At 49.0% G+C, this 70,634-nt stretch overlaps 1 protein-coding gene across 3 annotated transcripts; it reads left to right on the top strand.

The window, feature by feature from the left end:
• Positions 1-20,084: 20,084 nt before the first annotated feature.
• Lhx2 (LIM homeobox 2) lies at positions 20,085-48,714 on the top strand. Of its 3 annotated transcripts, none has more exons than XM_015986196.3 (5): positions 20,085-20,317; positions 33,781-33,983; positions 34,904-35,307; positions 40,448-40,653; positions 47,812-48,714. In XM_015986196.3, the coding sequence occupies exons 2-5, from the start codon at positions 33,784-33,786 to the stop codon at positions 48,097-48,099; spliced, it is 1,098 nt and encodes a 365-aa protein (XP_015841682.1). In that variant the 5' UTR covers positions 20,085-20,317; positions 33,781-33,783; the 3' UTR covers positions 48,100-48,714. The 3 variants fall into 3 exon arrangements, with proteins under 3 accessions (XP_015841682.1, XP_006992583.1, XP_076424887.1); XM_006992521.4 differs by lacking the exon at positions 20,085-20,317 and adding an exon at positions 31,520-32,320; XM_076568772.1 differs by lacking the exons at positions 20,085-20,317; positions 33,781-33,983 and having other exon boundaries at positions 34,997-35,311.
• Positions 48,715-70,634: the final 21,920 nt, after the last annotated feature.

Here is a 70,634-nt window from a genome sequence, read left to right as displayed (position 1 = left end):
TCAATCATGTACACCCTCTGAGCCCTCAGCCCTAAGAGTCCTCCTCAGTTGAGCCTTTCTTCTAGATGGGTATAGAGACGGTCTGTGGTGCCAAAAACAGGCATGGAACCTGGCAGATATGGTGAGGCAGGCTGGTAACCGTTTGTTTTCACCTGGTCCTCATGCCGCTGAGACATTAGAGCATCTCCATGCTTAGCCCCCTGCTGCCAGCTGTGCAGTCTGGAAAAGAGAGGCAGGGGAGATTGTGAAGAACATTTGTGATTCCCTCTAATCTTTTTTTTTTTTTTTTTTGCTTTTTCGAGACAGGGTTTCTCTGTGTAGCTTTGCGCCTTTCCTGGGACTCACTTGGTAGCCCAGGCTGGGACTCGAACTCACAGAGATCCACCTGGCTCTGCTTCCCGAGTGCTGGAATTAAAGGCGTGCGCTACCACCGCCCGGCCGATTCCCTCTAATCTTTTGCCCAGTCACTCAGCCATCACTGGCCAGCCCTGACTTGCCCTGTGTAAGACCTGCCTATGTTCAGAGAGGCAGAGTTGAGGCAGGCAAGGTCCAGTCTGAGACAGGAGGCTCCTAGTCTACTAAGGGAGACACACAACAAGGCACCTCCAGTCCAGTCTCACACGAGCAGTGATGGGAGTGTGGTACGGCACCGTGTGGGCATGTAATTCCTGTTTGGCTCAGGAAAGCCTGGACCAGGAGGTATTTCCAGAACTGAGTTGTGAGGGTCAGCATGAAGGTCAATAGAGTCTAGCTAAGCAAGAATGAAGAGAAGACACTATATACAAAAAGATACAACAGGTGGAAAGACCTAGAAGCTTACAAGAGCCTATCAGATCCAGAAAGCTGTGTTCAATACGGCTATGGCAGCGCATGCGTGCGTGCGTGCGTGCGTGCGTGCGTGCGTGCGTGCGTGCGTGCGTGTGTGTGTGTGTGTGTGTGTGTGTGTGTTTGGAGTAGGAATACGAAGTTAGGCTAGAGAGAAAGGCAAGAGCCAGGTCACATCAGAAAGTCAAAATGAAGCTAAACACCAAGGCCTTGGTCTACAGGGATGAGGGGTTACTAAGGACACTCACCACAATGCTTGAGTGTTTAGTTGTGTTCTCAAATGACCCCTACAGCTTTAAGCAAAAATAGGAGCAGGAGGGGTAGCAGAAGGCAATAGGGGTACCTGCTTCTCTCTGAGGACCACAAGAGCCAGCCAATCACCTGAGACATACAATCCTTTCTCCATGTAGACCTTCAGAGCTGGAGGAGAGGCAGCCCCCAAGCTGGCCGTTCTGGCCCCTGAATATAGTCTTACCTTCCAGGTATCTGACTTAATCATAGTGAGGGTGTGAAGAAGGGACATAAGCCACCCCTCTGGCAGGAAGGTCCAGAAGTAGAGCCCTATCACCCATCTGGTAACCATGTGTCTAGAGGAGTGTAGCAACCCCCCAGTGGCCCTTCTACTCAGTTTTTGGGATGCTGCCTGAGTGTTGTCCTGTTGGGAAGGCCTCCACATCTGCTTCCGACTCACAGCAGGTTCCAGGCTCCTGTCCTGCACCATTGCCTTCTGGCTGTGTAAGTGTGGCATGTCACTACACCTCTTGGTTGCTTTCCTCACATGTAACACAAAGTTCTGCTATTCACCCTGGGGACCTGGGATGTTTCCCCAAAGATAATGTAAGGGTTTGGCTTAAAGTCAGACATTTATGGGCACCATCACCCATAATGTATTCTCCAGTGGCCCTGGGTAGGCATTCTCCCTCCTTATGATAGTGGCAAATTACCCATAGTGGACTGAGTCTCCCCACTGTGCTGTGGAAAGCCACCACAAGTAAAGGACTTCCCACAGTGTCTTGTAGGCACAAGGTCACAGGAGCAGTTTGTAGGTATATAGCAAGCCTGCTAGAGCACCTTGTTATTTGAGTTTCTCACAAGAACTTCAGTTTTGGAGCTCACCACTGAAGCCTGAGAGCTAGCTGCCCCCAGCCTTGACAGAGCTGCCCCCAGCCTTGACAGAGCACAATTTAAATTATACTACTACCAACTGTTGTTAGCCCATCTGTGATAGCCCAGATCTTGAGCTGTAGAGGCTGGCTAGACTCCTGCCATGGATAAACTGACTACTTTACTTCCTGCCTTCGTTGGCCAGACCAGTTCATGCCACAGTCCTACTCACTCCACCCCAACACCAACCACCACTCCCCACCTCCCCATCCATGCTGGACTCAGGCTAAGAGTATCACACTGTTTGGGCCTCAGCTCCCTCCCTTGGATGTCCCAGCCTCTGACTTTTCCACTACCCTTGTTCTGAGGATCCAGCATGCCTTGAGTCAAGATTCAGTATGTCTTGGAAAGATTCTGAGGGTCAAGGCCAGTTGTGCCCTCTTAATGCTCTGCACCTTAAGAGCAGGACCTTCTCCAGCTTTCACTTTCTGCCCTGTCCTTCAAACATAGCTGTGAACAGCATCTCAACTATTGTAAACTGCTGTGTAGCTTGAGCCAATCTCATTGACTTTTCCCTTAGCACGGGCATCAGTTGCGAAGCGTGACTGCTAGCACTTCACAATCTATCCTACCAAGTCTATTTGAGGAGTGAGATGTGGATTGTGTTCAGTGAATTATTCAGCTAAGCTTCACACCTGAAGATGCTGAAAGTAACTGTGTGGGAGTGGGCCATTCGTTTACTCAGTCAACAACCCCGATCCTGTCTCTGTGCCAGAGAGGGCTGCCGAGGGAAGCACGCCGAAATCACTGCTGCTTATCGGCAAGCAGACGAGTTACTGGATTTTCCTAGGTAGATGATGTAAGCAAACTTCATGTCTCTAAGAGAAGAGCCAAGAGAAAAATTATTTCTCCTCTTCCAACAATTCCATATGATGCTTCCAGGTCTGGCAAAAGCATTCCCTCTGTTTAGAACCACCGAGTAGTTGCTTTCCAAAAGAATTCTAAAGTAGCAAACAGCCCTGTGGGAAAAAAGTACAATGTCCTTCCTGAAGGCAGAGACCAGCTCACCAGCTAAAGGGAAGGGCAGGACATGATCATCACAGTGTACCATGCTGACATTTGCAAGGCTCTCTATCCTCTGCTTACCATGATTTTTCTCTTGTGAAATTCTAGCACTGGTGGAGATTGTCTTTAAGAAGGAAGACCTAGCCGAGCAGTGGTGTGCACACCTTCTGTCTCAGCACTCTGGAGGTAGAGGCAGGTGGATCTCTGAGTTCGAGGCTAGCCTGGTCTACAGAGTGAGTTCCAGGACAGCCAGAGCTACACCAAGAAACCCTGACTCAAAAAAAAAAGAAAGAAAGAAAGAAAAAAGGAAAGAAAGAAAGAGAAGAGAAGAAAAAAGAAAGAGAGGAAAAGGAGGAGGAGTACAAGGAGGAGGAGGAGGACAAGGAAGAGGAGGACAAGGAAGAGGAGGAGGACAAGGAGGAGAAGGAAGACAAGGAGGAGGAGGACAAGGAGGAGGAGGACAAGGAAGAGGAGGAGGACAAGGAGGAGAAGGAAGACAAGGAGGAGGACAAGGAGGAGAAGGATAAGGAGGAGGACAAGGAGGACAAGGAGGAGGATAAGGAGGAGGAGAACAAGGTGGAGGAGGATAAGGAGGAGGAGGAGGACAAGGAGGACAAGGAGGCAGACAAGACCATCCTTGGCTACATATTAAGTTCAGAGCTATCCTGAGCTATGTGAAAGGGAAGGTACAAGATTTGGGAATGAGAGAGGGAGGAAGGGAGGAAGACAGGCCCCACTCTCAAGTAGTCTTTACTAGTGATAGCCATTTCAGAATAGAATCTTATGGTCCCAGCCAGACTTCTCAACAGGTAAAAGCTCCTGCCAGGCTGAGTTTGATCCTCAGAACCCAAGTAAAGGTGAATGAGAGCACCGACTCCACAAGATTATCACTGACCTCTGCATGCACACCATGCCATGCACTCCCTGAATGCACATTAGGTGCACATACATACAGTGAGAACAATAACAGATTTAAATAATCTCATGGGGCTGAATACTTAACTCAGTGGTGGAAACCTTGTTCAATTCCATCTCTACCTAGCACCAGAAGAAATAAATCAACAGATTTTTCCCCAATATCTTTGTTTTGTTTTTTTCTCTACCAAGGTAATACATGTCTATTTTTAACCATCCTAATGTTACTGGAATGTTTAAAAAATAAAAGTCACAGGTATTGCCCTCCCCAAAAATAACAGCTGCTAACAATATGGGACATATTCTCCCAGTCTTTTGCTATGAAAATATTAATAATGCACAGAAAAATCATAATGCTTGTTAGTATTCAAACACACAACACACTTTTTTAAAATTTAATACTATATTGAGGATGTCTTTCACAGCACTTAAATAACCCACCTACTTTATTTTAAGGGAATTTATTTATTATTTACATGTGTGTGTGTGTGTGTGTGTGTGTGTGTGTGTGTGTGTGTGTGTGTGTGTGTTGGGATGGGTGTGCACGCATGTGTGTACAGGTGCATGTAAAGGTCAGAGGTTGACTTGGGGTGTTCTCAATCACTCTCTACCTAATTTTTTAAGACAAGGTTTCTCACTGAACCCAGAAGTCACCAATTTGACTAGACTGGCTGACCAGGGAGCCCCAGGGTATTCCTGTCTGCCTTTGCGGTCCTGGTGCTGAGGATCCAAACTCAGGTCTTCGTGACTGTGAAACCTGTGCTTTACCAGTTGAGCCGTCTCCACAAGCCCCTGAGCCTTTGGTTGGTTGGCTTTTGCTTTTTGCAGGGCTTCACACGGGCCAGGCAAACCCTCTACTCCTGAGCTATGTCCTCCGCCTTGCTTCATTGTTTTCCATAGGTACACACTGTTTTCCATAGGTACACACACAATGTTTTCCATAGGTATCCATTGCATGGATAAAAACAGTTCTCACCATTCCTCTTTGGGTGAATATTTGGGACACTGTCTAATTTTCCTTGTCAACAAATACCATTAGAAGGATTTTTTTCCTTTAGATTTATTTCTTTTTATTTTGCATTTATGAGTGTTTTGCATACATGTGCGTTTGTACACCACATGACTGCAGTGCCTGTGGAGGCCAGAAAAGGGGTCTGATCCTCTGAAACAGGAGTTAGCTGACGTGTGGGTGCTGGGAACAAGCCAGAGTCCTCCACAAGAACAATAAGTGCTCTTAATCACTGAGCCATCTCTCCAGCCCCCAAATGGAAAGATATGACCCTTGTCTCTTCACCCCAAATGTTCTTCACTTAAAGAGCTTAATGTAATTTCTGCCAAGGAGCTCCATAAATGGCTATTCAAGATGATCCCCTGCTAACTCTTCAGTTTCTGTGGGATGGAAGGGGTCACATCTGTGTGTTCAGGAGACTATCTCAGAGCCTCATTCACTGCCTGGAACTCACTAGATTCCAATAGATCACTTTCCATAAACAACTGAAGGAACCAACTGCTGGGTGGATCTGTGCACTCTTATGTTCCTGACTGTAGGGCACATTCCTAAAAGGAAAAATGTTGCATCAAAGGATATGTGTGTTGGAGGTGGTTGGGTTCTGTTGTTGTTGTTTGTTTTTTGTTTTTCAAGAGATATTTTCACTGTGTAGTCCAGGTTGTCCTGGAACTCAATCTGTAGACCAGGCTGTCCTCGATCTGCCTGCCTCTGCCTTCCCAGTGCTGGAATTAAAGGCGTGTGCCACCACTGCCCAGCCCTAGTTTTGTTCTTTAGCTCTCAACTTGTCTTCTGAAAACAGTGAGCCAGCATGAAGGGATGGAAGAACTGATCACATACCTCAAGAAAGACAATTTGGGGAACAGGAGGATACAGAGACCTAGTCCATCTAGTCCCATACTGGGTGCTGAGAAACCAGGGATGACTCTTCTGCACCTTGCCCTTGGAGAGTTCTCACCTGCTCCCCAGAGATAAAGAAGAGCACACATGCCCTGCTCCAGCTGGGGAAGACAGCCCCTCCCCAGCCCAGGCATGGCTGCCCACTATTTGCTGTATCCCACCTTGTCTCTGGCTCCTTGGCCTCCTAGCTGCCTGTCAGCTAGCAGTTAAACAGTCTCAGTGTGGACACTCCTGCCCTCTCCTCAAAGGCAAAGCAGGGGCAACACCCATCCTGACTAAATACTCGAAGGAATGCCTTACCTGCACAGGGTTGGACGCTCTGGCCCTGAACTAGGTTTGGTGTGAGCAGAAGCTGGAGGAGTTTGGAGTCTGACCCAGAGGTCCTCTTTGCTCCCATACTGAGTGCAGTCTGGTCACCTGAAGGATTGATTCATGCAGTTCCATATGTATATGTGTACCAAGAATGGAAGTTCTAGATGCATAAGCACCTCATGTCCTGTTCTACATGTATCTACCCCTAGTGGCTGAATGCAATGGGAAAATGAGTCTTTGTTTTACTGGCAGGCAGCTGGAGTACATTTAAGCTGTACCCCTTCACTCATTCATAACTTTGAGCTGGAAGATTATTACATGCTAGACCCTCCTTGAGACTCTAGCAGCTAAAGTTTCTTTATATCTGACACCCTCCTGAACTTCATATTTTAGGAAGAAGAGGCAGGGAGTTAAAAAGAGGGCTCAGTGAGTGGGTGCTTGCTGACAGTCTGATTCCCAGAGTCCATGTGTCTTAGTCAGGGTTTCAGTTGCTATGAAGAGACACTATGACCATGGCAACTTTTATAAAGGAAAATACTTAATTTGGGTGGCTTATAGTTTCACAGATTTAGTCCATTATCATCATGGCAAGAAACATGGTGGTATGTAGGCAGGCAAGGTGCTGGAGAAGGAGCTGAGAGTTCTACATCTTAATCCTTGGGAAACAGGAAGTGAACTATGACACTGGGCACAGCTTGAGCACAGGAGAACTCAAAGCCCACCCCCACTGTGACACACTTCCTTCGACAAGACCACACCTAGTCCAACAAGGCCACACCTCCTAATAGTGCCACTCCCTTTGGAAGCCATTTTTTTTTTCAAACCACCACACCATGTAAAGGTAGGAGATATCCAATTCCACAAAATTATCCTCTGACTCCCACATGTGCATCATGACATTACCCTCTCCAAACATGTTTTAATTCAAAAAAATGAAAGAAGAAGCAAACCATCAGTGCATAAACAAATAAATGTACCAAATGGCATCCATGAGAAATATTTTTAACTGAATAACATAGGGAATAGGATAAAGAAGGGATGACCTGAAGGGCCAGACCCAGAGAGAGTGGACAAGTACCCACTCAAGCAGGGCTCTGTAGACTGTTGACTATCCATCCACTGCTCACTAACACACCCAACTGGCCAGTCATTTACCAATCCTCTTCTGAGTACAAGGCCTGGGGACAAAGATGAGTAAGACACAATTCCCACACTCACAAGGTCCATAGCCTAGTGATTGGACATGGAGTAGGTGTACACATTTAAATAGGTACAAAGTTACAAGCAGAGGGACACTGGGAACTTGAAGCAGGGAGCATTTGATTCTAAGAGGAAGGGCGGGGAAGATTTCCACACATGATGTGTGGGCTGTGCCTTGAAGCCCTGAGATAGCACAGGCACACTGAGGTGCTTACTATGAATTTGTTAAAGCAAGAAGGACCTGGATATGCTTTTTAGTCAGTGTTACATGAAGCCCTGGGTTCATTCACCAGTACCACATAAACCAGCCATGGATGATTACACATGCCTATAATCCCAGCACTAGGAACACGGAGGCAAGCGAATAGACAGAAGTTCAATGTCAGCCTTAGCTACACAAAGAGTTCCAGCCAAACAAAGGCTACATAAGACCTGTGAAAAGAGAAAAAAAGTAAGTCTTTATCTAACACTTTGGAGGATGAGGCCAGAGACTCTAAAGTTCAAGGCTAGGTGCCAGGAAGATGGCTTATTGAGTAAAAGCACCTACCTCCAAAGGACATGGTGGTGACCTAAATTCAATCCTTGGGACCCACGTGATTGAAGGAAAGAACCAATTTCTCAATTTATCCCCTTACTTTTACATGTGCAGTTGGTATGTGTGTGACTCCACACATGCCCTGTAACATGAAAGAGAGAGGGAGGGAGGGAGGGAGAGAGGGAGGGAGGGAGGGAGGGAGGGAGGGAGAGAGGGAGGGAGGGAGGGAGGGAGGAAGGGAGGGAGGGAGGAAGGGAGGGAGAAAACCAGGTATGGTGGTACATGCTTATCCCAGTACTTGAGAGGCAGAAATAGTCTGAGTTCCAGGCCAGCCTGAGCTACATATTAAGTCCAAGCCAGCCAGAGTTACACAGTGAGACCCTGTCTCAAAAAAGATATTTTACTTATATATACACACACATATATAAAAATCCAAGCGCAAGGCCAATCTGGATTACTTAGAAAGTTTGAGGCCCGCCTGAGCTACATGTTAGGGCATGCTCTTTATTCAACCAGGCACAGAGATGTGTTATGTCTTTCCAACATACATACCTGTCTCCTGGACCATCTCTCTCTTTCTTTCCTCAGGGGAGCATTTGAATTTCCTGTTGTCACACCTTCAGTCTTTTTTCTTTCTACCAGATCATTCATTCATTAGCAAACATTTCTTGAGTCTTCTCTGTGCTGGATGTTGTACTCAGGGATGAATGTACCAAGGTAGATGAGACTTGGCACCTGGTCTTAGGAAGTTCAGCGTCTAAAGAAAATGTAGACATTTAACACAGTGCATCATGAAAGGGCACGTGTGCACATACCTACGTATGCACTGGGGTCTTATGATTGAAAGTGATTTAACCAGTCTCTCTAGATACTGAAGAATGGACTAGAGTCTGAGACCCTTGGGCACAGGGCTGTGATTCCAGCTACTTGGGAAGCTGAGGCAGGAAAATCAAAAGTTCAAGGCCGGTCTGGAATAAAAAGTTCAATGCTAGTTTGGACAACATAGTGAAACACTGTTTCAGAACGTTTAAAAATGGGGGGTGAGAGGGTTGGAGAGATAGCTTAGTGGTTAGGAGCACAGTTTGCTCTTCCAGAGGACCTGAGTTCAGTTCCCAGTGCCCCATGTCAGGTGGCTCATAACCTCCCATAACTCCAGTTCTGGGGATCTAATGCATCTGGTCTATACAGGCAGCTGCATACATACACAAACCTACACACAGGCATAAACAAATATACACATAATTTTAGAAGATTTTTTAAAAGAGAACTGAGGGTACAGGCAATGGTAGAGTACTTTCCTAGCATGTGTGAGACCCTGAGTTTGTTCCTTAGCACCATCCAAAGAGAGTGGGAAAAGACTGCATCAGAGTTCATCAATTGTATAAAGCAGAAAAGGTATTATATGGGCAAGATGAATGGGGACAGTGGCCCATGGCTCCCTAAAATGCAAAGCTCTCGGGGAGCTGAGTAGCAGGGGTCAGGTGAGACACTCACAACTATAAAGGGTTTTCAGGACCACCTTAAGGGATCTGGACTTTGTTCGATGTCAATAGGCAGTTGCGTAGCAGAGGTCTATGGGTAGAGGGGAGGGAAGTTGGTTGTAGGAAGTGCCAGGCCACCAGTTCCAGCCAGATGACTTTGACAAATAATGTGACCTGTGCCTCAGTGTCTTCACCTATGACATGGGGCTGACAATGGTGGACACCTCATAGTGTGGCAAAGGGAGATACTCTAAGTCTTGAGGTCTAAGGAAAGCCCCTTGTAAGGAAACTTCACAGAAGGTAAAGCTTGGGGTAACAGATATGATTATTACAAATAAAGTGTGACATCACAGAGGACAAGAGTGATATTAAGTGTATGTACAGTGCTGGGAGGAACAGTCACATTGTTCCTCAAAACTGGGCTGAGTGTGTCTTGTCCTTGCCCAGAAGCCCTCACCTCCCTGTGAGCTGGAGAACAGACAACCCAGGTGATGGGAAGGATGGCTCCCTAAGCATCTCAGCCATAAACCTTGGACCAGGGATGGGCATCTTTGATGTGCAGCTACAAAGGCCTGGCTGTTCCTGCCTGGGATAGCCTCTTCTGCACAGGTGATGACACCCCAAGCCCTTCCCAAAGATGCCTTTAATAAAAGGATCATGGAATGCCCAGCTGTGTCTGCAAGGTCTCAAAGGCCAGTTCTGGGTGAGTCTGGTTAATGTGGCCACAGAAAAGACTTAGGACTTAAAGTGGCCACACCTGAGTCAGGAAGGATATCTCCTAAGGAATGATGTTAAGCTGGGGCCTGAGGCCTGAAGAGTGAACAGGCAATCGGAGGCTGGGTAAGGAAAAGCACGTGACTGGCAGAGCTGAAGACAGAAGTGCAGAAGATGGAGGAGATGATACTGGAGGGAAGGCAGAGGTAACTTCAGGATGCACTTTCCCAGACAGAGTTACCACAAAGATCTGTAATGACTCAGTGGTCCGAGTCCCTCAGGACTAGAAAGTGAATTTCTATAGCTTATACATTGTGCATACTGTCACATCATACAAGAGCTCAGATCTGAGAACAGTGTATGTTGTGAATTGCAGTGTTATTACTATTATGTGCATGATCAGAAACAAAATGATTAATTATAGAAACAAAGACTTCTGATAATTTCCTACTATCATTCTGCAGCATGAAAATATCAATTTAGTATATCTTTGGTTTGTTTTGCATTAGAATGTCAGAAAAGGCACATGCCTTTTATCCCAATACTGAGGAGGCAAAAACAGAGTTCAGTGTTGTTTGGTCTGCAGGGTGGGTACCAGATCAGCCAGGACTACATAGTGAGACCCTGTCTCAAAACAAACAAATGAATGAATTGCTGTTTGAGGGCTAGTAAGATGATGTCTCAACCATTAAGAGCACTGTTGCTTGTGCAGATGACCTGAATTTAGTTCCTAGAATCCAACATGTTGGTTCACAACAATCTGTAACTCCAGTTCCTTAGAATCCAAACTCTCTTCTGACCTCCAAAAGTCCCAGGCATGATTGTGGTGCACAGATACACATGCAGACAAAACACTCATACACAACAACAACAACAAATTTTAAGCTATGGTTTTATAAAAGGTTGCTATTTCAGAGAAGGGGAGATTGCTGAATGGGTCAGAGCACTTGCTCTGCAAGCATAAGGACCCGGGTTCAAATCCCCATCACACATATAAAAAGCCAGGCTTGGTCATGTGTACCTATAACCTCAGAGTTGGAGAATGGAGATAGGCAGACCCCAAGAGCTCACAGGCCAGGCTGCCTAGCCAGTTGGTGAGCTGCTGATTCAAGTGGGGGATCTTGTCTCAAAAAATAAAACTGAAGAAGTGACTCAGTGGTTAAGAGCATTGGCTGTTCTTCCTGAAGACCCAGGTTTGGTTCCCAGCACCTACATGGCAGCTCACAGTTCCAGATGATCCTGACACCCTCTTCTGGCCTTTGTGGGCACCATGCACAGGAATGGTACACAAACATTTATGTAAGCACAACACCCATGCACACAAAATTAATCAAAAATAGTAAGATGGAGAGTAGCTGAGGAAGACACCAGCATCAGCCTCTGGCCTCTTTGTGCATAACACACACACACACACACACACACACACACACACACACACACACCATTTAATGAAATTTAGCTTGGATTTAGGACAGGTTTTCCAATGATTTCTCAAGTGACCTTAAAGACACTTCTGTCATTTTGTGCTATGTGCTATGTGAAGCAGTGTTTTCAGCACCAACAATTATAAAATCAAAATATCAATTGACTCTGAAAAATGTTCAAAATGTTTCACATCCTACAGTATCAAATATTCAACTAAGAACTTATTCTTTAACTAAAAATAAACAAGCATATTCACAGGTGCAATTTTGCTTTCTTCTTTAATAAATGATAAAATTACACATATATCAAAGAACTGTTTTAAAATAAACATCTTGCTGGGCGGTGGTGGCACATACCTTTAATCCCAGCTCTCAGGAGGCAGAGCCAGGCAGATCTCTGTGAGTTCGAGGCCAGCCTCGTCTACAGAGTGAGTTCCAGGAAAGGCTCCAAAGCTACACAAAGAAACCTTGTCTCGAAAAACCAAAAAAAAAAATTGTCTTATGGTTTATTATCAGTTGATGTTTGACTTATACACCTGTGTATACACCTATATACCTGGGATCCTATAAAAATTTCTCGGGTGAGGGTCAGAGAGTTAGTTCAGTGGATAAAGGTGCTGCTGCCAAGCCTAACAACCTGAGTTTGATCCCCAAGACCCACATAATGGAAGGAAGGAACTGACTCTGACCTTCATATACTTGCATGCACATACACACAAAAATAATAAATAAAGTAAATAAGTAAATGTGAAATATTTTAATTAAATTTTTCTTAAGTGTAAGGGGAGCAGAAAATGTCTCAGAAGCCCTTCCTTAGAGTAAGCCACTGAACATGATCACCTCTGTCTGCCACTGACTGTGGGGACCCAGCCAAGGACATCTTCCCATTGACCAACCCACAGAGAATGCTCCCACTCAGGGAGGTGTCCTAGGTATAGATATAGTTTGTATATAAGCACAAGCTTTGAGATCAGACAATCTGGTCCTGAAGCCTGGCTTTTACAGCAGCCAGTTTACACATTTAAGAAAACCACTGCTTCCCCAGAGCCTCAGCTTCTTTACCTATGAAAGGGAATAGTCACCAACTCTGAGTAGAAAAGCTGAGCTGGCCAGGCAGTGGTGGTGCACTCAGGAGGCAGAGGCAGCAGATCTCTGTGAGTTCAAGGCCAGCCTGGTCTACAGAGGGAGTTCCAGGACAGCCAGGGCTGTTACAGAGAGACTCCCTGTCTCAGAAAACAAGCCAACAATAACCAAAAATAAAAAAATAAATAAATAAATAAAAAATTAGAAAAGCTAAGCTGAGCCATGAAATCCCTGAGCTCTTTGCCTGGCTCAGAGCAAACATCAGCAAGTTCACCTGCCATGCCCATGGTCAAAAGCTGGCCATGCAGACAAAGACTGAAGGAAGTGGAAACTCCATACCCACCAGTGGAGAACACACAGGGCACTTGTGAACAGGGTTTTTTTTCAGAGGCCTGGCTGAGAACACTGAAGAGTCTAGATTGGCCAAGCCAAACTCTTCCCTTCCCTAAAATCTATCTTCACTTAAATTTTCTGTTCTTTGTGGGCTGTCAAGATGGGTCAGGGAGTGAGGCTGGAAGCTAGCAAACCCCAGGAGGCAAATAACTATGAGGCATCACTGCACCAGTCTTTGAGAACTAGTGGCTATTGCCCATGCTAGTTGTGGTTGATCAAATATGATACCCCTGCCCCCACAAGGAAAGTGGAATCTATGAATAAGAAATCTTTGGAAAAAGTCATTGCACATATAATTAAATTAAGACCTTGAGATGAGATCATCCTGGATTACACAAGTAAGTCATAAATATGATAACAAGCATCCTTATCAGAGATAGACAAAGATGCAGGATGTGAGTGCCATGTGAGGATGGAAACAAAAATAGAAACTACCCAGGTACAAGCTGCACCTAAGGCCTCCAGAAGCTGAAGGAGGAATTCTTTTTAAAGAACCCTCTCCAGGTGGATCTCTATGAATTCGAGGCCAGCCTAGTCTACAGAGCAAGTTCCAGGATAGCCAGGGCTACACAGAGGAACCCTATCTCAAAAAACAAAAGGAATCCTCTCTTGGGGCTAGGGACATAGCTCAATTGGTAGAGTGCTTGCCTAGCATGCACAAAGCCCTGTGTTCAATTCCCAGCATCCCATATACTGGGCATGGTAACATGTGCCTGTAATGTCAGAGCTCAGGAAGTAGAGACAGGAGGGATCAAAAGTTCAAGGATTACCTGAAGCATTGCAAGTCAGAGGCCAGGCTGTCAAAATTAAATAGATAAACCTTTCCCTAAACACTCAGGGGGGTGAGATAGGAGGATCTCAAGTTTGAGACCATCTTGAGCTACATAAAACCAAGAGCTGGGGGTGCAGCTCAGTGGTAGATCTTTAAGCTCCCTCCATACACACACACACACACACACACACACACACACACACACACACACACACACACAGAAAAAGGAAGGAAGGATGGGAGGATGGGAGGAAATAACTCTCCTTCAAGAAGTGGAGCTGTAGCAAAACCCTGGACTGGAGCCCTAGTTGTGTGTGTTGGGAATGGGGAGGGGGGCATTTGGACATACCCCAAACAGGAAAGTTCATTCCCATGTTTTGAGCCCCACATTGTGGTGATAAGCTATGAGAGTCCCCAGCTCTGCCTACTCTTTGTCATAAGCTCTTTGGAGGAGCCTCACTGCCTCAAAGCTTGCTCCCTTAGGCCCCTGTGCCTAACGGTGGCTGCCAGAGCCATGTTACTAAAACACACGATTGTGTCACATTCTTGTCTGAAGCCTATACTCTGTTCCAAGTGACAGAAAACCTAACCCAAACTGGCTTGAACAAAAAGAAATTTATTGGCTTGTGAAACCAACAGGGCCAGGGGCTAGGGCTGCCTTCATCTTGGCTGGATCTAGGGCTCAAACGATGTCACTGGGGCTCCTTTTGCTTCATTGCGCTGCCTTCTGTGGTGCTGGCTTTGGTCTCAGAATCTCCATGGTCCTGAAATGGTGACAGCAGCCCCAAAGCCTAAATTCTGTCAGATTAGAGACCCGCAGAAAGGATTAAAGACCTCTCCCAGTTCCTCAAGCCAAAGTTCTGTATCTGCTCCCATTGGGTGGACTCACCATCCCTCCTCCAATCACTGTAGCCACTAGAGTAGGGTGCACTGATTGGCTTAGGTCTGGGTGATGTGTTCCCTCCTGTATCATGGAGGTCTTACCTCTACCCAAAGCATGTGGACTGAGGGAAGAAGGGAGGAAGGAGTAAGACTTGACACAAAAAGCCTCACCTTTCACTTTTAAGCATAGCAAATACATTGGAAGCAATGCTAAAAACAGTAACAACCAAGTTGAAAAATAATCAACAATGTCTCTCCAGATGTTCTCTGACATTTATTGGTGGCCCCAGCCAACAGGATCAAGACACAAGTCTTTGGTCTCTACTCAACCACTCTGATTTGCTAAGCATATTGCTATGTTTGGCCATCTGCCTTTGCCCCACATGGGTACTTCTGCCTACATTTTTTTTTTCTCCTTCCCTTTACCCTTATCTGATTAGTTCCGACTTCCTTAAGAATTTACTCAACAGGAGTATTCATCTCCACTTTGGGCCTCAAAACATCTATTATGATCCTTAACTTGTTGGACTGAACTGACTGCTAATCACTCAATCTCCTCTGCTGGGGCATACACCCCATCAGAGCATGAATTCACTTAACATATAACATATAAATCCTATTCCAAGAGCTGAACACCATTCTTGGCCTTTACAAGAACTGTTTTAAGCTGGGCATGGTGACATATGCCTATAACCCTATATTCAAGAGGATGAGGAGGGACTGTGAGTATGAGGCCAGATTGAGCTATATAGCAAGGCCCTATAAAATAAATAAGTCCTATGGTAAACATATGCAGTCAGTTCTATTATTAAATGTGACATAAAGATGAGAAAGTGGGGCACAGAGATATTATAGGTAATTCACCAGTGCATTGCCCATGGAAAGCTCAGGGCTAAGCATAAGGTAGATTTTTTTAAATACATATCTTAGGGCTTGGGGTGTGGCTCAATGGTAGAATGCTGCCTAACATGTACAAGGCCCGAGGTTTGATCCCAGCATTACACAAAACCAAAAATTTTAGTATTTTCAGGTTGCCTCTCCTAGTCATTTCCAATCCCATGGAGGTGTCCAAATCTTCAGAGTCACCCACTTTCCATAACTCATCTTCTGGGGCTTCTGAGACTGAAGATAGGATGTAGCCAAGGAACAATGCAAGCTAGCTTCTCTCTGGCTCTGTTGCTAGATCCACACGTCCTGAGGAAGGAGCCTCAATATGCCCCCCACCCCGTTAGTCTGTGAGATGTATGAGCTTGAGTGACACCAGGGAGCCACCTGCCTCTTTCACTCAGGGCTCCTAATCATCCCCTAGGTTTCCAAAGCCCAGCCTATGGGCCCCATCCCTACAGTCACGTGCCTTCCTGGACTCCTGAGGATTCTGGGATTCTGAGACTTCCTGAACACTACCTCCATTTACCTCTGTCTGTGTCAGCCCTGCCTCTCTCCTCCTCACCTCTGGGAGGAGGGGCTGCCTCAATTTTCCTTCCTTCTTCATGGTCCCTTACTGTCTTCATTTCTCTCTCCTAGGCTTTCTCTCCCTGCCCTTCTCGACCACATCACCTGAGGTGTGTCTCCCTGTTTGTGTCCTTGGCATAGCTGTTGTCTATCTGTCTTTCACCTCAATTCTCTCCATTCTTGGTGACCTGGTATGTCCAGGAAAGGAATGTTATATATGGTATGCTAACTGGTATGTCCAGGAATGGGCCTAGGATCTCTTGTTACCTTAACAAAGTGAAAGAATCCTTCTGTGGCAGGGCAGCTTCAGAGCCCCTCCACCCATTATATCCATCCTAAGAGTTACCCACTGGCTCCCATTGCTCCCTGGATCCCCCTTTCCCAACCCAAGGTGTAAGAACCCTCAGGGCCACATGGGCAGGGTATCTGTCTACTGCCCCAAAGACCAGGTCTCTGTGGCTTCTCTTAATGAACCAACCTTTAGTGACACATTCATTATTCCTGTTCAGTCTCTCTGAGTCAAAACTGATTAGTTACACTTACCATCGCAAAGATGTAATGATTTTATTGTTTATCTTCAATTTATTTTGATTAACATCTCCGTTCTTTTCATTGCAAGTGCAATTAGGTGCAATCTAACAGCGACTACTTTAATTTTGTTGAAATTAAGATGAATAAGTGACGGCTTATGGTGCTTTGTTTAACAAATAAATCATAGTTAAGAGGAGTGTATTAGTAATAAATGAAAAAAAGACAGCTTAATTAAAATGCACGGAGCCAGCCTCTTGATGTACATCCAAAAACCAAATCTGGATTCCAAAAATCAGAAGGAGCCGAGGGTTAGAAAGACCCTTGCTGCCTCTGGATAAGGCGATCAGAGGATGACAGACGGGCTGATCCGTTTTTGAAGCTGCTGCTGAGTGTAAAGCAGGCAGAATATGATGGTCCTCCTGAGAAGGTCCCACTTTGTCACCAGGGGAGCCTGGGGAAAAGCAGGTGGGGACTAGAGGCCTCATCACCCCCTAAGAGACCCAAGGCAGTCCACATCCTGATTCTCTTCCGGAGACTACTACAAGCAGGGGACAGATTCCTGCCCCCCATCTATGTGTATGGGGAGGGCCAGGTCGCCCAGCCTGGGGAGTCCCTGGCCTAGCCCAGACCCCAGGGCAAGTTAGCTCTCCTCCCCGCTGGGCTGAGAGGGACTTCCCCATCTCTTGATTTGGAAACAAAGTGCAGAAAGTCAGCCCTGGAAAGTTTCCCGTGTGAAGTTTAAAGCGCTTGTGCCGAAGAGGCCGGCTTTGAAGCAGCTCGCGGGGCCCCTCGGCAGGCTCCTGCGAGTCAGAGGGCCGGCCTCGCCTCAGATCCGCCGTGCCTGCCTCCGCAGGGCTGGGAAATGGGAATTGTTTTTAAGTTGAAAAATTACTTGCGGAGCTAACTCCTTTACCACCGCCTTTCTTTTGTTCTCAGCTGTCTCCTTCTTCACTCTGCCTTCTTTTTCTTTTGCTTCTTCCTTTTAGCGAAAAGGAACGGCAGGCCTGGGTTCAAACCCTAATACAGACCGTGCGGGACTCGGGGTCAGGGGGCTCGCCTTTCTGGACCCTAGCAGTTTATCAGAAAAGGGAAGATAACTGTGCCCAAAAGGCAGGGATGCCGTGAAGGCTGGCAGAGGTTACTGCGCGAAGTGCCTGACGCCTACTCACCTGGCACTTGAGGAAGAGCTCCCATGCTCTCTCAAGACCTTTCTGTCTGCTGCTGGCTACCTCTTCATAGGCAAGTCTCCTCCCCCGTAGCTCATTTGAGTCCTGCTTCCTTCTCAACCCTCTGCATGGAAGCTTTATTTTGTTCCCATCCTCTCAGCATGTGTTACTGAGTGTTTGCCTTGTACCAGGCATTGTACCACACCCTGGGGGTCTAGTATGTAAATCAATTCAAGGCAGGCCTACCCTCAGAGAACTTCCAGTCTCAAGCATTCCGTGAGACTTCCTCATACTGGTCATTGATGTCCTGTATTCCAAAGTGTCTATGATTGTTTTGTGAGGGCAGGAACAACACACAGCCTGTCACACAGCAGATGATTCCCAGCCACTAGTTGTTCAACAGAGCTGTTTGAGGACCGCTCCTGTGTACCTGGTTGGATGACAAAGGGAACTAACCCTGGCTTTGTGCTCTTGGGAGGGTCACTTGGGTAAAGAAAGAGATGACAGTGCTTGAGATAGGGTGGTGGAAGACAAGAGACGTTAACTTCAAGAAAGATGAAAAACAAATGGCATGTCTTGCTGGACCCGGCTTCTTCAGAAACAGGAAACTGGGACTGAAGTGGTTGGAGATTAATATTAATATTAACAAAGGCAGTTTCCATCACTGAGGTTCAGATTCCTCCATAAGATCCACAGGACCTGCTTCCTCAGCCTGGACCACTTCTCCAGCCTCACTCTCCTCCCACACGTGGATTTCTGGCCATGGCATTTCTGCCTCTGCCTAGAACACAGTTTTCACCCATTCCTTTAGCATGCCCTCTTCTCTCCCTCAGATCTCAGCTTTGATGACCACACCTCCTACCAGATCAGTTCCCCAGGGTACTTGTTTCCATCACACTCACTGTGCTGTTACCATATGTATCCCTGCACTCTAGTCTGCCTCCCCAGCTAGGAGCCAGTGTAGATAGGCGGAAACCACACCTGCCTTGTGAGTTGCCATCCCTTCCACAGAACCTGAGTAAAAGCTAGGACAGACTGGAAACCTTCCATAAACTGGCACATTAGACAAACTACTAATAATCTAACTCGTAACACCAAAAAAAAAAAAAAGTGGCAATTGTTTCTGTTTCCTAATGAGGAAACAAGCTTGAGATGGTGTGACCTACCCAAGTAAGTCATCTCGAACTCACATCTGTTTGACTCTGAAGACGCACTCCATCTAGGAAGCACCTCTTGGTGCCTAAAGGTCAATCAGAGGGCCTGGTAAGAAGGAACCTGCAGATGACACAGCCTGGCATATCAGACCCAGCTCTGGGGGGTGCCGACCAAAATCTGGAGCAGGGGTTAAGAAACCACAGTTAGGATTCAGGAGGGGCTTTGGAGAGCCCAGAAGACACCCTTGGTGCTCCCTGCTAAATTGGTCTCAGGGTGCCCTGGTCGCCAAGCGGCTGCCACGGTGGCTGCTGCATTTACTAATGTGTGAGATTCAGGAGGGGGTCCAGAGCCACTGGCACATCCTGCTTCCATACCCTGCTTCACAAGCCTCCCTCCTTGTTTATTAGCTTGTGTTAAAGATAATGAAACTGCAACTGAGGGGTTGGGTGACTTGTCCGAGGTCCCAGGGCAGGGAAATGACTTGAGTTGGATTTGGGGGACCTCTGTTCCAAACAGGGACAGGAAAGAACAGCCAGTCTTTCCGAGCAGAGGGAGAAAGGGGTAACGGGGGAGGGGGGCGTAGAAATGAGAGGGAGGGAGAAAACGGTGAGAATGAGCGAGGAGCGAGGGGTAAGAGAGGCAGCCCCACCTTGGGAAAGAGAGGCGCAGTGAGAAAGATCTAGGGACACAGGGAGGGTTCCAGGGAGGACAGGAGAGGAAGAGATCGACAGACACCGGGGATGGATGGAGACAGAGGGAGGCGGGCCGAGCCAAACGGGAAGCGGGGACAGCGAAGCCCGTGACGGGGCGGGGGGTGGGGTGGGGTGGGGGGCGAGAAGCCCAGCGGGCGCGGGACGGCAGCGGGCGGGGCGCCCAGGCCAGGACGCTGCGGCGCGGTCGCCTCCTCCCAGCGCTCCCGCCGGCCCGGCCGCCCCCGCCCGCACCCGCAGCCTAATGACCGCGGCCGGTCCGAGCACACTCGAGGCAGCCGTCAGCTGGCAGCGCGGGGATCGCGGGGATCGCGCGCCGCAGCCAGGGTGGCAGCTCCCGGGGCTCTGCGGGCCCTGATTGATTTGTCAGCCTAGGCGAGCCAGCCGCCACTCCGACCGCTGCGCCGCCCGGGGTCCCCGGCCGGCCCCTCAGGCTGGAGCGTCCCGCCGGCCCCAGGAGGGAGCCCCTGGTCCCTCGGCCCGCTCCCCGGCGCCCCTCCCCGCCCCCCTGCGGGCATCACCAGGCCCCGGGGCTGCCCTCCGCCCGGTCCCCCCCTCTGGGCACCGTGCCAGCCCTTCCAGTGCTCACCCTGCTGCTGCCCCCGAGTCCTGCACCGCCGCCCCCCGCGCCCCGGCCCTGGCCCGGGGCTGCCCGCAGAGCCGGCCACACCCGCTGCCGAGTGCTCGCCAAGGTAAGAGGAGCCGGGCCGGGAGGGCTGCGCACAGGACGCTGGGCTGAGCCACAGCGTGCACCCGCGGGTCGGCACAGAAGCTTCGGCTGCCACCCAGCCTGGAACCTGCGAGGGACCGCCAGGGACACCAGATGAATTGTGGATTGAGACCCTGGAAAAAACTGGGTGATAGTTACCAGTCTTCTAGTCCTGGGAGCGGAGGGTCTGACTTTCGGGTACGGAGCTCTAGCGTCCACCTCTTTTAAGGAATTCTCTTCCTCTCTCACCATCATCTCTCGGTTTCTGAAGTCACCATTTCTGAAGTCTCTTTAGAGACATGTTTCTTCTCCTTCCCCTAAGCAAGAAGTGGGTCTCTCTATTCTTTTTTCCCAACAAGCATATTTTCTCTCCCTCCCAGTTTAGAAGGTTTGTTCCCTCTTTCTCACTCGTCAGTTTAGAAAGAATTTCTCTCTGCCCACAATTTACAACCGGCTCTGTTGGCAGCACTCTCCCATGCTGAAGGCTAGGCGCTCTTCTCTGTTACCCCTTTACCCCACTTAATTAGATGTGCAGTTGGAGTATTTAACTCGGGGCAGGGGCCTGGTGTTTTTCTAGTGTGGGGGCAATGCAGAGAGACTTTTCACTCAAAGCCGGGTACCAGTCGTCCATCTCTGCCAGAATGGAGGCAGCTGCCCAGCCTCAGTCAGGTGCGCGAGCATTTGCGTCCAGGGGGCAAGAGGGAAAGACTTCGCCCTCAAACAAAGAATTAAGGCCAAGGGAGCCTGTTCTAGCACCTTCCAAGGGGTATCCTCTCAACCTCTGGACAGGGGGCTGCACCTAGCTTCTCTCCTGCACCTTTAACTTTAAAGTAGTTTAATGAACACACAGAGAGAAATCATTTGTTTTTCACTGTGTGGTGAGCAGTCTACAAAGAAATAGGAAAGGAAGGAGAGAGCCTTATCTCTGATCCCCGCAATTAGTTCCCTGGGACGAGGGGGGGCAACCCGGGAGCCTCAGTTCTTCAGACACAAAAGCATTTAGATCGCTTTAGACCGGTTAATCCTGAGTCTGGCTCGGGTCTCTTTTGTTTCCCAACTCCATTGTGGGTTTTGTGCAGTTTCTCTCTGTTCGAGTGATTGACTAGCCAATGGATGGTAATTATCCAAATGTCCCCTCTGTCCTTTGACTGACTTTCTCTGTATTATGGGCAACTGTCATGCATTCTGTCATTCCATATCATATTACACGTATTATCATATGAAGTCCTCCCTCCTTTAAAGAAGGGAGCCTCGGCCCAGATGCTGCTGCTTTTAGAAGGAAGCCGCCCCCCCCCCCAATAATTTGTGCTGGGCACAGTTTGCAATACAGAGCAGGGGACTCCGGAGATGGGAGGTTCTGCAGGTAATTTTTTTTCCAGGCTGGAGGTAGGGGTGGTCTCTGGGGTTGAGGTTCTAAGGATTTGTGCTGGGAACTTTGGGTCATATCCCTAGAGCGATTTGAATGTATCTGTGGGTTCCCTTATGGAGAAACTTGGAAACAGTTTTCTGGGCTCTGAATATGAGAAAATTCGACACAAATGGTTCCTTTTGGGGTAACTAGATCATAGTGGCACATTCTCAGGTAATCAGCCCTTAGGATCCTGTGGCCTTTTACAGGATAAGTCCCTGGACTCTTGCCCAGTTTGCTGCCTAGCAGATTGGGGGTGCAAGAATCAGCTGTATATGTTTCAAACCACCGCATGCTGATGCTAAAGCTCTGAGAAGGGACCAGCTTCTTGTGCAATGCCTTTGCACAGTAAACTTAGTGTCCCTTGGTGCAATTGTGTGTGCCATCACTTAAGAGAAAGGCAGGATTTATAACAACGAGGCTTTGCACACAGAGACTCTGGGGTCCTCTGAATCTGTGGGCAGGACTAAGCCTTTCTTCAGCTAAAATGTGAAAAAAGTGTTTTATTATTGCAATGGATATAAAGTGCTGCCCAGATGTACAGCCTTGCAGTTAATTACCTTGTTCTTCATCAAATATATGAGCAATAAATTCTCCAGAAAGGAGGTCTTTCTCTGTCTCTCTGTCTCTGTCTCCATCTCTCTCTGTCTCTGTCTCTCTGTCTCTGTCTCTGTCTGTGTGTGTGTGTGTGTGTGTGTGTGTGTGTGTGTGTGTGTGTGTGTGTAAATGGATGGATAGATGAATGCAGGAGAGAGAGCAACTCACTCTTTTTTAAGACCACAGAAAGAGACAGACTATTTTATGGGAAGCTTGATATACTGCCAAAGATGCTCTGAATTTTTCAATGATCAAAAATACATGATCAAGCTGTGCATGTTAGGGTGTGAGGTGTGCTGATGGTCAATGGATATTGATCAGGCTGTTAAGTATTTCTGCTCAGTTTTAGAAATATAGATAGATCCCAGATGACTTAAAGAATTGGATAACTAAGAAACTAGCATTTGGTTGCTCGGGCAAAGGGAAATAGCTAGTCAATTGAAAAACATCCCTACCGTTGCTTAACACCCATCTGAAAAAAGAAAAGAAAAGAAAACCTTAGAAAATGGGAATCGCATTAGCAGACATGCTCAAGAATGAAATAAAAATATTCCAAATATCTTACTTGGAGCCTGCCCAGAGCAATCACTTTAACCTGACCCAGCCTTGTTCACAGGCTCAGAATTTACATCTGTCTGCCTGTCCTGCATCTATATGTTACACACACACACACACACACACACACACACACACACACACAATTTTGCCACCAGTTTTGACCCACATTGATGCACCAATGAAGAAATGGGGAGGGACCATTTCTGGGATAGGATCTAAAGTGCCCCACCCCTTCTGCTTAGGAACCACGCTAACTGGCCACATAGATTTCCCCAATTAACTATTTTCTCATTAATCTAAAGATTTATTTAGAAAGGTGTGGAGGGCTGGAGGATGGAGATTTAAAGATAATCTCTAATTGGTTTGGAAAAAATTTAGCCCATGACACCTAGAACCCCTCCCTTTTTCCTCTTTCATTTCCTCTCTTCCTCTCCTACTCCCTTTCTTTCCTATGTCTTTCTCTCATCTAGAAATTAAAAGTGGACTTGAGAGGAAGGAGTTGCCTTGCATCAAACACTTAGGGAGAGGAGATGGGAGTGAAAATGAACTTTAAAATTTTTATTGTTATAAAATAGCAATCTTATTTATAACCATCCAATTATTTATTTTGTAAAATAATTATATTTAGGAAAATGAGCTCTCACCCAGACTGGAAAACCTAAGTATACAGACAGGATTGATAGTTGGGACTTGTTTTCATACCTTAAAAAGATAGATTTTCAGATTTTTTTTTGTCTGTCTGCAAAACATTCTTTTCCAGCTATGAACCCTCACCAGAGGAGCTCAGACATCCCTATTGACAAATCCTCCCTTGAGATGGGACCAAAATTGGCCTCATGCTCCCTCCCTCCCTCCCTCTCTCTCTCTCTCTCTCTCTCTCTCTCTCTCTCTCAAAAAAAAAAAAAAAAAAAAAAAAAAAAAAAAAAAAAAAAAAAAAAAAAAAAGTTGATCCACCCTGAAATGGATGAATCAGCCCCGATTGGGTGGACATGCCCTTTCACCTCATTGTGTCTGACCTATCACTTAATTAATCTCTCCCAGATGCAGAGCTGTTGACAATACCAACGATAAGCAGTATTTGGAACAAAGCAGGAAGCTTTTAAAAGAACAAGCCACATTGAGGTTTGAGGCTCTTAAATATGTGTAAATCATCAGCTTTGGATCTGAATGTCAGAAACTGTCCTGTTTGCTGGAAACTTCCTGTGTCTTTCTGTAGCCACTGATGTCTATGCAGATTCACTCTGTGCCTGTCTCTTCTGTTTCTGCCTTGCATTATTCTGACTCTCCCTTTCTCTGGATCCATGGCTGCTTTCCTGAGAATTGTCTTTTGCTTCTTAGCCTTGTCTTGGGCTCTTCAGATCCTTTTTACACCATTAGGGCTATCAAGGTGGTCAGCGTCAGAGGCTCTGAGTGACAAAATATTGACTTCGTTGGCTAGTACCTACGAACGTTTGTGCTGGAGGCACCTCAGTGACATACAGAGGATAGTTCATTAATTCAACAACTTGATAAATGCTGCTTGAATTACTGTATGGACAAAATGAAACAGGTTTATAAAAGATAATTTGAGGAATTCATATTTTTATTTGCTGAAAAGATTTTCATAAACAGATCCTGGAAACTGCTGGTTTTACTCATCTTTAACTATTCAATTGAGCTTCAGTTAATGGTAATATATGGTCTGGGACCCTTAGCGGGGCCTGACTGATGGGAGAGCTTTGTTGGATCTGGTGCAGGTGGCACTGTTTAATAAGCATGGGAAGAGTGGATAATGTACTGCTTGCAAAGAGAAGTAAATGCAAAATAGATCGCTCTAATTATGGCTGCCCCCAGAAATGGAGATGTGAGCTGAACCCGGTCAACTGATAGGGACGTTCAAACAGACCCAATTGTGCACTGACTTTTTTTTTCTTCTTCTTCCTTTTTTTCTTATTTACTTTTGAGAGTGACACAGTGGTTTGAAAGTCAATTTGGATGAGCTCATCTGACTCCAAACAAGCACAAATTAAAAACCTGAGTCTGCTGACCTATCAATGTCTGCCTTAAGTGTCTAGAACCCCTTTATCAGAGGGTCAGCTTTAGTGCTAGTAGAGGACCCTCTGAATATTTCTTCCTACCAGAGATTCTCATAAGCTCATTGCAAACTAGCTGTCATATTTCATTGCAAAGTGTCATAGATTTTGTTTTTGTTGTTGTTGTTTGTTTTGTTTGAATCTTTTTATGCTCGAAAAAAATGAGCCTATAGGAAATCAAAGTGTAAATACTTAAGCAAACAGAATTTCCCATATACCTGCAAGGGCTCTAATGATTTCCATTCATGCAAAGATAAAAAAATGGGACATTAGTTGTTTTAATTAATGGAAGAATAAAAAAATGCTGGGGGGGGGCTGCCTAGTGGATGGGTTTCAGCAGAGGTATCTGTGGGAAATGACTCATTCTTCACTTAAAGAGACAATGGCAACTTCTCTGGACAGCTAATCAGACCTGGGGAAAGTTGGGTTGGAGATGGGAAAGGGTCTTGCTAAGAGCTCTGGATAAGATGGTAGTCATGTTAGCCATTTTCTCTCCCAAACTCATTATTCCTGTTGGAAAAATGCCTGGGCCCGCACTAAAGAGAGAAGGTGTCTGAACTCCCAAGGAAAGTGCATTTTGGGTTAAAGCCTAGTATGATCTGTTATGGTAAAACCATATCAGAGCTAGAGAGTCCAAAGCAGTGTCCCTCAGCTAGGTAATAGAAAGGATGAGGTTGAATTGGTGTACTAGGTGTGGGGTGACTTGCACAGCAGCAAAGGTGTCAGGAAGTGGGTACAGTCTCTTGGACTTTGATGGGGGATCCAGGGAGAAACCAGGTCCCAGAATCTTGAGGCAAAACCTCTTTCTGTTCTGTGGAAATATTTACCAAACCCACCTTCAGGCTAGTGAGCCATGGCTGGGCACCCAAATCTATTAATGCTGGTATATGTGAAGCTCATAAAAGATTTATAGAGAAACTTGTGTTTAAAATGGAGTTTAGGGTGTCTTGCATTCTGAAAGGGAGGAAGAGATGCCTTTGAATAAAGAAAGGCCGGTGGGAAATATTTCCAGTATTAAGTGGTGAAAGTAGAAGAGATGCCAGCCCCCTGGTGTTTCATCTACGTCCTCCCCCATTGATACGATCCCTCCTTTCTCCAACAGAGAAAGTAGGGATCTCCTGATTCCTATTTAAGCAACTTTAGTTCCCTGTGTGAGAAAATTTCTCTCTCTCTCTCTCTCTCTCTCTCTCTCTCTCTCTCTCACACACACACACACACACACACACACGTTCACACATGCTCACAAGTGCATACATACTTCACTCTGAAAGACTTGCAGAGCAGGGTTAGCAAAATGTCCTAGGACTGGTTGTTATTGTGGACTAGATTAAAAAGAACTGACCCTCTAGGTAAAAGATGTAGTTGTAGCACATGAAATACAAGGCCTCTTGTAGCAATATTCACTTTCCTTTTTATTCCAGGGCAGGGTATACCTTTTTGTGGAAATTAGCTGGGATGCAATTAGCTATTGTGTATTTTGTTGCAATTATTCTTTAAGAATAATTTGATCTGACAGATTTATATTGTTGGCAATGTGATTTGAGGAAGGCTCAGATACAAACTTTCTACACCCTAATCATGATGGTAAATTGTTTTTGCTGAAGGTGAACAATCTCTGGCCTAGAATTCCTATTTCTCTTACCAGTTCCCCGTAATAAAATTGAACATTTTGTCACCACTTTGAGAAACACTGCCAAACACCTTAAAACACATGTCACATGCCAGCAGCCCCTCATTTCCCTCCTCCGGGAGTTTCTACATCTGGAACCATAATCACAGATAAAAACCTTGACAAAACTGCATCTGAGCACATTCCTCTCCACAGCTCTTACTTTCCCATAACGTTTAATACAATATTAATACCTGCTACCGAAAGGCAGCCGGGAGGAAAGGACTGCCAACCTTCCTGATGCTTCATGTCCAAATCTGAAATTCACGCTTCGTGTTTCATTTTAAGTTCAGTGCATTTAGCAGGGACAGGGAGGGAGGGAGGGAGGGAGGGAGGGGGGAGGGAGGGAGGGGGGGAGGGAGGGAGGGAGGGAGAGAGAGAGAGAGAGAGAGAGAGAGAGAGAGAGAGAGAGAGAGAGAGAGAGAGAGAGATAATGGCAGGGAGAAGAGGAGAAGGAATCGGCTCCTAGTTGACCAAAGCAGTGAGCCTGTTTTATAAAGAGCCATCCCTGAGCAGATTAGCGGCTCCAGACAACCTCGCCCATCAATATAAAGCAGTCTCCCGCTTCCCAGAACAAGGCCTGCAAGCCTGGGGATGGAGGACATCATCGAAGGTGCAGGGCTTTTTTACCACCCCTGTGACCCTAACTCCGCCTTTTCCTGGTGCTGCCTCCCCTCCACATTCCTTTGCCTGGCGGGGGAAATCATCATTTCACTTCTCTGCTCCATAAGCAAGAAGCAAAGATTAGAAAGAAGGCAAAAGCGCAGAAGTGTTCCCAAATGGGGTCTCCTGGGGGAACGTGGGGGTAACCTGGAGACTGATTTTCAGATGCTGGTGGATTTGTTCAGTTGATGCTCTCAAAACAGACCAGGCCTCCTCCTTGTTAAAATGTAAGCATCCATGTTTCTGAAATGAGTAACCAGCCTCAGTAACAGTAACCTCAGAGGGAGGCAGGAGAGAGAGAGAGAGAGAGAGAGAGAGAGAGAGAGAGAGAGAGAGAGAGAGAGAGAGAGAGAGAGAGAGAGAGATTTTTCCTGAGCAAGACCCACTTTAGTTAGCAAGGAGTGTAATTTGCTGAATGGTACAAGCAAGCATAGAGAAGTTATGCTTTACACTGGGGACAGGGTCAACAGTGGCGGGCTACTGGTCCTGTGACTGCGGCCAACAGATTTAAGAGAACAGTTCTTTGGGCTGTGAGGCTGGGAAGAAATGTTGGCATAGCCTTTTACTCCCCCACAGTTGTTATTCGAGAGGTTTCCGGAACCCTAAACCCCAGCTCCATCCTCGGAGTTCGAGGCAATCTTTTAGTAGAACCCTAGCCGGGAACCCTAGGCAGGAGAGTCTGGGGCCAAGGGGGCGGTTCCCCTGCTCCAAGCCTTTCCCGGATGGCGCCCCAGTCCGAGGTTTGCTCTATCTCCCTTTCCCTCCCGAGAGACTCCAAAGGCTGCAGAAATCTGGGCGCCCGCTCGCTCGCTTGTCAAAAAGCAAACTGTCTTCACATACTCCAAGAGTAACATCTCTGCCTAGGAAGAGGAAAGGAAGAGGCAAAATAAATAAAACCAGTTAATGTTGTAGTTAACTTGCAAATCAAGTAAATCTGTTGGTGCCGTATTTGAGAAATAAACCACGAGAGCGTCACAGCAAACACACACTTCTGAACGTCTTCATTTTGATTTAATGGTATATCAGCGTCAACTATCGCTTCCTCTGCTGGTACACTCGGCCTGATGCCGCGGGAGGAGGGTGCCCATGTTTATCACCGAGTGAGATGACTAATTACACCTTGTCAATCACCGGCTATGAAGACATAAAACCAGTGCGCACAATGAAATAGTTGCCTGCAGCGTCAATTAGTTGGCGATTCCGAGGGTATTTGCGTGGCTCTGGTTTGGCCGTCTCTAATAACGGGACGAAACGCCGGGAACAGCTAGCAGATCAATCACCCTGGTTCCGCTGCGGCCCGCGCCCTCCTCCCTTCCACCCCTTTTCGGGCCTGGCTTCTCTTCTCCCTGAGCAGGGCACTTCCTCCCTCCGCGGTCCCGGCTCGGTGGCGCCGCCAACCCCGGGAGCCCCGGGAAGTTTGCGCGCCACATCTCCGCAGCCAGCAGCCGGTAGCCCCGCAGCCTTTAGGGAGCGCTGGGGCTGGTGGCCCTTTTGTTGGAGAAGGCGTAGAAGGAGAGCTTTTGTTCTGAGTTAGTCACGGTGGCCGGCTGGAGGCTGCTACCTCATTATGCGCCGGGTCTGCTAGTCTGCGGGGAAGCAGATGGTAGGGGAGGTAGGCAGCGGCGACAGTGGCCAGACCTGAATCCGGTTCACCTGTCACCTTCCACAAAACTCAGAGTACCAGGACCTGAGAATGCTTTACCCTTGACCGGGGGAGGGGGTCAAGAGGCCGCCCTTCCATGCATCTGTGAATGTTCCAGTTACCTGTGCTTGCCTGATTACCCCCACCCCACCCCCTGCCTCTCCCTTGGCTGCGGCTCCTCGCACTGTGTAAATGTCACTCACGTGTCAGGATCTGTGTTTACAGCCTGTTCCTTGCCTTGCTTAGTCTCCGAGGACAGGGTAAAGCAGTTGCCCGACGTCCCTCAGTGATTAGCAAAGTTAGCGGCCTCTGAACTCAGGGCCGGGGTGCCCAGATGCCGCCCCGCTGCGGGAGATGCTCTTGAGCCTCAATAAACTGACGTTTTCGCGTCCCAGCCGGATGCAGAGGGATAAATAGAGAAGCGCCCTGGGTGGCGGTCCCAACGGCCGGCCGGCCGGCCGGAAAGTTCAGGCCAAGGATTGATGGGGACTGCTGGTCAGAGAGGTAGGTACCGAATGGTGTACATCTCTTTGTGAATATAGTTCCTTGTCCCCTGGGTAGTTCTTAACAAGGGTCACCAAGGACCCCCTCCCAAGCTACGAAGCAGCCCTTTGAGCCCAGCCAGCACCAAGGACACATATTCCAAGCTTGTTATAAAAGTTCCCTACCCTTTGAGCGACATCCTGATGAGCCCTGGTGGTTCCCAGATTCAATTTTTATTTCCTACTTTCTTTGAAAAAAAAGTGTCCCAGATGCCCCAGTATAACGTCCCTGTATATTCCGAGAGGTGGGCCAGGGTCTATGCAGTCATTGATTTTGACTGTCTGAACATGTGCATTCCTGCCTTTAGATTGATAGTCTTTCCCTCAAGTTAGGGCATCTTTATATGTACAGTGTGTACTTGCAAACGTATAACTTGAAGAGTTTTTGCAAATATGCCTGATAGGAGCTCATTGAAGATTAAGTAGGCTTGCCTGAGTGCACAAGCGTTAGTGCGTGTTCAGATGTCTCCTTGGATGCGATGTGCCCCAGTAGACACCCTGTGTACATTAGTGCTGGCTATGGTTTTGCCAACAACGATAAAATTAGTGCTAGCTGTATTTTTGCCAAAAGAGATGAACATGGTGCAAACTCGAGCACCACAAGTGTAACACTTATTCATGTGCAAAAGTTTTGAACAGTATGTGGAAAGTGTGACTTCATACTGACCCAACTGTGTGCCCTGTAAGATAAACTGCAGAGGTCCTGGCTTCCCATTGGTTGTGCCAGGTAGGCAGACTGGCATTTCAGACTACACCCTCCCCCCTTTTTACAGGGAATGAAAGTAACTTGCAAAATGAACCCCGAAGAAGAGGTTCTGTAACTGACTTGCCCTTTTTTCTTTTTTTCACTCAGAATCACTTTTTTACTTTCCTGTTCACCAGACACCTGGCCATTGCCATGGGTTCAGCCAAGACACTCAGCCTGGGCTGGCAGTTGGGATTTGCTGGACAGGCCATGTTATTGCTGGTCCTTGTGCAACCCGGTGGCTGGGTGGACCCAGATACCATAGGGTGCGCCCGGGGTGGGGGGCTGTGCTAGTGGAATGGAGTGCCCCATAGGAAGAGAATGGTTCTGTGGTCTTTAAGAACTGCCAAGTGTATCCTAGAGTGAGAAGGTTTTGAATAAGAAAGGAAAAAGAGGGAGCAATTAAGGAATTTTCTGAGAGCCTACTATGTTCCAGGCATTTTCCATTCATTTCTTTCTTTCATCAGACCCAAACACCCAAAAGGAGGGGACCTTCTTGTTTCCCATTGAGAAAGTCAAACAGTGTTAAAGGAGGTTGAGTCACTTTCTTGGGATCACACTGCATATACAACGGAGAGCTATGGACTCCTTGCTTCTTTTTTTGATTTCCTAAAGACTTCAACTCTTCCAGACTGGAGAGGCTAGGGGGAAATCCAAGAGCAACATGCCTGACGGCACAGTCCCTAGCTCGCTTGGAGAGAGGATTTGCTGCTGGCCCTCTACCCTTAGGAGTCATTGATCCCGCGTTTCTTGCGCCTGGCCCCCAGGAGGCCTGCGCCGCGGCCCACATAGTCGGGAGAGCTGTGCCCCAGACCAAAGCGGAGCCGCGCGGGAAACAGCCTAAGGCTCTCGAAACTGTATTCTGGTCCTGTCTTCTCTGCCTCTCCACCCCCGATTCCAAAGGCAAAAGGGGAGAATGGAGACCTCCTCACGCATCCATTGGCTGCGTTTTCTTAGGATAGAGACCGTAGGAAAGGTTTAATTTTCCTTCCAGATGAAACACAGGAAACTGTTCGTAGCTTAGAAACTCCAAACCCCGCGCTCTCCCTTCTCCCTCCCTCCTGCCCCCTCCTCCAGCCTCGCCCACCAGCTCCCACCACCTCCTCTCTCCGTTCCTTTCCTCTTCTAGCCTCTCCCCTCCCTCTGGGTCTCCCGCCTTCCCGGAGCACGCGCTGCCAAGGCCTGGGGCGCCGGGCGGCCAATGGCACGGCGGCAGGACGTGATGTCAGGCGCGGCTGTAGAAAAGGCGCGGAGGCTTGCGCTGGCGCGGACTGCAGAACCGGGGCTGAACCCGGCGCGCGCTGGGAGAGCGTAGCGCGCGGCTGGGCCGGCGGCCGACGGCTCCTCCTCCCACTCTGCTCCTCCTCCTTTTTCTCCTCCTCCACCTCCTCCTCCGCCGCCTCCTCCTCTTCCTCCTCCTCCTCTTCAATTCTCCCGGTGGCTCGGCTCAGCTCGCAGGCTTCGCAGAGACCCCTACTCCAGTTCGCCTTTGGTTGGGAACACACCCCGAGGGGAAAGAGACATCCAGGCATCTGGGACGCCCCAGGCACCTGGCTGTTTCAGGGTGAACCCCGACTGCAGCCGCCGCCTCCCGAGGCAGAGTTTGCGCCCCTGATTTGCGCCCTCAGCGCCGGAGCCTAGCGAGCGATGCCCGCGGCGTAAAAGCGCCCGCAGCGGGCGCCGACCTCTGCCCTGGTCTCCTGCCCCCACCTCACCCTCTGCCCTTGTGACCCTGGCTTCGGCGCCGCCGCCCAGGCGCCCCACGATGTAGCTGCCCCCACGCCTCGGCGGGAGGCGTCCTGGCCCGCGGGGGCCCGGGGCCCGGAGCCTGGCCTGGGGGCGCAGCCGAGCTCGGGCGGGGCCGGGGCCGCGGTGGCGATGCACCGGGTCGGTTAACGCCGGGAGCGCCAGGCAGCTGAGGCGAGGGGCAAGCCCTTCCTCGGGGCAGCCGCGTCCCCGGTCCCGCCGCGATGCTGTTCCACAGTCTGTCGGGCCCCGAGGTGCACGGGGTCATCGACGAGATGGACCGCAGGGCCAAGAGCGAGGCTCCTGCCATCAGCTCTGCCATCGACCGCGGCGACACGGAGACGGTAGGCGTGCGGCTGTGGAGTTGGGGCTGGGAGCTGGGAGCTGGCGGGGCCGGCCAGCGCCTCTGCTCCCCGAACTTTAGGGAGAGTCCTTCGAGACGCACGGGACCGAGGCTGGGGATCCTCAAATAGGGTGCGAGGTCCCGGGCGCCAGGCTCAGCGGAAAACTGGCTGCTGGGGCGAAGGAGGGCGTCAAGGTTGAAACCCAGATCTGGACCCCGAGGGTAGAGGAGAACGTTGCTCTAGAAGTGGAAGCCCAAGGCCACTCTCTTCTCCCCTCGCCGGGCGCTGGGCTTCTCAGTCCTGATTCTTCACTACTCGGCTGCTGCGGCTGCGGCGGGCGCCTCAGGAAAAGGGAGGACCGGTGGGAGCCCTGTGGCTGTAGCTGGTTTGCGTCGCTTTCAGTCTCCTGGCAGTCGGGCTCTCTCCCTAGCTCAGTTTCAGGGCCCTGGGATTTCTGGACTAGCAATTTTCGTTGATCGCGTCCCGGTGCTCCTAGCTGGCCAAATTTGGCCAGGCAGTGGTTTGGAGTTCAGGCTCCGGCCTGGCTTCTGCGGAAGGAGACTCCATTAGGTTCTCTGTACCTGGCTCCGCCGTCCCGGCCCCAAATAGCCTCCCCCGGGGCCAGACTAGTAGACGCTGCCTAGGCAGCGGCTGCAGAGTGACCTTTAGAGACCGAGGAGGTGGGAAGCCTGGCCCAAGCTTCCCTTCTAGAGCGAGAGCCACAGCTCAGTGACCTCCCGATTTCCCCTGAGCAGCCCTTCTTTCTGGATACACCCCCTGCTCCTCAATTTGGTCAGCAAAAGATTCGGATTGGGCCTGCCTTGCACCCTCTTGGAAGGTAGCCCTATATCCCACTTAACCTTCTCCCAAGACCCAAGCGGGACCCAGCTGGTGGTGTAGTAGAAGAGCCAGAAGTTGCTGGACCTGCTCTGACTGAACCTCTGGTTTAAGGATCCAGGGACTGCTGAGGCTTGGGGCCAGGAACCCTGCTGCCTTTCTGAAGAGGAGTGTGTGTGCAGCAAGACTTTTAATACTCCCCTTACTTTACACCCCTTAGCTCTTTACTGGGGCCCAGCGCTTTTAATAAACAGTTTGAGGAGTTCCCTTGGAGAGCTTGGGGGAAGAGGCCCTTCTAGCCCAGTACTTAAAAGCTGCGGGGACATTCCAGAGGTAAGGGCAGGAGGGCACGAACAGGGAGACCTAAGGCCTAAGAACAACTTAGAACTGGAAACTGGAGCTGCGGCTTGGGTCGGTGGTTGCCTGGAGCTGAGCTCTGTAGCTTGGACCTTTAGCTACTCTGATCCGGCCTGTTAGATGGAGAAAATGGGCTGCCCTTCCAGACTGCCCTCTAGGCGAATTTCGAGGCTAAGCCCGGCCAAGGAAGGAGCTCAGGGCGATTTTCTTGGTGGGAGCACAGCTGTAGGCTGCCGCTTACAGTGTTCTACCTTCTCCTTTGGTAGACCATGCCATCCATCAGCAGTGACCGAGCCGCGTTGTGTGCTGGCTGTGGGGGCAAGATCTCTGACAGATACTACCTGCTGGCAGTGGACAAGCAGTGGCACATGCGCTGCCTCAAGTGCTGTGAATGCAAGCTCAACCTGGAGTCAGAACTCACCTGCTTCAGCAAGGATGGCAGCATCTACTGCAAAGAAGACTACTACAGGTAGATCCTACCCAGACCCCGCTGGCCTTCAGGGACCTGAACCTTCCATTTCCTTTTCTTTCGCTCCCAGTAGAGGTTGCCCTACCCAAGACCCTCATTCTCCAAGCCAGCACCCACCAAATTAGGTAACAGCTTTCTACATTAGCAGTTTGGGGCACTCTTGGAAAGAATCATGAAGTATAGAACAGAAAAGCTGTAGTGACTCTGCTCTCTGTGTTTAGGGCGTGTAAAAACTCAGCTTGGGTGTGTGTTGGGGGGGGGGGATCTTCACACTCCTTTCCCTTTTGAAGTTTCTTGACTCAACCAGAAGGGATAGAAGGAAACACCCGAAAACTCTGGCAGCCTGGCTGACGTGAAACCAAGTTGGAGGGAGAGCCAGGATAGTGCAGCAGTTCTGAGTCTTTGGGGGTGGGGGTGGTGAGAAAAGTTGGCCAGGGCTAAAGAGTAAGAACCCAGGTCCCCTTTTCACCTCCCCAGCTTTAGAGTTAGGGTCTATTTATGTATTCTCTCTGTATGTCTCTGTCTCTATTTCTCTCTTTCCCCATCTCTGTTTCTTCCAAATTACAGCGGTGTGTAGGATTCCCAGGTGCTGGTCTGGAGGGCAGGGGCAAAGGTTGAGGAAGGGGTAAGTGAGGGAGTTTCTCCCCATTCTAAGTAAAGTCTTTCCTAAGACTTGCTCAGATTCTGAATAAAGTAGAATTTCTTGTGGGTGTGAAAATGGTCAAGGCAAACTATTTCAGATAGGGCCAAGCCTGGGTTAAAATCTAGTTCCTTCTCTACTAATCCTCAGTCAAGTCCAGGCTGTCCATGTTGAGGAGGGGATCTCCCTCCCCAGTGGCAGCAGCACCCGGAGAACAGGGATATGGGGGGAGATACCCAACCATTTGTCCCCACAGCCCCTCCCTCTATGGTCCCCACAGGCGGTTCTCTGTGCAGCGCTGTGCCCGCTGCCACCTGGGCATCTCGGCCTCGGAGATGGTGATGCGTGCTCGGGACTTGGTTTATCACCTTAATTGCTTCACATGCACCACGTGTAACAAGATGCTGACCACCGGCGACCACTTCGGCATGAAGGACAGCCTGGTCTATTGTCGCTTGCACTTCGAGGCGCTACTGCAGGGCGAATACCCGGCACACTTCAACCATGCCGACGTGGCGGCGGCAGCAGCGGCAGCCGCAGCGGCTAAGAGTGCAGGATTGGGCGCAGCGGGGGCTAACCCGCTGGGTCTTCCCTACTACAACGGCGTGGGCACTGTGCAGAAAGGGAGGCCGAGAAAGCGCAAGAGTCCGGGCCCCGGGGCGGATCTGGCAGCCTACAATGCCGGTGAGTGCAAGACCGTCTGAAAGCCGTGGCCGCGTCGGGGGAAAGATTTCATTAAGTTGGCTTACAGCGGGTACTCTGGCCCCCGGCTTTCCAGGCCCTATGCACCAGGATGCCTGGTAGAAAGAACTTTAGCCCTCTGGTTTCTGGTCGGTTCTCCTTCGACTGAAGCGCTAGGTGAGAACGCAGTAGTTCACTGGAATCCAGGTGCGGGACCTTGTCGCTGGGAAATTGTATTTTGGAAACGCCTTTGGTTTGCCTAACGCGCTTTGCTGTGCAGAAAGTGCGCGGAAAGAAAGCGAGGCGGCGCCGACACCAAACAGTCTCAGAGTGGCGGCGCGGCTGAGGTAGGGAGACTATCAGAGCTAGGCTGCGAGGGTCCCAAGAGAAAAGGCTGGCTGTGGCCAAGGGCACCGTTGGGTTTGGCTTGCAGCCCGGTCATACGGAATGTCCCCAGGGCGGCAGGCTTAGAGCTGTTACTAGCAAAGGCTATGGGTCCTTCTGTCCAGCCGGATCCTGGGGCACCGGCAGGTCTCCGAGATTTCCCTGCCCCTCGTAGCAAGCAGCTTACGCCGCGGTCGCCGAAGGAGCAGGAGTTGGCGAGTCCTCACTGTGGGCTGCAGGGGTCTCGATTCGCATTTCTTTGAAGTGCGGGCCTTTCCCGAGAGGCTCAGTCATACTCGCTCACCATCCCGGCTCTGGACAGTGGTGGAGGTTCTAAGGCCCCACAACATCTGCCCGAAAGTCCTCAGGACTCGGGGAAGGTTTAGAACTCGCCTGACTTCCGAACTACTTTATTTGCAGTTATTTCCCCTCTAAAGTTTGTAACAGCAAAGCTGATGCTGAGATCTTCTTTCTTCCTCCTTTTCCCTCTAGTCTGAATCACAAATGGGGATGAGGGCAAAACCAAAACAAACCCAAGGCTGCAGAGCGCCTGCGGTGGGGAAGGAAGAAGTCGGGGCCCTCAGGATCTTAAATAGTCTGAACTGCTCAGGGAGGGAAAATGGGGGACAAGTGGAGCAGGTCCTTTTTCTGTTCCAACGAAATTGCTGGTTAGAGGGTCCTGGGACCGACTGGGGAGGGGGAATGCAACTCCCGGTTGGAAAAGTGGTAAAGTGGTGGTTGGTTCAACGATGTAAAATTTGTCGAAAGTACTGCTATAGACGCCGTTTCTTTGGAGCTTACATCCTCATCACTCAAGCCCTAAAAGAGTAGATCCGGCTCAGGCCGGTTTCTACCCAAACCCAGCGGCCTCTATCAGGCGCGTCAGCTCCCCTAAGAAAGCGTGTGGGTCTGCTCCAGGGTATCTGATGTGTGGGGAGTAGTCTGATTTTTTTTTTTTTTTTTGGACACACAAGGTTAGCACCCGGTTGTGATTGTGCAAAAAGAGTGAGAGGTTTAGAGATTTAATTTTGCTTTTTGTTGCTCAGCCTTATCCTTCCCAGGAGGCAGCGGGAAGATGTGGCTGGTAGCTGGGCTCCGGAGAGGCTCCTCTGCTACTTCATTTTTCTCTTTGGCCCCCACACTCTTTCCTGTCCGTCCTTTCTGTACTTTTCTTTCTGCCTCTGTGTTTCTCAGTTTGTCTGTTCCTCTTGTGTGCGTGGGTCTCGGGCCTTGGCCCGCCTGGACTCTCAGTCCTGGGAGGAGCGGCGCTCGGCCCATAGGCGGTGGCTGTGCGGCTCACTTATTCGGGGCTCCCGGGACTAAGTTGGAAAGAGAAGGTAACTCTCTTTGCCTGCCGGGTCCAGCCAGGCTTCCCCAGATCTGAATTTTGCCTCCTTCTTCTTCTCCCGGCGATGGTGGGAGAGAAATGGCTGCAGCGTGCGCCGTGGGGCAACTGGGGCTGGACCGCGGGATGGATTCGGTGGGTGAGGCTGTGGGCTGTGTGTATGGGCAAGTGCGTGTGGAAGGGGAACGCATGCTTCTGATTGCGAGGACATCAGTTTGCTTGTGTAAGCGCCCCACACCCAGGGGCCAGACACGCAGACACTTTACAAACCCGTGCTCGGGGAGACTGTCTTGCCGAGGGAAGTGGAGCTGGGCGTTTTGTGGGAAGGGGCACAGCGGGGGCCCCGGGGCCCCGAGGCCCTAGTAGGGCGACCTAGGCTTTGGTTAGCCGGATCGGAAAGTCCTTCCGGGGCGGGAGCCGCGGCCGCCCTCCTCCCGCGGTCCCTCTGGTCCTGGCGTGCTGCTCCTGCCTCAGAGGCGGGACACAAATTTTCCCGAACCCGGAGCCGGGCTGCAGGTCGGCCGGGGCGCGCGATCGGTGGCCGGAGCCCGCGAGGGGCCCCGGACGTGCACTTTGCGGCGCGGTTTGCGCGCTACGGCCGCGGGAGTCGCGAGCATATCCGTTGGCCAGCCCGGCCTCCCCAAGCCCCCAGCTTTGTGTGTGTGTGTGTGTGTGTGTGTGTGTGTGTGTGTGTGTGTGTGTGTGTGTGTGTGTGTGTGTGTGTGTGTGTGTGTGCCTGGAGGCGTAATTACTGATTTGATTCCAATCCATTATTTAGACAATTGAACCTACAGTCTCGTCTTTAGTAAAATGAGGCGAAGTCAGATTTGATTACAGGTTCAGTCCCAGCGACAAGAGCTCGAAACCCGATGGGTTAATAACAGATCACGAGTAAATTATTCATGATTTTACGAGCTCTTTAGCTCCATTGAATCGGCCTAATTGAGAGGAAAAAGGGGGGGGGGGGAGAAAGCCCTGGTTCTCCCCCTTCTCTCAGTCCCTCGCTCCTCCCCAGACCCGATCTTGGGGAATCCCCACACGGCCCCGGGCTTTAGGGGTGCGAGTGAGGGGGGTCTGAGCACCGGCACCTCCTCTGCGGTCTTGGCTCTTACAGCTCCAACCCCAGCCTTCACCGCCCGCAGGGCCTTGGCCTGGCCACCTTGGTCCGCTCCTCAGCTCTTCCTAGCAGGCGCGACTTCCTAGCCAATGGTCGCTTGGAAAAGTCTTCTCCTTAGGGTCCTTGTCTCCTTGAGCCCCAGGATTAGTTCTGTCACAATGATTCCCCACCACATATCCCCCTATTTCCGGGACTCCCCATTCACTGCCCGCCCCCACCCCCCACCTTTCTTCCTCTATTTCCCTACTCCTTTCCCTTGGCTCTGTCCATCTTCCCGCCCCCTACCCCTTCCATTCCCTAGCTTTCTACCCCTGTCATCTATGCCCCCCTCCCTCCCGCTCTCCCTCCTCTTGATACCACCTTCCCCCACTGTAGGCCGTGCTCAGGGCACCTCCCTTGGGCCTACAGGGCGCCAGGGTCCCCACGGAGCTCATTAACAGCAGTGAGGCCCAGGTGGGGGCTGGGTAGAGGGATGAGCCCAGAGATTCCCCATGGGGGAGGTCTGCCCCACCCCGGCAGAACTGAGGACTAGGAGAAAGAAGAGGTTCCATTCCCTGAGCGGGTTTAGTGCTGCTAGCTAGCGGGAGTCATGGTCTGATCCCCTTTAAATCTTCACTCTTGTTGTTCTGGGTGGGAACACTGGTTGGAGGAGGAAGGGGCATCCGAGGCTTTGGTACGCGTGGATACAAACCCTGATATAGTGTCGCCCCTGGCTTACAGCTTCAAACTGAGAAGTTAGACCCAAATCGTCTGAGTTTTTCAGAGGCAGTGGCATTTGGGGCAAGGGGAGAGGGGGGTCCCCGGAGAGTGCGTCTTAGGTAGTTATTGTCAGGATAGCTACTTAATTCTGAATTTGGGGCAAAATATTAGAAATGTTCCGAGCAGTATATAAACCTTAGATAAAATTTTATGATATTTTGGGCCCATGCAATCTTTGGGACATAGGATAATCAAAAACTATCTGTTGTTTATCAGAAATTCAAATCTAGCTGGGCACTATTTGCATTTATTTGCTAATTTTGACACCTCTATTCTAGGCATGCACTATGGTGAAAGATACCTTCCCGGTTTCTTAAAGAGAGGCTGAATGGGGATCAACTTGGGATGAAACAGGAGTTACTGAGGGATCCTGTGTGTCCACATCAGCTGAGCAGTTACTGACGCCCAAAGTTTCTAACCCCTTCCCAACCAAGAGCCCTCCCCAGGCCCCAGTAAAACCCCTAGGGGTGGGGCAGGCTCCCTGAAGAGTCAGCCTTTATCTCTGTTCAAGCAGGAAGGGGGGGGGTGGACTCCAGTGTTGACTCTGGGCTCAGCCTTTACTAGTGTGTGAATGACTTCCTTTCCTTGGCTTTAGTTTTCTCACTTCTAAAATGGGGACAGTGACATATAGAAAGCCAGCGTGTAAGGTGTGCATCGAATGTATGTTGCTATCCTTCTTCAACTCCTTCCCCTTCCGGTAAGAGTCTACCTCCTGTGCTCCCCCTGAGGTGGCCAAACTTCTCCTAACTCCCCCGAACCCCATTTGCTTCTACAAAACTGGGAACAGCTTGCAGGACAGCGCTGAAGATTAACCAGAAGATGCAGTTAGCGGTGCTGGAGGCCCTGAGCCCACACAGTCCTTTGGGGAGGGAGAGTTGATGGAAGCTGTCAGTCAGCAACTTCTGGGTGCTAGTGCCATTCAGTGCTAAGGGTTTTCCTTAGCGGGTGCTTGGAAAACAAGAGTGCAGGTCTGAACAAACCTGTCAGAAGCTCAGAGCTTGTGGCTTCCCTTTGTGAGCCACAGTCTCAACACCTGTAAAAAGAGTTGCTTTGAGTGTCCAGCAGCTGTGGCCTTGCAAAGAAAGCCTTTTAGGGGCCAGCAAGCCAGCTCAGTGGGTCAAGGGGCTTGCTGCCAATTCTGTAGAACCTGAGTTCAACCCCCAGAACCACCCCCCACAATAAATACACATAAAAGAGAAAGAGAAAGCCTTTTAGTGCAGCATATGAAATCCCAAAAGCTATCAACAAGTCTCCGCTGTTGCCCTTCCTCTTGCAACAGGATAGTTTCTGGGTGTTTTGTTTTGTTTTCCAAGAACGGTGCTTGAATCCACTGTTTCCCAGGCAGGTCATATTTTCAGAGAACTTCATTTTCTCCATATCGAAAATGGGGACATTATCCCCATTTAACGTTGTGTGTGCACAGAACTGGGTTCCCAGACTAGATGTGTTTGTCAGTGGTCAGTAAGGGTGTGGACTCAGAACTGGCGGACCAGGCAGAGTCAGGAAATTCACCTGCCGCTTCTGCGTCCCTTTCCCAGCGTTGAGCTGTAACGAGAACGATGCGGAACACCTGGATCGTGACCAGCCCTACCCCAGCAGCCAAAAGACAAAGCGCATGCGCACCTCCTTCAAGCATCACCAGCTTCGGACAATGAAGTCTTACTTTGCAATTAACCACAATCCCGATGCCAAGGACTTGAAGCAGCTCGCGCAAAAGACCGGTCTCACCAAGAGAGTTCTCCAGGTCAGCTGGGCCGGGGTGGGGGCATCTGCAGCTGCCAGAGCCTGAGGCAGAGCCGCACACCCTGCAGGACTTTAGAAGAACCTTCTTCCTGTTTACCTTCAGCCTTCTTTTTCTACCTTGGTAGTCTGTCTTAGAACGTCAACCTTTTTGCTTGCCGTCACATATTCCCTGTTTTCATCTCTTTTTTCTCTGTGTGGCCCTCTGTCTCCATACTTGATTTGTTTGTTTATTTACGATTGTAAACCATTCTTAGTTACCATCTATTACTGAAAGTTCTCCAACTTACTCATGTTTTAAGAGTTTCAAGTATTTCCAATGAATCCAGAGCCCTCCTTTGTCCCCACCCAAGAGACAGCGCCTCAAGTTGCTCCTCTCTTTCCTTTTGCCTCAGTTCAGTCTTTTCTTTATTGGGTTTTCTTTTGGCAGCTCTAATTTGTCTTCTGGGTTGTTGTTGTTTATTTGTTTGTTTTATGTTGTCTGTCTCTCAGACTTTCCAGGAAGCAAGATTTGGTGGTGGTGTGGTGCCTGTAGACCTGCTGGGTGCAGTGGCTTGTCAATGGCCTTTGAGGATGGGGAGAAGCGACTTGGTGCTTGTGGGTCCAATGGAATCAGGCTTACATAAGGGCACTTTTTTGATAGACAGGATCTGGAACTTTCGTGGGATTTCCACACCCCTCCAGATGTTGAGAACTCTAGCCTGGGGCCCAGACTTGTGGTGCCATGTTGGAACAACAAATTTAAAATTCTCTGCTCTTCTGAAGCTCATCCCCAGAGCTAGCCAAACCTCTTAAGTCCCCTGAACCTCAGTTTATTCTATGTAAAATACACACAAGAAGTCACCCACCCATGCCACAGGTGGGAGGTGCTGCTGAGGTGTTGTGGGTGACAACTGAATTAACATGCTCTATGCTCAATGGATGCTAGCTAAAAATAACATTAAGTTCGTTATGTGGTCAAATCTATGAACAGTCCTGGTTATTAGACCTGTTTCCCCATGATACAAGGCAGGACACACACACCCCCCCAAGAGAGTTAAACCAAAACCCCAAACAAACAAAAATCTGAGAGGCTGTGTAACCTGAACATGGTGCCACAGCGAGGACTGGTCCTGGGATTGAAGTCCAGGCCACGGGGTGACCCACCCTTCAGCCTCAGGTCCTGGGATTGAAAGCTGAGAGACTGACAAGTCAGAAGGGCTGCATAGCTTAAGAAAGTTTCAGTGAATCTGGCAGAAAGGAGAACAAAATGAAACAAAACTTCTGGGGTGGTAATGGTAGTGGTGGGCTGTGATGAGATCTGGGCTGTAGGAGCACAGATCCCAGAGATCTGCAGCTCATGGTAGAGCCCAGAGCCCAGCACGCATTCAGCTTTGGGCTCCAGGACTAGGTGATGTAGCAGGGGAGCTGCAGAAATTTCAAAGGCACACTGCTACTCTCCACGCCCCTCACTGTTTGGACTGTGTTTGGGCCTTTTGTTCCCCAGGCCAGGACTCTGGGGTACCCCTGTTGCTCACAGCAGTCATGGTTCAAGTTCCTTTGATTGTTTCCTTCAGACTTTTTGGTCTTGGGGCTAGAACAGGGGACCCTCCTTGGACACCTCTTGCTGCTTCCCTCCGCATGTCCTCTCTCCTTTAGTTCAGGGTCAGCCTGAACTGAGGACCCAAGACTTTTCTCTGGTTAGTAACTTCACTCTCTTTCCAGATTTTTTTGTGGGGTAGTGGGAAATAGGCAAGATCTGGAGTTCAGAAAAACATGGACTCAGAAAGACCCCCTGGTTTATTTTACCTGCTGTGTGTCTTGGACAAATCAGTTACCTTCTCTGAGCCATAGCTTTTTCATCTGTAAAAAGGTCACCAAGTAGGGAACATCTCTCTTCCAGCTGTCTAGACTAAATGAAAGTTCACAGTTCAGTCTTAATACAGAGGAGTCTGATCATATTGGCCTTTGGAGGCAGGAGGCAGGCGGGGTTCCCTGGCTTAGGAGCATGTGGAGTTCACAGCTTAGCTGTCTCTTATTCTTACTCTTACTCTCTGACTATCTCCTGGCACTAGGTGCTAGGGCAATTGGATGAACTGGCCATGAAGCCTGTTGGATACAGAAGGACAAGGACACAGTCAGTTTCCCTTGGGTGTAATCAGTGTGTGTGTGTGTGTGTGTGTGTGTGTGTGTGTGTGTGTGTGTGTGTGTGGTGTGTAAGGACACCAGGCACTTCATGTCAAGCATTAGGACTCCCCCTCCACACAGTGCAGATGAGCACATGATGGTCCCCAAAGCCACACTTGGCTGGTGACTGTCCAGCCAACCGCAGAGTATCCTCTTCTCTGAGCTACCCAGGCTCACTCAAAGCCTGCAGGTTGGGGGAAGGTCTCACTTCCTTCTAGGCCTCTCTCCATCTCCTGCATCCTTTCTGTTCCCTAAGAGCCTAACTGGTCATGACTGCAAAGCACCTTTCTGGCTGTGCATCTATGTCTCCTTCATCTTTTCTTGTCTGTTTACAGTTGAGGTTTTAAGACTTTGCAAGATGAAGTGACTTGCTGTGGGATACAGAACCTAGGACTGGCAGGGCAGAACTTGCTCCCTGTCACCCTGACTGTCAATGGGATCTGGGCTGGGAGTGATTTGGGATGAGACAACTGGTGACTAGCTCTGGGAGGTGATGGGCTGGTTCAGATCTCTCCCCACCCCCAGGGTTACCTGCTGTGGGGGGTTTAGTACTTTATTTCTTCCTCTCTGACTCTGACCTGTGAATCTGTAATCTGAAAAATAGCTTACACACGGGGAATCCAACTTTAAAAGAACATTTTAAGTGCCAATGGCTCAAAACCATTTTTCCAATCACTAGTTAGTTGTCATTAGTACAGGAGAGAATTCTGAGGGGTGCAGTAAGAACATGTATGGGGGGTCTGAGCTGGTGCAGGAAGTGGTGAAGGCCCCCCTGAAGAGATGGTGCTTTGTCTCTGAGCCTCCGGTTCCCATTTACAAAATGGTCATCGTCCTGTCTGACACTGGACAACTTCAGGATCGATTCAGACATACTGGGAGGGAGTTTCACAGGTGACTTGCCTTGAATCTTTTGTTTAATTTCTTACAGTCACAGGGATCCACATCAGGATCTTGTACATGCTAGGCAAGTGCTCTCCCACTGAGCTATGAAGGAGAGGCCACCTCAGCCCACAGAGGTGGAGAAATTCCCCAAAGCCTCACAGCAATTCAGTGACAGACTGAGGCTACAGCTAAGAGCTCTTGAGTTCTATCCAGTGCTCATTGGTTTTAGTTCCTTGAAGAAACCTTTTTTTAAAAAGTTTACAAAATAATAGAACTATCATTCAAATCCATATGACAAATTTCACAGAGCAGTGCCGCTATGAAAACACAGGCCAGCGATTCATCCTTCTGAGGCTATGTGGTCAGGGCTAAGGATGGAGCTTAAGGACCCACATCTTAGTTCTGCCTCTTCCTGGTTGTGTCTTAGTCTCCTCACCTGTAAACTAGCACTAATAGTTCAAGCCTACCTCACAGGATTATTACAAGGACCATGAGTGAAGACGGAGCACTTAGAGAGCTCTGCTCAGACAGTGTCTGGCTTTATTACAGAGTAAGAATGCCCACCATTATCATCTTCATGAACTGTAACACCAGAGGCTATAATTGGGTTGCTCTTTGTTTCCAAAACATGGGTTTTTTTGTTTTTGTTTTTTTGTTTTTTTTTGAGACATGATCTAGTTCAGATTGGCCTTGAACATAATATATAGCTAGGATGACCTTGAACTTCTGGTCCCTCCTTCCTCTACCTTTAGGCATGTGATACCTCATCTTGTTTATGCTGTGCTGGGGATCCAGCTCAGGTTTAATGCATGCTAGGCAAGTACTTTGTAGATTGAGCTAGGTCCCCAGATTTTGGGGGTGTCCTTTCTTATTTTGTAGCTCAGCCTGGCTTGGCACTCACTCTACAGCCCCCAGACTGGCCTCAAACTCATGCCAATCCTCTTTACTCAGCTTCCTGTGTGCTAAGAGGCTGTACTTCTTTATCCCTTCTCTTTTGTTGTAAGACATTTTCTTCAGAGCTTGGTGGAGTGGCTGTGTCATGCTCCCCCAGCCTACCTGGTTGACACTGGATGCAACCATTGATGTGCTAAGAAATGTCATGGTATTTTTGAGTATGAGGCTTCACCTTTTGCATGAATTCCTTAGTGTTCCAGGATATTTGCTGGGGGGTCCAGTGGGTCTCTTTTTGTCATCCAGCCTGTCCTGGAACTCATGATCTTGAAGTCCCCTTGCTTTTGCCTCCCAAGCCCTGGGATTGCAGACAGACGCTATCACGCCTGTCTCTCCCAGCCTTTGTGATGAAAGCAATCCAGGGAAGGAGGTTAATGAGCAGAAAACAGCTCCTCCAACAGTTGGAGCCTGGACAAGGGGCACACACCACAGTGGTGTGTCATCACTCTCCTCGGACTTCTCAGGATCCATTCTGTGCCAGGCTGAGGCACTCATTCTCGGTGGTATTAGTTGTGTCCTGAACTTGGCCTTGCTGTCCCCAGAATGTAACCCCAGAGTTACTGTGTGTAGAATGAAGCTTGAGGCAGCTGCCCAGCTAGGGCTCTGGCTTTAGGAAGATGGGTAGGTGGAGCAGATCATTTATGCCCTACTCACAGCTGCCCTGAGATCCCAGCCCATCCATACCATAAGAAGTCACAGGGATGTGGCCCGTTCCAACCCTCTTTCTGTGCAAGAAGGAAACTGAGGCAGACCCAGAGGAAAGGGACTAGTTGAAGTTCACTTAGGTGGTCAATGGCAGAGCCAGGCCTGGAATGCCCTTTCTACTGCCTAATTGCTTCATCCATCCATCCATCCATCCATCCATCCATCCATCCATCCATCCATCCATCCATCCATCCATCCATCCATCCATTTACTTGCTGTCCTACTCAGGGTCACATGGTAGGGAGAGCATGGACTTTTTTAGGGCAAACAGTCCTGCTTTCAATCAACTTAGCCACTTTGTGATCATAGGTAAGTAACTTTTAAATCTATAAAATGGGACTAGTAATAGAAACCACATGTCTGCCTTGTCTCAGGCTTGAACCAGGGAGGGTACAGGATGTCAAGGTGCTAACGCAAGTCATGTTAGCATCATCATTTCTCATGTGAGCCCCAGCAGCAGCATTTAATCTTCATTTTCTCTGTCATAGACTTAGGGTTGGACAGGGTCCCTGCCCTCAACATTCTTTGGGGAGGGGACTTTTTGAAATGCCTACAGTTGGATTTTGGTGAAGCCCCACCCAGAGTAGTCAGGTTTAGAGTTGACTTTAGATTTCCATTGAGCAGATTCCTAGTGCCTGGGATCCTGTAAAGCCGAGAAGGCAGCTGTGAAGATGGTGTCACTGTTTACACTCGAGCTGTTGGGGCAACGCCTGGGAAGCAGGGAGCGGGCGGCAGCTGAGCACTTCCAGCCTTCCCAAGGTCCTGGAACCCCTGAGGATGAACAGTGAACCCACTCCCAGGACCCAAAGGGCTCCACTCCAGCTCCCGCCCACATGTGCAGGATGGGACAGTGGCTGGCCTTTCTCATTGCTTGACCTTCATGTGACTGTGAGGCAGTCTCTCTTAGGCCTGTCTCCATCCATTCTCCAGCTTCTCCCTAGACCACACGAACAGTCTCCCACTGAAGACTCTCGAGAGCAAGCAGGGCAGGACCTGACTAGATGGGCAATGCTGAGGGTGGTCTTTGGAGCCTCACACTGATCTGCTAGTCGCACCCCCCCCCCCAAATGACTGATAAGCTTCCTTTAGGCAGACAGCTGAGAAATGTGCTTTCTCCTTGAGGGGAATCCGTTCTAGGGAGCCAGCTTTGTTCCCCACTTCATGGGGAACATCTCTCTCCTTCCTGCCAGACTGAGCTGCTAATTGAGCCTGAATTGTGTCAGGATGTCTGGGGGGGGGGGTTGAGGCCACAGGCTTCTTGCTGCTGGGGTGGTCCTGAGGGTGAAGTCAGGAGCTGGCTCATCCCACCCCTGCCAGAGACACTGGGAAGACAGGCAGAGGCAGACACATCTGGAAACACGCAACTGGACAGCCTGGAGCCTTCAGAACCCCCAAGGTCCTTTGTTTTATGGGGAAGCATCTGGCCAGGGGTTCTCTTATGCAGAAGGAAGTGAAGGGGCCCTGCCTTTTGGACATTTTTCCTTTAGGAGGAATAACTACCCTAATCCCCAAAAGTGTCCTGGATTTCCTGCAACTCCTCTTAAGCACAGCATGGGCCCCTGGGTACCTCAGGGTCTCTGCATTGCTGTGGTCAGAGGGTTGGTGAGAATGTAGGTGAGTTTTGTGGGCATCTCTACTGACATGTACAGGTGTGTGTGTGTGTGTGTGTGTGTGTGTGTGTGTGTGTGTGTGTGTGATGTACTCTAGAAAAAGTGAAAGTAAACCTTCAATCTGTCTTCCTGGTATTCTCTGCACTTCAGGGCTTCTCCGGCTGAGAGCAAGTGGGGTTCTGGCCACCTTTTTCCTAGTTATTCACTGTTGTTTCATTTCCATGTTCTTCATGCATTCTAGTGTTTTATGAAGACTGACTGTGGAACACTTAAAAACAATGTACTCATAGGAACCTGTGGGGCACACTATCCACCCCCAGTCTTTCCATTTTATATGGCTCAGTCTGGTTTGTGTTTTCAATGACAGATGGGACAAGAGCCACGTATTTAAAGAGTTTTTGTGGTTACATTGAAAAGTACAAGGAAACTGATAAAACGAATTTTAGTATTTATTGTTTAATCCAATATGTCCAAAATAGTTTATCTCAATATGAAATCAGTAATCTTTTCCCTTTTTTCTTTGTTTCTTGCTTGCTTGCTTGCTAAGTCTTCAAGTCTCTTGCATGCTGTCCTGTCTACACTGGTGGCATTTTAAGGTTTCAGTCTCAGTACCATGACAAGGAGTTCAGCTGAAAAATGCCCTGGCAGGAAGAGCGACCCCATCATAGACACCAGGGAAAATAAAATTTAGTTTTGCAAGCAGAAAATGTGGCTGGGACATTCTAGACCTCAGGGGTGGGGGGTGGGACTGGGGGGTGGAGGGGGGCAGTAGAGTTGAGCAGCCCAGGGCTGCTTTCTCAGTCCCCCCCACCTTCCCCTAACCAGTCCCGCTCTGTGGGCCCACACAGGTCTGGTTTCAGAATGCCCGGGCCAAGTTCAGACGCAACCTTTTACGGCAGGAAAACACGGGCGTGGACAAGACGTCGGATGCCACGCTGCAGACAGGGACGCCGTCGGGGCCCGCCTCGGAGCTGTCCAACGCCTCGCTCAGCCCCTCCAGCACCCCAACTACCCTCACAGACTTGACTAGCCCCACCCTGCCGACTGTGACGTCAGTCTTAACTTCTGTGCCTGGCAACCTGGAGGGCCACGAGCCCCACAGCCCTTCACAAACGACTCTTACCAACCTTTTCTAATGACTCGCCACCCCCTTCTCCCCAAGGCCCCACGATTTCTTTAAAAAAGAAATTATCTCTAGTTGAATTCCAAGTGTATTTTAAAAATAGAGGCTTTGAGCAACTAACTAACCACGTTTTAGGATCTCGCCTGGAAACAGAGGGAAAAAAAAGAATTGTGCGTCGGGCTAACGTATCGGTGTGTGCTGAGGAATTACTTGGGAGATACATGTGCAACACAACATTTGTGTCCCTGTACAGTTTTGTGGACTGAGCGAGGAAAACAAATAATTTAAGTTGGCTGAGAGCTTCCGTATTTTCAAAGACTGCCACGTGCCTTAGGAATACTGTTTTATCTTCATACTTCGGATGAATTGTTCGGGTTTTTTTCTCTCCCTCTTTTTTCTCTCTGTATATTTATGACCAGAGCAAAATGTAAAAAAGGAAAAAAAAAAAACCAACAAAAAAAGTTTGTTACTTTGAATAGCCCTAAAAAGAAAAAGAAAAAAAATAAGGAAAAAAAGTCAACACCCACTTCAAGAGTTGCTTTCTTGTTTTAGAATTTTAAGGTGGAAGTCTGTTCGGATATCAGAATTTGTAAAATCTAACCAGTAATAAAATCACTTATGGAAAAGACTTGGTGCTGGTACTGTTTTGTGTATGAGGATGGAGAGCTTTTCTGAAACCTAGACCAATTCCAGGGTCTTCACCTCCCTAATGTTCTTGGCATCCTTTCTCTGTGTCAAGATTTGGACTGGGACAGCACTGCAAAGGCATCCTGGCCTTATACTTAAAGACTTAACATCAGAGAGAGAGAAGCCATCATGCTAACGCTGTGATCTGAGAGAGGGGGTGGAGAGAGAGAGACTGTTAACATCCACATATTCATTCATTCATTCATTCATTCATTCATTCATTCATTCAATCTGTAAGCACTAGAAGTCAGAGGCCCTTGCACCTGTCTCTTCTGCCCCTGGCAGGGGTGGGAATGTACTCAGTGCTGTGGGAGACCTCTTGAAAATGTGCAGCTTTCCCCTGGGAGAAGCCTCTGGCATCATTCAAGGGCAACCTAAGCCCCAGTGCTCCTGATCTCTGTCTGTCTCTGTCTCTCTGTCTCTCTCTTCTCCCTCTTCTTACACAGATTTTTTTTTTTTAAATTTCCCCAAGAGTTGGGACTGGAGGGATGCCCCAGTGGTTAAGAGTACTGGCTGCTCTCATAGAGGACCAGCATTTGCTTTCCAGCACCCACATCAGACAGTCAACAACCTCCACTAACTCCAGCTCCAGGGAATCCAATGCTTCTGGCCTCCCTGGGAACCTGCCCTCATATGAACATATTTACACTCACACACACATCCATGTAATTTAAAAATAGTAAAGGGGCTGGAGAGAGGGCTCAGTGGTTTGGAGTACTTGCTGCTCTTGCAGAGAACCTGGATTTGGTTCCCAGCACCACATGGTGGCTCACAACCATCTGTAACTCCAGTTCTCATGGATCTGATGACCTCTTCTGACTCCAATCAGCACCAGCCACGTATGTGGTTCGGACATAGATGCATGCAAAACAAAAAATAAAATGATTAAATCTAATAAAAATTAAAAAAAAATAACAGCTTCACTCAGGAGGCAGAAGCAGGTAGATCTCTGAGTTCGAGGCCAGCCTGGTCTACAGAGTGAGTTCCAGGACAGCCAGGGCTGTTACACAGAGAAACCCTGTCTCAAAAAACAAAACAAAACAAAAACCTCACAAAAACAAAAACAAAAAATAACATCTTTACAAAAGCAAACAAATTTAGTTTTTCTACAGTAGCTTTAGGGAACTGGATGTCAGCAGTCACCTCATTGCCTCAATAGCCCACTAGTTGGAAAACCCAGAGGGACATTGTAGCAGGGAAAGACTGAGCAAGTCTGGGGGCTTTCTCTTTCCTCCTTCTGTCATCATGGTGGAAAGAGCAGAGAGAGGAGGCAGTGATGGCCAAGCGCTAGAAGCCTGGGCTGAGCTATTTGGATACATGTTTTAAAAAACCAAAGGCATGAAACCCTGCCTCAAAAAGGCCAAAAACCAACCAACCAAACAAAAACAAAGGCACATACATCACTATTGTTACCATTATTTACTATCCAGTAAATAGGAATCTGGTGACGTTTATGAAAGCTTCTAGAAATAGAGCATGCCCACACCTGAACAAAACAGGTTGATTAATGTTTCCATGTGAACACACTCATGTTGCTGCTACCCCAGCCAAAACATTGACCATTATTACACCCTGAGTCTCTGCTGGTCCCTTCCCTGACCATTTCTTTCTCATAGCACTCATTCCCACTTCTCTGACTTGAGATTAGTTTTTTATTATTAAAATATGTATTTATTTATTGATAGTACTCCTATGGGTATTTTGCGTGCATGTATGTCTGTGCAACATGTGTATGCCTGATGCCCAGAGAGGTCAAAAGAGGGTGTTGGATCCCCTGGGACTGGAGTTATAGATAGTTGTAAGATGCCCTTTGGGTGCTGGGAATTGAACTCAGGTCCAGCCAATGCTCTTAACCACTGAGCCATCTCTCCAGCCCTTTAATTAGTTTTATTTGGTTTTGATCAACAAAGGAGACTCAGCAAGATTCTTTCACTTGTGGTCCCACAGCCAGTCCCAGACCCCCCACGCTTCAGACTTAAGTATGCACACATTCATGGTCACACATGCAGGCAAGAGCAGGGAGTGGCAAGGGGCATTACCTTTTCTACTTGTGCATTCTCTACCGGGATTGCACGACGATGCCATCAGAGGGCCAGGCCAATGGACCCCCAGGGATACATACCCAGATACATTCTCAGAGGACCCTACAGAGACAACCCACCAGCTAAGGTGTTTCTACCCAGACAGCACCTCATGAAGACTCAGACAGATGCTTGCAGACAGACATAAACAGGCCCAGACGCTCGCATGTAGACTCAGCCAGACACCAGACCACCCCACACAGGGGGACCTGCACCCAACCCCAGACGTGCATGCACGTGAATGCAAGCAGTACTCATACACCTCCGCATAGCCCTGCTGTGCCCCTTGCTCAGGCCCGGGCAGAGCCGAGCCTGATTACTATCTCGTCTGTCAGCACTGCCACCCAGATGGAGAGGGCCTGGGAATGGTGCCCCAGGGTCTCCCGCCCTGCTACAGGAGTAGGTTTAGAAGTCAGGTCTGCTATTGGGCAGAGATGGGGACCCTGGAGTCAGGTGTGGGAGGAGTTCCTCTCAAGATCCAGAATCAAAGGGGGGGGGATAACCAGCAAGGATACTAGAATAGAAAGACAATGATGGAGACACACAGGGTGGAGACAGAGATGCAGGGCAAGAGGGAAAGAGACACACGCATGGGCGGCAGAGAAAGGACAGCACCATGAAGAGATGGAGTCAAAGTGACAGAGAGGGACCAAGGGAAGACAGGGAGACGGAAAGATAGGGCAGACTCAGAAATGGAGGGAGATCCCAGCACAGGCTCAGAGGCTGAATGAGGCCATTCCAAAGGATAGAACAGAAGACATGAGTCCCTAGAGACCCAGAGAATGAGAAAGTGGAACCTAGGTCAGAGCAAGAAGAGCCAGGAAAAGCAGGTGGGCTAACACCATGGCCCATGTGGCAGCCTCTGTCTGCGGACCATACATTTTGTGAATATGGGGTTGTCCTGAGATCCACATACAGGTTTATCACAGGCAGTCTGCAGGGGCCAAAGACTCCATCAAGGGCCTATCCTACTCTATCAGTCCCCGTCCACAGAGTAGGGAGGTCCAGGGGAGATGGGAGAGCAATCTTCTTAGCCCTGAGGACCATGAGTAAGGCACTTCACTACTTTGGCCCTTCCTACCTTCGTCTGTGGTTAGGATATTTATAGAGCTCTCTGTGACAGAACATGCACCCTCTCTGTCAGTGGTTGGCTAAATTCTAGGGAGGCCACAGTGGAGATGGGAGTCTAGTAGATGAAGGCTCTGAGTAGACAGTAGATGGATGATGGGGAAGGCCCTGGGCAGCAGGTTGTTCATTCATGGAAAGAACCACCCCGAGGCCTGTGGGGAAGCTTCTCTGCCTGCTAGGGTCAGGAGAGAGTGAGGCATGGAGAACACTGGAAGCCGAGCCAGTACCCTGGGGAGGCAATGAGACTGGAGTAGCTTCACAACCTACCCCCTTCTGGGCTAAAATGCTGGGTTATGTCAACAGGCCCTGCCCCTCCCAATTTCATGCTGAAGTTCCTGATATGGCCTGCAGGTATAACTGGGCATCTCCTGGCTCCCTCATCAGTTGAGGGCCCACCGAGGGCCTCTCTATGCTACCAGAACACCAGGACTCCAGGAGCAAGCAGGCCTTCAAACTGTCTCTTTCATCTCCCTATACACCTTCGTTCTCTCTTTGGCACAGTGACTAGGGACCCAGCCATGGAGATGATTTGACTCACAGTGTCTCCTTTGGGCTCCTGGGCTCCCTGGAAGACAAATGAAGCAACAGCCAGGTGCTGACCAGCTTGAGAGACGCTGCCATTCCCTTTCACAGACCAGAAAGTTGAGCAGCAACATACAACTTGGGGTCTGTTGGATATTCACAGCTTAGATGAATCCATCCCCTATCATACCAGGTACCATGGCTGGGGCATGTGGGCAGTTCAAACTCCTTCTAGCATCCTGCAGAAGCAGAGGAGGTACCAGGGGAGCAGGGGATGGGTTTTCAAGGTGGAGAGCTGTAAGAGGCTGTTTTCTCAGGATGCATGGGGGACTTATTGAGTTTCAGGATCAGGCAACAGACTTCAAGTGCTTAAGGTGGCTGGAGGCCAGAGGAGGGTGCAGAAGCACCGCATGGACATAGCTGCACAAGAGAGTTCCAGCTATATTGCTCCTAACAACTGCTGTTGCAGCTTTCCCAAATAGTCAGAGTAGAAATGCAGTTCAATTGGCAGAGTGCTGACATAACATGTACCAAGCCCTGGATTCAATCCCCAGATGTGGTGGTGCATAGCATTCAAGAGGAAGAGCCAAGAGGATCTGGCGCTAAAGGTCATTCTCCATAGAGTTTTCAAATCCAGGCCTGACCTGAGACTCTTTCTCAAAAGAAACCAGCAAAAACAAAACAAAACAACAACACCAGCAACAAAACAAAAAAACAAGAAGTAAATGGTCTCCACCTCCTCCTGTGGATATCTTCTCCAGCCAGGGGTATCTCACAGACCCAGAGGAGGGAGAATTCTCAGCATCTACAAAGTTAACCCGAGATCAAACATCCCCTAAGCATTCATTGAACAGTATCTATGCTGGTGCCATGTGTAACCATGAGAGCACAGATGCAGGCCAGAGAAAGGAGAGCATCCTGGGAGAAAGGTTCACTGACAAATTGGATAAGAGAGTAGGAACTAACTCTGCACATGAGAGGCGGGAGCAACTGTGTGTGCAAAGGCCCTGAGATCCAGAGAGCTCAAGGCACTGTGTGACTGGAGCTTTCAGATCAAGGTCCAGGATAGTGGGAGGTGAGGCAGGAAACATGGCAGCATGCTTGGGTCATTATTCCAAGAGCACCAAAAAGGTGTGAACTCTGAGTCAGGGAAGGAAGGGTGAGCTGAAGGGAGCCTTCAGCCAGCTAAGTCCTGGTAGATGTCCTAGTTAGGGTTCCTATTGCTATGATGAACACCATGACCAAAGCAACTTGGAGAGGAAAGGGTCTATTTAGCTCACACTTCTACATCATAGTCCATCACTGAAAGAAGTCAGAACAGGAACTCAAGCAGGGCAGGAACCTGGAGATAGGAACAGATGCAGAGATCATGGAGGGGTGCTGCTTACTAGCTTACTCTTCATGGCTTGCTCAGCCTGCTTTATAGAACCCTGGACCACGAGCCAGTGACGGTACCACCCACAATGGGTTGGGCCTCCCTCATCAATGACTAATTAAGAAAATGCCCTATAGACTTGCCTAGAGCCTGATCTTATGGAGGTATTTTCTCAAATGAGGCTCCCTCCTCATTTTGTGTCAAACTGACGCAAAACTACCAGCACAGAAGAGGTCAGAGGGAGTTATCTAGCTGTGAGGGGAGGTAGAGGACAAACGGAGTAGGATCATGCCTGGGCAGATGGGGTCATAGGACCCTCCACCCAGTGAGAGAAGACATTGGGAAGGACAGGAAGAAGGGGACAAGGGTCCCCAGGCTTGGTATTTGAGGTTTTAATGCCTTTAAAACATCAAGTATGGGCTGGAGAGATGGCTCAGTGGTTAGGAGAACTGACTGCTCTTCCAGAGGTTCTAAGTTCAATTCCCAGTAACCACAGGTTGGCTCACAACCATTCATAATGGGATCTGATGCTCTCTTCTGTCCTACAGCATACATGCAAATAGAGTGCTCATATACATAAATGAATAAATCTTTTTTTTTTTTTTTTTTTTTAAAGACATCAAGTACAGGTCCATTCCATCCTAATCCTTGAGTCCTCCCCCTCTTCCAAGAGGCTCCCAGGCAGGTGTGGGAGGCATGAAAGGCCCCTGGGACACACTCTCCTCTGAGTCTAGCCCTCCTGAACAAGTTGATCACAGGCTGGGATGTGGCTCCATGACAGTCAATCTTGCCCACATCTCTGTTGCAGGGCTTGGGACCCGTACCAGTTTCTGGGCTGGAAGCCAGCCAGGTGTGCCAGACTGCATACTGTGTGTGTGGGCTCTGCCCTGGGGTCTTCCTCCTCATCTCCCTTTCCAAACTCCAGCCCAAATACCACTCCCTCACCCGCGGATCTTCCCTGTTTAGCACACCTGTCTACCTCAAAATACAGTGCCTGCTTCACTGTCATTCCCGCTTCGGACCAGCCAGTGTCCACCAGCCTCGTGTGGCCAGCACAGTGCAGCCAGCACCATCTAACTGAGTAAGGTGACAAGGTGAGGACAAGGCTGCGGACATAATTCAACTCTCCTCCTTCCAGCTGCTGAAAAGTTCAAAACTCCACGCCCCTCTTCATCTTTGCCCCCAGCACAATGCCTGGCGCATGGCAGGTCCTTAATAAATATGTCCTAAAGAGCTGAAGTATTCAGTGTTGGAGCCCAGCTTCGGAGGCATACTCTACAGCAGATTCTGGGCAAAGCACCACCTCTCTGAGCTTCGGAAATCTGTAATGGGTCTGTGTGAAACCCAGGTAGTAACACCCGCTTCGTAGTTTGTGGCCCCTGAAGAGTCTAACTCCTGTAGCCACAGCATTTCATGGAGAGTCTGGGCAGGTTCTTGCCTTGGAGCAGAGGCTGTTTTGTTTGCCATCTGTCAGCTAATACGCCTTTATGTGTCTTTGCTCCACGGAGAGAGGCGTGGGAGGCAGCCCCACAGGAGGATGGCCTTGGTGGTTCTCAGACAGAGCTTGGTGGGGGTGGGCTTTGGGGCGGTTCCGGGCAGAGGGGGTGGCTGCAGTCCTGGAGCTGTCCCAGGAGGCAAGGCCCTGGGGACTGGGGAGGGGGCGGAAGCCGGAGCCGAGGTGGGATCCGGCGGAGTGAGGAGTGCTGACATCCTGTTGTGTGTGTGTGGGGGGCAGGGGGCGCCCACCTTCGGACTGGCCAGCTCCGGAGAGAGCTAGACAAGCGCCGCGGGCGTCCGAGGTGGGACCTGGGGTCCCGCCCGGGAGCGTCACAGTCGGGCGGAGGGCGCCCCCTCGCGGTGCACATCGGCATTGCCCCGAATCGAGCGTCTCCTCGGTAGCCTAAGGTCCTCAGGGTGAAATTCTCCAGAGACATCAGAGAGACAGGAGATCCTTTGTAGGCTGGGGGTACTGTCGTCATCAAAGCTAGGGTGATCATTGTTAAGTGTCTGGGTGTACCAACTCCTGCAACAGGCGAAGTGGAGAGCTGGGACAGGACCGAAGCCCAGGGCTGGCACACAGATTCCAGCATGCCTGCCTTCCTTTTAGACCCTTTCATCAACAAAACCTCTGGGCCCCAGTGTGAGAGGCAACCTAAGAATGGAAGGAGTGAAGAGCTGCAAGCTATCATCCTTGGCCTGTGGGACTCACTCTTTTAGTGGCCTCCCTTCTGAGTGGTGTGTGTGTGTGTGTGTGTGTGTGTGTGTGTGATAAAGGACCTGAATGTGTGAGAGTATTTGCATGTGTATGGGGGCAGTGTGTCCCCTAATGTCTGTGCTTATCATCTGTAGAGTCTGTGTCGACCCAGGTCGGGTGCTCAGGTACGGATGGGCCTGTTCATGGTACACAGGTTGGGAGTGGGTGTATCGAGGCCATGAAGGGGGAGGCCACCCTTATCACCTTCCATCCAGCAGAGGGCTGGCTGATCCCTGTATTGCCTCTTACTCTAGCACCCAGGATCAACCCTTTCATCTCCCTACGCCCTCCATGTCCAGCACTCCAGGTTTCCTTTGAGAGATGAGAAATCAAGATTTAAGGACCCTTGAGCAAAAATCATGGAGCACAGCTCTGTTCAGCCTCCTGGCCTCAGGCTGAATTCTTTCCTCTCCCAGGAGGGCCCTGGACACTCTCTGCCCAGCCTGGAGAAGGGGTGGGGACAGGTTTCAGGGCTGGGCTCTGTGGAGAGCAGTACACAAAAGACCCAGTGTCTGCCCTGCCTCCCCTCCTGGCCCAGCTCCTCTCAGGGGGGTGAGGGAGTGTCCAGCGTCAGACTGGGCAGAGAGGCATGTGACATTCCTGCTCACCAAGGGACCAGCCTGGGTATTGGACCCACTTGCCCATACCAGCCCTCAGATGACTCTTACTGGGTGGGATGAGGAAGCAAATCTCTGCCCGGGCCTGGGGCTCTGGTGCCAGCTCTTAGCTGGCACTCACCCGGACCCAACGTGCTTCAGCTTGTCCTGCTCTGAGGAGGGATGGATGAGTAATTGAGATCACGGTGATACCAACAGCATGTACTAATAGGAGCATGTTCATGGCTACTGTTTGCTGAGGTCTGACTGTGAGCCTTTGCTAGGCTCTTTATATAAGGTCTGGGAGGCCAGGAAACCCAATGTTAGGGTCTGAGACCAGCTGTGTGACTTTGGGCAAGTTGCTTAACATTGCTTTGCCTTCTTTCCTCCACTCTAAAATGACAATTTATTATATAAAAAATATTCAAACCAACTGTAGTGGTGCATGACTCTAATCCTAGCACTTGGGCGGCAGAGGCAGGCGGTTCTCTGTTTGAGGCCAGCTTGGTCTATGTAGTGAATTACGCATTTGCAAGATCCTGTCTCAAAAAAAGGGTAGAGGGGCTGGAGAGTTAAGAGCACAGGATTCTCGTCCAGAGAAGGTTCAGTTCCCAGCACCCACATGGGCGCTAACAACTGTAACTCCAGGTCCAGAGAATCCAAGGCCCTCTCCTGGCCTACTGGGCACTGCACACGTGGTGCACAGACAGACAAGCAGAACAAAACACCCTTGCGCATCAAATAAAAAAAATTAAGTATAAAAAATGAAATTAAAAAACATTAAAAACCCTTCCTTGGCGTTGAGTAACACCAGCTCCTGTTTTGGGATCTCCTTGGTGGCTCGTGGCAGCCGGGGTGGTAGGTTTTGTTGTTGTCACTTGATGAAGAGGAAACCGAGACTGACCACTTTGAAATGGTCTAAAACAAGGGACTGTCCAAGTTGAGTGTTGACCCTAGCCTGAACCCATCGCTCGCAATGGCTCCTGTCTTTAGTATTGACGGGGCAGTTCCTAACTGGTAGGAACAACCCTCTGAGCCCAGAAAGGACTTTCCCATGAATCATTTGACTCGGTCCAGATCCTTAAGAAAGGTGTTTAAAGTCACCCACGCGCTTTCCCTCCCGTCCTGGCTTGCGCCCCCTAGAGGACAATATCAGAAAATGATTTCCTTCTGGCACTACAAACCAGAGTGAACTAATGAGTGAATGACACTGGACACCTGAGTCAGGGCAGAGGAATTAGGAGGAACCACCCTGAAAAGCAAATGTCTGTGTTGGAATGGAAGGGGCAGGTGTAACCCCCCACACACACACACATACACACCCACACAGCCACTCACAATCTAGATCTAGAGACACATGCTGGGTGTAATTTAGGAGCTTTGTAAAGTCATCTCTTTTAATCCTCAGAATATCTCCCGTAATTCTCAAAACTTGTTTAGTACAAGTTAACAGTCAGCCTGGTTTTCCAGATAAAGAGCTTCGAGCCGGAGCCCACGGAGCCCACAAGGTCACGCAGCTTGTTTAGCTGGCCGGGAACCCTGGTCATCCACATGCCTCTTCCAAAGTCAGGAGGGAACTGAGGAGGTGCGTGCGCAAAAACTGCAGGCCTGGCCCGGCTCTCCTTGGCTTCTAGAACCAGGAAAGGAGGCTTTAGGTGTAGCTGTGATGGCCCCTCACTTTCCTCTTGGCTCGCCCCGGGTTCCCACAGCTCGCACCCCGGCTGCTCCAAGCAGGGCAGAGCATGCAGCGGGATAACTGAGTCGGCACCTGCGTCCAGGGCGAGGCATTGGGTGACACAGGCAGGGTGGCCTGGAGCCAGATGAACACTGAGAGCCACTCTTGCAGTCTGGACACAGCCCCCACTCCTGGGGGGCCGAACCCAGGGGTTGCTGTGGCCTGCTGGATCCCCCGGGCTCCCTCAGAGCAAGCCAGGAACCGCCCTGCCACCGGGCCAGTGCGTTGTTTTTCCATCAACAAGCGGCTTACGTAAACTCCCCGCCGCCGCCGCCGCCGCCGCCGCCGCTGCTGCCGCCTCACAGCTATGCCAGCGCGGGGGAGGCGCCCTATCTGATCGGGGAGCAGCCAGTGCTGGGGTACCCTGCGTGCCCAGGCATAGGCCACCAGCGCTCAGGCAGGAGAATGAGGTCCCCTCCCCTACATCCACCCAGGGGACCACAACTTCACCCTGTGATTCTAGTGCCCTGTCCTGCAGGGAAGACTCTTTCACCTGCCCCCAGGGAGGAGGACAGGGTCCCTAGAGAGATGTGGGATGGCCAGCCACCAGCTCACCCGCTCCTCCAGTGTGCTAAGAGAACAGTGTGTCAGCGGAGGGGGAGCGGGGGAGTGGAGGAGGCAGATTGGCATCTGAGGGTGAAGACTAGAGCAACAATAAACAAGAAATCCGCAAACAAAGCAAAAACAAAACTACTTTTTATCGAGAAAGCTTTCCAAAATTATAGAAAAGTTACTATAGACCCGTGAACCTTCACAAGCCCTTCCTGGAGTCCCCAGTTGTGAAACTTTTGCCCCTTTGCAACCTTCTCCAAGGTACCTTCGAGACAACGGCATATTACTCTTTGCATTTTACAGATGGCAACACTGGTGTCGAGAGCCCTGAAGCAGCTTCTCCACGAGACCGGGGGGAACTGGAATTTAGATTCATACCTCAGCTGAAAACAATTGACTCTGTGTTTTCTTAATTTTTAGAATTACATTTATTTATTTTGCGTGTGAGAGACATTTGGAGGTCAGAAGTCTGTTCCCACCTCCCACCTCGTGGGCTCAGGGATCAAACCTCCAGGTTCACAGGGCTTGGTGGCAAGCACCTTTATCGACTGAGATATCTCAACACCTCCCCACATACACCCTCCCCCGTCTTTTGCTTTCTTTGTAATTTATTTTTTAAAGTTACATTCCCCCACTTCCCTCATGGCTACCCTATACACATAGTCCATGCAAATATACAGAACTTTCCCTAGACATTCCTTACCAAGAACATTCTTGTGCATTTTTCCACAGACATCCTCTGCGCATGAAAGTGCATCCCAAAGACATTTCACAAAAGGTCTTTGTTGTTGTTGAGTGTGCAAGACTCTGCACGTTGCCATAGAGATTTTTCCATATCGGAAATTGAAAACAACGCCACTCTTTTAAACCAGTGCATATTATTCCACTGAGCTGACACTTGGACACTGCCTCCACCAGCTCCCCAGGGCTTAGGACGCAGGCGGCTTCCAACCTATCATTAGCGTAAGCGGAGCCGTGGCCAATGTGTGCACTAGAACTGCACATGGGTGAGGATATTTGCATGGTGGATTCCTAGAGATGAAAATTGTGGGTTAAAGGGTATGCAGATTTTTAATTTACTCAGATATTGCCAAATCACTCCTCAGGGAGGTTGCCCCAGTGTTCTCTCCCACTTACAATGAATGGAAATGCCTGTTTCCCACACCCGTGCCAACACAGCATGCTATCAAACTTTCTGATCTTTGTCAATCTGTTAGATAGAAAATGGTATCTTAGAGCTGTAATCTCATTTCTCCTGCTACAAGGGAGGTTGACCGTGTTTTCATCTGACTAAGAATCATTTACGTTTCCTTTCCTGGGAAATGTTTGTTTATCTCCTCTGCCTATCTTTTTAATTAGGTTGTCCACCCCCCTTCCTAATACGTAGGAGCTCTTAAAATAACAGAGATAGCAACCCTTTGTCAATAACATATGATATGTCTGCAATGTATGTGCCTTTTGACTTTGTTTATGTCATTTTCTCTTGTGGAAATAAAATAATTTTATGTGGCTAAATGTATCCATCTTTCCATTTTTAGACTCAGTTTTGTTTGGAAATCATTCCTAATAGGACTTTAGTGTAGGAATGGCTTTGAAAGTGCGTTCTCATTGTCTTTTTTCCAGAATTTGTTTTGGTATAAAGTGTGAGGATGAGATTTAGCTATTTCTTTGTGGGTGGCTATCCGGTTGTTCCCCTACCATACTTACCTTTTTTTCTTTTTAATGCTGTGTGTGTGTGTGTGTGTGTGTGTGTGTGTGTGTGTGTGTGTGCATAAACACACGCAAGCCAGAGACCTCAGGTTCAGAATCCTTCTGCTTCTACACTTCCCAAGCTGAGACTGCAAGTGGTCGCACCACATCTGTCCTTGAACTTCGTGTTTATAGAATTATACAGTGAGTACCCTAAGTGAATGGCTTCTTGCTCAGCACAGTCATGATGTGATTCCATACATGGCTGCTCTTGGTGGTGTGTCATTTCCCTTTTGCCCCTGTATAGTTCCTCAGTGTAGACGTCTACCACAATTCATTTATCTAGTCTTTCCCTACTGGGTGTGTAAGTTGCTTCCAGCTTGGGACCTATCTTAGTTACTTTTATATTGTTGTGAAGAGACACCATGACCAAGGAACTTAAAAAAGAAAGCATTTAGATGGCAGTTTGCTTACAGTTTTAGAAGGTTAATTCATGACCATCATGGCGGGGAGCATGGTGGCAGGCTGGCAGACATGGTGCTTAGCTAAGAACTTATAATCTGGACAAACAGGCAGCAGGAACAGAGAGGGAGACCTCAAAGCCCACCCCCAGTGACACACCTCCTCCAACACACCTCTGAATCCTTCCTAAACAGTTCCATCAATAGAGAAACAAAACTAAACATATGACTCTATGGGGGCCATTGTCATTCAAACCACCACAGAACAACTTTGAACAAGGCTTTGGTGAGCATGTGCAGCAGATTTTAATGGCGATTACATGCACTCATGACTCAGGCCTATATTCAGCTTTGAGATGGTTGGGTCATAGGATGCGTGTATGTTTAGGAGAGCAGCTACTTACTACTTTTGTTATACATTTGCAAAAATCAGCAAGTGACTAAATATGCGTACAACAGCACATGAGCCCTGAAGGCCTTCTCAAGGACACTTCTGGTCTCCTTTCCCTGTAGGTCAGAAGCCCTGACTCCATCTCCTGTCTCCCTTCCTCCCTCCCTTCAATCAACCACCCACTGTGGACTCTGGGCACTGAACTGGGCCCTGTGAACACAGGTGACTTGAGCGGAAGGGAATGACTCATCATGTAAACATGATTAGGTTTCCATCTGCCCATTTGACTGTTTCCTCACCGGGGCAAGAAGCTACATGAGCAGTTTGGAAAGTATGTTTGTTGTGGTCTATCTTAGGGATCATGAAATCCTCAGAATGTTTAGGACATGGGAACAGAGGGCAGTATCATAGATATAGGCAGATGCCCCTTGGTGTGTTCAAATGCACAGTCAACAATCACACTTGCTGGCTGGGAGCATCCCCAGTCCTATACCTCTTGTGTGTGTGTGTGTGTGTGTGTGTGTGTGTGTGTGTGTGTGTGTGATGTTTATATGTGTATCTGTGATTATATGTACTGGTGTGCCTATGTGTGTGTGAGTGTATATCTATGTGGTGTGTATGTGTGTATATACACTTGTGTGCCTATGCATGTGCATGTATATGTTTATGTGTGTGTATGTAGGTGTGTCTTTATTCTATGTATGTATATATGTATAAGTGTGTGTGTTCTCCATTCATATTTACACATTCTCCATAGCATGATTACACATCTTTGGTCAACAGATTACTAAGTTCTTACAGTTTTCACATCCCATCTTATTTTAGTAGGGTGACATTTTCTATTCAGTCATTGCTAGTAAACAAGCATGCTGTGGGTTTTCTATGTTGATCTCATAGCCCCGCTTCCAGAGGATTTCCTCAGTCCCTCTTCCCAGTCACCAGCAGGAGCTTTGAACATGATGATTTGCGGGATCTCAGAGAAAGATGCAATGGAGACTAGATATGTAGAACACAGACTAGGCATCTCACAGATCAGTCTGGGTTAGAATTCCACATCTACCCTGTGCTAGCTGGGGAAGCTACTTAACTCCCTACATTAATGCTTAAGTCCACTCTCTACCCTGCATCACTGCAAGAGTCTGGGAGGAGACTGATCAAGTGCCCTGTGTAGTGTCCAGTGCCATGAGAGTGCTCCCCTGATGCTGCCTCTTGCATTAAAACTGGGTATGGTGTAATCTCAAGGTAGAGGCAGGAGGTTCAGTCATTCAAGGTCATCCTGGGCTTTATAGTAAGTTCAAGGCCATCTAGGGGTTTTACCTCAATGCAGAATAAAACACATCCACACCAACAAGCCCAGATCATCATTTCTCTGTTCTCACTTTAAGACAATAAGGGTATAGGACTGGGGATGCAGCTTAGTTGGTAGCTCCATGCATAAGGCCCTGGGTTCAATCCTTAGCCCTGAATAAAACCAGGCATGGTGGCACACCTGTTATCACAGAGCTTGGGAGATGAGGCAGGAAGATCACAAGTTCAAGTCCATTCTCAGCCACATAGTCAATCTAAGACCAGCCTTGGGCTACATAAAACCCTGATAAAAAGGAAAATAACAGAGCAAGTGAGGGTATAGATCATGTTCATGGAAAAGGAAATCCAGTGTCCTTCATTTTCCACATTTATTCACAGCATCAGTACCTTATCAGTTCCAATGAGGTTGCTCATGAAATCTGCCAGCCTGATTCTAAAATTCTAAAAAGGTAAACACGAGAAGGCTAGGAGCAATCTAAGATAGGACTGGCATGGGTGCGACCTGGCAAATAGCCTGCCTTGTTTGTAGAGCCTGGTTAATGACCCTAGCCTGGCGGTTAGTGTGCGTATGGACAAATGAACCACCAGAAGGAGCGGGGAGCCCACGGGGAGAGCAGGTTACACAGGATGCCGTGAGATGACACTGCATCAGGGCTCCTCCAGGGAAATAGGCGCAGTGGTGTCCCAGTGCTTGGAAAACTGAGGCAGAAGGATCACCTGAGTCCAGGAGTTTGAGAGTAACCTGAAAAACATAATCGTTTTTTATTTCCTAAAAAAAAAAAAAAAAAAACTTTTTGGTGGAAGGTGGATAAGTAAAATGAAGTTTGGATCAGTAACTTTCCCTCCAGGAACTGAAATCAGCCCATCTTACACCATACACCATGTGAAGGGTGACAAAACCAACCCCACAGGCATCCTCTGACCTCCACACATTTGTCTAGGGTGGCCCGGAGATCACAGACCCAGCTGCTTCTACCCTCTGAGTGCTGGAATCATAGGCATGCACCACCACACTTAGCTTTTTGTGTTTTGTTTTTAGTTTTGTTGAGATAGGGTCTTACGTAGCCCAGTTGGCCTCTAACTCACTAAGCAGCTGAGGCTGGCCTTGCACTTGTAGAGTTCTCCTGCCTCCACCTCTCCAGTATTTAGGTTACAGGTGTGTGCCACCAAGACAAATTCTTTCATTTTCTTTTAAAATTCAATGTGTGCCGGGCAGTGATGGCACACACCGTTAATCCCAGCACTCAGGAGGCAGAGGCAGGCGCATCTCTGTGAGTTCGAGGCTAGCCTGGTCTACAGAGAGAGATCCAGGACAGGCACCAAAACTACAAGGAGAAACTCTGTCTCAAAAAAAAACCAAAAATAAATAAATAATAAAATAAAATTCAGTGTGTGTGTGTGTGTGTGTGTGTGTGTGTGTGTGTGTGTGTGAGAGAGAGAGAGAGAGAGAGACAGAGACATAGAGACACAGAGACACAGAGACAGAGAGATGGGGTACATGTGTGTTATGACGATTGTGTGGAGCTCATAGGACAGTTTGTGAAGTTGATTCTCTTCGTCCACCTTCAGGCAGGTTCTGGGGCTTGAACTCAGGTTGTCAGGCTTGCACAGTGAGCACTTTTACTCACTGAACCACCTCACTGGCTCCACCTGGCTCTTAATTTTTAAAATGTTATATGCTGGGGTGGGGAGACAGTTCAGTGGGTAAGAGTGCTTGCTCTGAAAGCGTGAGGACCTGAGTTCAATTCTCAGCACCTGCAGAAAAGCCAGGCATGGCTACAGAAGCCTGTAAGCCCAGCACCAGAGGGTGGAGGCAGTCAGCCTAGCTGGAATGGCAAGCTTCAAGGTTAGTGAGAGGCCTGTCTCAAGGCGGTACGGGTAGTAGAGGAAGACAATATGCTCTGGCTTCTGACAGGGTACACATGGGAATACACACCCACTCATCCTTGTACACCCAACACACACACACACACACACACACACACACACACACACACACACACACACACATTGTGCATTGAATTGCACACCCCCCCTGCCCTACTCCAGATGTTGAAGTTCTAACCATAAGAATCTGCAGATGTGGCTATATTTGGAAATAATGTCCTTTCAGGTGAGAGGCCGTTAGGGGAGGGGCTGGTCATTATGACTGTCCTTATAAGAAGAGGGCTATCTGGACACAGACACCAACAGAGGAGATGGCCACGTCGCACCAAAGGCAGAGATGGTCAAGGAACATGGAACTAATGGCCACTGGATGGTAGAAGAGGCCGGGAGGATCCTGCCTTGAATCTTAGAGGGAGCCTAATCCTGCTTACCATTGACCTTAGCAATTGACCTTCAGCCTCCCAAACTGTGAGAGAACTCACTGCTGTAGTTTGAAGCCATTCAGTTTGGAATACTTTGTTAATGACACCTTAGGAAAGAAATATAAGTTGAAAGATGCTAAGCATAAAATCACATTATTTATCTAAAAATTAAAAATACACATAGAAAATACATACATTGTTTCTAGATTTGAAAAAGTAGACTAGCTAGGCATGGTGGAACACACCTTTAATCCCAGCACTTCAAGAGTCAGAGGCAGGTGGATCTCTGTAAGTTCAAGACCAGCCTGGTTTCCATAGAAAATTCTAGACCAACTAGGGCTTCATAGTGAGAACCTGTCTCCAAAACAAACAACAAAAACAAAGTAGACCACGAGGACCCTCCGCCTGGTCATGGCTGCCTCTGTGCATGAAAGGGGACTGAATCTGGGGAACGGTGTAAAGGGACATCACTATGGAACCTTCGCCCTCTGAAAAAATGTGTCTAAGCAAAAATAACAAATATGCAACACTTATCAGGAGGCACTAACATTTATGTATGTGCAATGTGCTTGTGTGTGCAGGTGTGTGTGTGCATGCCTGCAGAGGCCTGAGGCTAGCCTCAGGTGTTGTTCCTCAGGTACTGTCCATCTTCCTTTTTTTGAGCAACTCAAGCTCAGGCATTCCCAGAGGACAGTGGCCTCAAGTAGGTCTGAGACTAGCTGGCCTCAGAGAGATGGACCTATCCTTGGAGGGGCCAGTCCTCAGGGTCTGTCTGGGTTAGATGTCCTGGGACCTTAGCCCCTGGGTCGGAGTGACCCCTGGGAGCTCTCATTCTGCAAAGTGGGGATGAGGACCCTCTAACCTATCCGCTAGTACACTATACTTCAGCCACCTTCTCCCCAGGAGTGGCATCCAAGAATCCCTGGGATCCAGTGGGTACTGTGCTTGATGCAAACCTTGAAATTTTAAATAAAATGACAATAATGGTAATAGCAAATCCACACAGTACTGACACCTTTTGTGGGCTATGTTCTAACTACTTTACATACTTAATTCATCCAGTGCTCCTATGAAATGGGTACCATTACGTTCTCATTTGGGGAGGTGTATGTGACCGACAGAATAGTTATGTCACATACCCCAACACACACAGAGCTAAATGTCAGAACAAGCATTATGGCCCCAGGTAAGCCTTTCTCAAGATGGATGCTATCATCCCCACCTCCCAGATGAGTAGACAGAGCCTTAGAGCAGACAAGGGCTCCAGCTGCCAGGCCACAGCACAAACCCCAGTGATTTCTGCCTGGATCTTACCCCCACTTCTATCAGCCCTAGGTCCTTCCTGGCCTAGGGGACAGCTGCAGAGCAGGATCTCAGTGCACCAGTACCTCCAAGGAAAAGGTGGAGAGGTGGGCAGGGCCCGAATGAGCAGCCTCCAGGGGCTGAGAAGTGGGGCCTGAGATCTCCAGCGGGTTTAGAGATCACAGGGCTGACCCCTGCCCTTTCAAGCCAGGTGGACAGGTGAGTGAGGTCTGTGCTGAGCTAGGTCCCTGTGGCCATGTTTATCCTCTTCCTCAGAGTACAGGTCTCTGTGACTATACCCAGGGATTGTTTAGATTTATTTGCAAAGAGCTGTGGTGATGGAGCCCTGCCAGAGAAATCAGGGAGGCTTCTGAACACCACCTCACACATTCACCCACCCAGACTCACTATCACACACTCTCCACACAGCCCACCATCCACATCGGCCATTGTAGCCCAACAGAGGCCTGACAGATTCTAGGAACTGCGTAGGGAATCAAGAGTGGTAAGAAAGGGAACAGGGAAAGGAGCCAGGCATGGGCATTTCGTACCTTTAATCCTAGCACTGGCAGAGGCAGGCAGATCTCTATGAATTTGGAGCCAACCTTTAAACATAAACAAATAACAACAAAAACAGCCTCACAGAAGCCCATAATGATTATTCTAATGTTCAGCCAGCATGTCAGCCACAGCCAACACGGGGGCATAAAGGGATTTGGGGTCTGGCTCTGCCTGTATGGACTGAACACACAGTGTGGCATTCCTTCCTCATGGGAGCTGCATGCAAGGATGTGTTGCAACAATTGGAATTTGGAATCCTGCAAATTTATACTTCTCTCCCACCCCAAATCTCTCCCGAACCCAAGCGAACAGATTTATTTTTAGCAATCCGTCCTTATTGCATATTTTCCAAAGCACTCGGTTTAGTTTTTTTCAACACATTCCTTTTGTTATACAGAGTTCATTTCTTTGTGTTTTATCTAGCTAAGTGATGTAATTACAACAATACACACAACACAGGCAGCGCTGTTTGGGTACAGACGTCCCTGACTCTGGTAGCGCAGCTCAGTCTGTGAGAGGAAAGGTTGGGCAGAGTGGGGGAGGTTCTAAAAGCTCAAACCATAGGCAGTCAGTGTATTTGGGCCTGAGACTGGAGGATAGCCATGAGCAGGCCAATGGTGGTATCTTCCACTGGACCTAGGTCACAAGGCTGCTGAGACCACAAGAAACAAAGTAGGTCTCTGCCCAACACACGAGGGTCCTCAGTGATGGGGCTCCTGCTGCTGCCGGCACTGAGCCCTTGGCAACACTGTCTGCCTGTCGTTTGGTCGGTTACTTTTGCAGTGTTGAGGATTGAACTTAGAATTTCTCCCATGCCAAGTAAGAGCTCTACCATGAAACTCCACCCAAATCCTCTATATAAACTGTCATAGCTCTGGCCTCCAAGGGGTGATTCCCTATGTTATAGGGGTCTCTTGTGGATAGGGACAGATCTCCCTTCCCTCCTCTGTGTCCTTGGGCCCCAGTTCCTGATTTGTGTGGTGTCTAAGCCAGGGCTCTTGATCACTAGGCAGCATGTGACACACATCTGCAGGAATGTCAGGTGGCCTTCTGGAGACCATGGAAGCAACCTGCTATGACAATCTGCCCTGGCTCCTGCAGAGGTAGGAGGATTTCACAGCCTAGCCTGGGCTTTGGCAGGGGTAGGTTAAGCCAGCCTCACATCCATGGCCATGCAATTGCTCTAATTGGAGGCAAGAATGTCCAGCCCTCCATCTGGGCCCCCCTTCCTGTAACCTCATGATACATGCTCTTGACTCTTTTCTCATCATTAAAGTAAGGTACTCTTGATAGACTCATCATCTAATCATTAGTCATTAATACAAACAAAACTGCAATGAGCTACCACTTCAGACCAGAGCAGGTGTTGGGACAAGGAACCTCAGGTGATGCCGAAGACTGCAAACTGGTGCAAATCACTTTGGAAAGCAGATTCTCCAAAAGTTCAGCACAGGGTTGGGAGGACAGCTCAGCAAGGGAATGCCCTTCCCCCACCAGCCTGATAACCTGAGTTCAAAACCTGGAACCTGGGATAGAAGGAGAGAACTAACTTCCTTAAGATGTCCTTTGACTTCCACAAGTATGCGGCCAGACACAAATCATTACATTATTCTCTTTCTCTCTCTCTCTCTCTCTCTCTCTCTCTCTCTCTCTCTCTCTCTCTCTCTCTCTCTCTCTCTCATACACACACACACACACACACACTACTATTACTACTACTACTAGCAATCACAATAATAATGCTGATAGATGGAATGATTTTTTAGGAAAGTTTAACAAAAAAACTACCATAGGACCCAGCCACTCCTTGGCATCTTCACCTAGGAGGAAGGAAAGCATTTTTCACACAAAGATTCCTATGATGGTGGTAGAAACTACATGGCTTATAATGCCTAGACCTGGAAGGGCCCATCGCTGTGGATAGAGAAGCAAAATAGGATGGTATATGCACATAACGGAATATTACTTAGCCATGAAGAGGACCCAAGATTACCACTGCTTGATGGATGAGTCTTAACAGTGTTATGCTAAGTAAAGGGTGCTGGTTGATATGTTATTGCGTTTGTAAGAAGTTTCCAGAAAAGACAGATATTGAGACAGAAAGCATATTAGTGGTCACCTGGAGCTGAAGAAAGTGGGAAAAGGTCTGAGAAATCTTAAGGATGTTGAAGTCTTCTAAAACTGAGGGTTGGTAATGATGGTACTACTCAGAACAATTACTAAAATTCATTAAAAATGTGTGAATTTTACAATGTGCAAAATATACCTCAGTGAGGCTTTTTAGAAAGATAAAATGTACACAGATAATAAAAAGTGCCAGCCTCACACAGTTGTGCAGGCCAGCTGCATACATCACCGTACATTGAGTGCTTACCACATGCCAGGCACCACAAGGCAGTTGGATTAACAGGCAGTCACGTCGAGGCAGTTAAGTTAGATCCCACTTTATGGGAGAGACACATAGAGATGTTAAGGGACTGACCCAAGGCTGCAGAGGGGAGGCAGGAGACCTGGCCTGTTAGGTCTACCTGCTGCCTTGGTAGTGCCACCCACTGGCAGAGTGACATTGATGGATTAGCTTCCACTTCTGCCCCTGTCCAGTGGGAGCAGCCATCAGGAGTCACACTCTCAGTTGGGAGGCCCAGTATGTCAATACTCTGGTCCTCTGCCCTCAAGTTGACACAAGTTTTTTCAAATCTCTGTAATGGTGGCAGCGGGCAGAAGGCAGGATTTCCCACTCCCCAATTTTTGTTGAGATAGGTTCTTACTATGTAGCTCTGGCTGGTGTGGGACTTGGCATGTACACAAAGCTGGCCTCAAACTCACAGAGATCCACCGGCCTCTGCCTCCTGAGTGCTGGGTTAAAGGCATGCGCCACCACCACCCAGTTATTCCCCCTCTATTTTTGAGAACCCTCACACTGCCTGGGCTGAAAGTTGACCTTGCTCCTAGTCTCTAGGAAGTTGGATTGTTGGCTCCTCTGACCCTTCATTTTCTCTATAATAGGGCCACATCCTCTGCTCCTGATTGGTCAGTGCCTCTCAGGGGAGCCATAGAGATTCTATTCCTACCCTACTGGGCTCATTCTAGCCAATGATAACTTCTCCAGAAAGAAAGCAGAGTTGCAAAGGTATTTGTGTGTTCTATCTGGTCTCCTGAGCATCTGCCATCACCATTATAACACCCTCAGTACCCACTGCTCTTAAAATGAGAGTCACATGGATCAGACCTGGACTTGACCTAAAGTCTGAGCCAAATCCAAGCAGTCCCAGAGAACCCTAGAAGAGCCCAGGCACAGTCTGCTGAGCACAAAGGCAATGTCATCAGATTTGCGGGCTGTTTGTTATGTGACTTACTGAGGCAACAGCTAATAAAGAGCCCCAAACACCCCTCTTGTTACATGGTCTTACACCACTGCTTTCTCTTGCCTCTGTGGCTCCAGTGCCTAGGATGGGGTCTTGGCTCTGAGGGGTGCCATCAAGGATTTGTTGACTATGCAAAATGTAGCTGTGGGCTGCTGGGTGTGCTGTGAGCTCCTTATCTCCTCTTTCAAGGTCACCTGCAGAAAGGTTCCTCCCAGGTAGGGGCTTCCTGTAT

The sequence above is a fragment of the Peromyscus maniculatus genome, chromosome 4 (genome assembly GCF_049852395.1).
Source record: "Peromyscus maniculatus bairdii isolate BWxNUB_F1_BW_parent chromosome 4, HU_Pman_BW_mat_3.1, whole genome shotgun sequence".
Classification (NCBI taxonomy): Eukaryota; Metazoa; Chordata; class Mammalia; order Rodentia; family Cricetidae; genus Peromyscus; species Peromyscus maniculatus.
The sequence above is the reverse complement of the archived record's forward strand: the minus strand, read 5'-3'. Positions and strand labels throughout refer to the sequence as shown.

What these genes read in the sequence shown, in the direction of transcription:
- Lhx2 (XM_006992521.4), top strand. Translation starts at nt 32,201, where the DNA reads ATGCTGTTCCACAGTCTGTCGGGCCCCGAGGTGCACGGGGTCATCGAC. An exon ending in ACCGCGGCGACACGGAGACG is followed by an intron (nt 32,321 to 33,780) that starts GTAGGCGTGCGG and finishes CTCCTTTGGTAG; the next exon opens with ACCATGCCATCCATCAGCAG. An exon ending in TCTGGCAGCCTACAATGCCG is followed by an intron (nt 35,308 to 40,447) that starts GTGAGTGCAAGA and finishes TCCCTTTCCCAG; the next exon opens with CGTTGAGCTGTAACGAGAAC.